At 50.7% G+C, this 68,954-nt stretch overlaps 3 protein-coding genes across 6 annotated transcripts; 2 read left to right on the top strand and 1 right to left on the bottom strand.

Moving 5' to 3' along the window:
* Positions 1–8,283: 8,283 nt before the first annotated feature.
* LOC143164282 (uncharacterized) lies at positions 8,284–22,446 on the top strand. Of its 4 annotated transcripts, XM_076346717.1 has the most exons (10): positions 8,284–8,351; positions 8,450–8,532; positions 9,151–9,339; positions 12,661–12,730; positions 13,881–14,034; positions 16,385–16,594; positions 17,090–17,234; positions 17,980–18,172; positions 21,871–22,038; positions 22,301–22,446. In XM_076346717.1, the coding sequence occupies exons 5-10, from the start codon at positions 13,997–13,999 to the stop codon at positions 22,360–22,362; spliced, it is 816 nt and encodes a 271-aa protein (XP_076202832.1). In that variant the 5' UTR covers positions 8,284–8,351; positions 8,450–8,532; positions 9,151–9,339; positions 12,661–12,730; positions 13,881–13,996; the 3' UTR covers positions 22,363–22,446. The 4 variants fall into 4 exon arrangements, with proteins under 4 accessions (XP_076202832.1, XP_076202830.1, XP_076202834.1 ...); XM_076346715.1 differs by having other exon boundaries at positions 8,284–8,532; XM_076346719.1 differs by lacking the exon at positions 16,385–16,594 and having other exon boundaries at positions 8,284–8,532.
* Positions 22,447–34,373: 11,927 nt separating this feature from the next.
* On the top strand, positions 34,374–41,859 carry OXTR (oxytocin receptor). Its single transcript, XM_076346713.1, has 2 exons — positions 34,374–35,624; positions 40,064–41,859. The coding sequence occupies exons 1-2, from the start codon at positions 34,694–34,696 to the stop codon at positions 40,309–40,311; spliced, it is 1,179 nt and encodes a 392-aa protein (XP_076202828.1). The 5' UTR covers positions 34,374–34,693; the 3' UTR covers positions 40,312–41,859.
* A 1,868-nt stretch (positions 41,860–43,727) lies between these two features.
* Positions 43,728–47,849, bottom strand: CAV3 (caveolin 3). Its single transcript, XM_076346714.1, has 2 exons — positions 47,647–47,849; positions 43,728–44,632 (listed from the first exon to the last, which is right to left on the bottom strand). Exons 1-2 carry the CDS (start codon positions 47,758–47,760, stop codon positions 44,291–44,293), a joined length of 456 nt encoding a protein of 151 aa, XP_076202829.1. The 5' UTR covers positions 47,761–47,849; the 3' UTR covers positions 43,728–44,290.
* Positions 47,850–68,954: the final 21,105 nt, after the last annotated feature.

Genomic DNA, 68,954 nt, shown 5'->3' with positions numbered 1-68,954 from the left:
CTGAAGCTATACTTAACGTATAAAAAGTCACAAGCTTTGGAAATGACTGTTTTCCTTCCGTTCATTCAATCAAATCGTTATTTCTCCAAGCAGAAAGCTAGAGCTCTGTGCATTTCGAAGGATTCCCTTCCTGTCAGCCTGGGCAGAATGTGAGGAGACATTAACCTTCCTAACAATGTTTTAATCTTTTGCAAATGTTTTGAATGTAAACCCTTCTGTTGTCATTTGCAGTGAACCACCAAGTGACCTCTTATCTTGGATCTGTGGCGGGCTTTCCCCAAAGAGCTGTTTTCAGTTAAAATAAAATGTTTATTTCTTATGTGCATCTACTTTGTTTTCTGCAAATATAAGCCTCAGAAGTTTGGGTTTTTTAATATTGATTTTGGCATTTAAAGCTGCCCTTGCTTGCATCGTCAGTGTGGCCGTTCAGCTGGTGCCTGCGGTGTGCTGCGCGATGCTGGATGCCGGATCTGAACATCGCGTCTGCGGCTGCGTACCAGGCTGTTGCCCATCACCCCTGGGGACACACAGAGATGGGGTGGCGCAAACCCCTGCGCCTTTGGTTTCGCTGCCATAGGTCACGCTGGCTTCAGCATGGGCTGAGGCAGCGGCTGAGGCGGGCAGCCCTGTTGGTAGCTGCTTCTCTGGAGTGGGAATGTGTTCTGGGCTGTGCTGAACAGATGCGTGGGGGTCGAGGTACGGGGAACCTAAGGAAATCATTCTCAAGGCTGTGTTGGCTGTACTGGTTTTATAATTTATTTTTCTTGTATTTGTTATTGTCTAATTAAGTGTAACTGAGTTGAGTGTAATGCTCCTGCCCCGTCCTCCTGCAAGGTGCAGTGACTCTCCTCCATGCTGCACGTTGGGAAGGACAAGTAGAAAGGAGGAATTCAGAGGGATTCACCCTCTCCTTTACTAGAAGAGCAAAGTCTTGAGGGGACAAATAACACCAAGCACAAATTGCAGCCCTTTCATCCCCACAACTGTCTCAGACCTTCATGTGGAAAGGAAGCCAAGTCGCCAAGGGACCAAGGGCTCCGCAGGCACGGGCAGGATTTTGGAAAGGGTTTAGCGCTGGCTTTGCTGTTCTTTGGGAGCAGCATGGGAACAGAGGTGTTTGAGTGTACAGTGCTCTGCCTTCTGGAGAAGCTACAGCAGAATCTCTGGTGATACTGGAAACGCATCGAGTTGGGGTGGGAGCGGGCTGAGGGGGCTGGAGAGGGTTGGGGCAGATCCCGACCCCTCTGCTCCTGGACAGTGAGGGAAGCCCGGCTGGGATTTCCATCCTGTCTTTGACAGCTGCATGGTTTAATAAATTTAATGAAACTAATCCATCCAATCTCCTGCTTGCAATAAGCAGAATTTAATTAAGATTTCACTTTCTTTAACCATTTTATTTGTCATAACTCGTTATTCAGGGAGAACGCTGTAAGGCAATATTCCTTTCCCTAAGAAAACTTCTTAACTTTCCAGCGTAGGCAGCTTTAAATCAATTAGTTTCATGATCAGATAAAATACAACATCATATATAAATTCCAGGATATTAACTTTAATGTGTGAAAGAGTCCATTGTAAGATGATCATCCTGCAAGTCTTGATTTTATTTTTATTTCTTCTTCTCTGTGAATTCTGTTATTTCAGGTGCGTGTTAGGATCGTAAAGGAACGAGGACCATTTCTGGGCGTCTGTGGACGCACCCACCACAAAACCAAACCATTTTTTTGTCTCAAGTTAACGCGTCCCGGTTTGCATTTACAGCTGACATCTGCTAGTTAGTGCGGCACGTCTTGGTCTCCCTTTGCAGTTCATAAAGCACCTTCTGGTAAAGGAGGATCTGGGTTGCAACGCGGCTGAAATGCCAGCTTGCGAACACTGAAAACGAGACCAGAACGTGCTGCCACCGTTTCCTTTGGAAAGGGGGCTGCTGCAATTTTGGGTTTGGATCAGCCTGATAAACAGCTGAACCAACTGCGGAGCCGCTCCAGGGCCGTTGCTTCAGGCGCACGATGGCCGTGGAGGGTGGCTGCAGCCCCGTGCCGCCGGTCCCGGCTGCTGTAGCTGCGCTGGCCGGTTTTACATCCACAACGTACAGCGGTGCTGGCTGTTCACGCAGTTGTGTGTCCAGGATGACAGTGGGTAATGAGGTACTGAGGTGCAACAACCTGATTATTGTTTGGGTTTAGTGAGCTCCCAAATACTCCCTTGTTGGTGTGTTTACTGTTCCGCTTGCAAAAAGCCATTATTCATTTCAGGCTGTGGTTTAGTAAACTACAGCCTGTGTTTGCACTGTATATTTGGACTGATGCAGAACCAAATTTAGCCACATTGTATTTTCTGAAAGGTGACCTTTCCATGCATCTATTAGACAATGCTTGGGTTTTTGCTGGGATTTTTTGTGCCTGCTAGAACACAGCTCAGAAAAAGGAAACCTTGAAACCCAGCCTTCTTCCAAACCAGCTCAAAAGGTGCATTTAAAGAGGAAAAAAAAAAAAAAAAAAAAAGCCTGAAATGTTTCTCAAAGTTTGACCTTTTTAATAACGCCCTGAAGGTTTTGGAGCCTAAATGCCAGCCACGATAACAGGCAGTATAGGCAGGAACACCCTTAAATATACCCCCAACCCTGGCACACACCCCAGCACCGCTATCAGCTGTCTGCTGCCTTCGGCTGCTGGCAGAGATCGTCAGTCCTGAGGGACGGGGATGGGAGGGCGGCTCCGTTGCTGCCGTGTCTTGCCCGTGCACGTTGCTCTGCAAGGCATCGCGCTCGTGCCCTGCGGTGGGCACGGAGAGCAGCCCTGCTCCTCTCTTGTGGAAACGCTGAACCTCCTCAGGCTCTGGGAAACCTGCCCCTGATGTCAGCGGCTTCTCTGGAAACATCTGGGAGCATCATTTATCATTTCCAGCCTCTGGCACGACAGCTGTGACACCGAGCGATGTCTCAGCTGCATACCCACAGATGCTGAATAAGCCTCTTGTTTGGAAAGTATTTGCAATTCTGCATTTAAAAACAAACGCACAGACAGGAACGCTCTGATGTTTTTGGTACATGAGCAATTGCTTAGTGAGTCTGAGAGGGCAAGTGCTGCCTAGATATGATGTTGTGCCACAATTAGTTGCATGGGCATCGGGTTTTCTACCAACCTTGTAATTTCTCTAAGAAAAGTACAGATTTATGCAAGAATGGCATAGATGAGCTGAAAACTGCCATCTTTTTAGGGAGAAGATTAAAGTGTGAGAGTTGTGATTTATTAATCACAAAAGGAATTTATTTATTTTCCTGTATTACTTGTTCTGTCCGTTCCTCTATACACCCAGAGCTGGGTTAGCATCCCTGGTGTTAGCACTGGAAATGGGGCTGCCGCTGCTGAAGGGACCTAACTCTTGGATGCTGGCTTACAGTCATTAAATCATTGCAATCATACGTTTAAGTGAATATTTGGATATCTTCTAATCTACGCTGCCAACAGGTTTGAAATGTTTTCTTGGTCGTTTCCCTTTATCCCCCCATCAGACAGGCTTTATGTAAAGCACAGTTTTGCCTGATGACATTGTCTCCATAACTCAGCCCAGTTTTGGGTATAGCAAAATGCTTCGCTAACGAGCACGTCATGTTCCCAACAGGAGCTCCTGGGAACTTCCTCGCCTCTTGGTGGCAAAGGCCTCTGACTCACGTGAAGCGTGCGAGGTTGCCATCGGCAGCTCCTCGTGTCCAGGACGGGTATTTCGTGTTAACAATTTGCCTGGCCTATTCAGAATGAAAATTACATCTTGACTTGATCCTGCAGCTCAAAGACCGAATCAGGTGTTGCTGTGGCTCCCTTTCCAGAGCATTTGCACAGCTGTAAGTCACTGCAGGCAGTTTTATTTGTGTGCGTGCGCAGGGACCCTGCCCGTGGCCTGTTGCCGCAGCTCTGTAACTTGTCAAGCTGGGATAACGTGATTGTTTGTCTGTAAATACTTCGAATGAGTTTGAAATCTCTCTTTTTAGGGCGTCTCTTGATATAAGATATAGATTTGAGTCTTCCTGGAAAAATCTCTGCATCCTTCATTGTGCCATGGTTTTATTGCTGGTAATTTTAAAAGTTGGAATTTCCAGCAAATAATAGTGTGCCAGTGGCAACGCTGCTAACAAGAGAAATTCTTTGCACAAAATTGTATGAAGTCAGATACGTGAAGAAAGCTAAACTACAAAACAAAAAAAACATCAGGAAGGTTTTAAAAAGTGAAATGAAATTTTCAGACTGTAGGAAGAAAGTGGTAGTCAAGGTTATCACTGGATAACTGCAAAGGTCTCCAGCTGCAGCACAGTCTGCTTGATTTACTGTAAAAATAAGTAAATAAAGCTATCATTTCTATGTGAGTAACACTATTTATAGGCACATATAAGCACGCACACCCAGAAAGGCCCCAAGGAATCTTCCCTTTCAAGTTGGAGCGTGAGATTAAATGAGCTCCTAATTGACAATTGGTTTCTTAATTTTACCTTATGACTTCTTCTTGCTGCCAACTGTTTGCACATGTGCTGGCTTCAGATGAACAGCTGCGTAACGCTCTCGATTGCTCCATAATTATAAATCACTTGTACGGTTCTGCACTAAACCAGAGGCAGAGTTTCAGGATTCAGCCTGGGTTGTGGGATTGAAGGGGAGTTTTGCATTCACACACATGGAAGACTGTTGTGGCAAGCAGAGTTCAGGATGGCATCTGCTGCCTCAATTCCTGCCAAGCGCACACTTAGCTGTCGCTTTGTACGGATGAGTGCTGGCAGACCCTTCAATGGACTTCTGAAGGAAAGCCTCTGTCAGTGAATGAGCCATTTGTAAATGTGTTTTAAATCATTTTGATATTCTGCGCAGCCAGTTGGAGATCACTTCTGAAATGCAAACAGGCAGGCTGTGTATCTAAAAACAACCCATTGCCATTTTCACCAAATCTTGAGTACTGCTCCCCTCCAGCATCCACTTTGCCCCGTCATTTGTTTAAAGGACGAGGTTTAATAGCTGAAGATGGGTAAACGCAAGGCAAGTTTATTTGATGTAAAGGTGCACTTTTTATGTCACTATTTTATGCAGCTGAAGTGCATCGGAAGCAAGGCATCGCAAAGCCTTCGGGAGCTTCTCCTCCCCGGGTAATCCCATGTACGTGTGCGAGCACAGACAGATGTCTGGGGCCGTTTCCCTGCAGGGGGTTTGCACTGTTGGCAACGTTTTTAACTGCTGCTTCGGCACTGCTGAGGAGGTGTGGAAACAAGTAATCCTGGGATGATTTGACGGGCTGCAGCCCTGGGGGGTCAGGGTGCCCAGCATCTCCCTGGCTGCAGGGGGTGGCTGTGGACGGCGGCGATGGCCGCAGTGCTGCCGTCCCCTGCAAAGGGCCCCGGGACCACCCAGCCGCCCCGTCTGAGGGCGAGCGGGGCTTCCCCTCCGCTGTCGCCCAGCGAGGTAACTGCAGCGTTTCCATCGCAGTCACCAGCGTTCGGGAAGTCGTTGCACAGCCAGGGCACTTTAGAGGTAAAAGAAAATATTTTACTTGCCTTGGGGTTCGATCGCTGGCATGGGCTGCGTGGGAAGCCCTTCTTTGTAGCGGAGAGCGCTGCAGTCATAAAGCAACTTCATTAAAAATAATGTTTCCCCCAAACGGCGCAGAACTGCCTGGCCACCCTCCTGCCTGACCGCTGGGATCCCTGCTTACGTGGTAAATCTTCACAAAAGCCTTTTAAAATATTTTTCAAGTAACTGCATTACTAAATACTTAATACACCTCCTGATTACAGCTGAGCAAATAATTCACAGTGATTATTTAGAGAGGATCTTTAGGGAGGCTTAACCATGTTTTTTCCCACAGAACTTTCATGTCTACCCTGTAAGTAATTAAGTTATTTATTGTTCATGTTGGTTCGCTGGATTTTTAAATGTTGTATTAGCTTTTGCTGTGATGATCAGTCCTTAGACAGGTCCTCGAAACCATTTCGCTGTGATATTGAAACGTGAGCTCTGCTTCTGTGCTCCGCGAGAGGCACTTCTGCCTGTAAATACTATCAACAGCGAGTTTACAATTTATCTGCTGGAAATATTTGTTTGTTCTCTGTGACTGGTGTCTGCTGTTCTCCCTCTTGTGCTCTCCAGAAATGAGAGTGAAAGACCCTGATTGCAGCTGAAGGGATTTCGGTGGAGCCTGAAACATGGGAGGGATGCTGAAGAACGGCCTGCAGGATTTTCCATCTCCTCTCTGCTCTGGGTGAGCATCGCTGATGGAGCAGCAGGTTCGGTTAGTGGGGCTTCCCCTGCCCTTGTGCAACAGCATCTGCTAGGCAGGAGGGAGAAAACACAGGAGAAAATGTGTCCCAACACTTCCAAGGATCCGCATTTTAGAGGGCTGGCAGGGCCCCCGTGATGAGCAGCGATAATTACTGCTTTTACATGTCAGACATCCTCCCAGGCACCAGAATAGCTGCATCGGACTTTTGCTGCCACAGGCAGCACAATTTGTAATACAAATTACTGAAAGTTACAGAAAAAGGACCAATTTACAGTAGCTGGGCATGGATCAGAGTTGAAACCACAGCAGGTTGTTTTTACCACAAATGATTTAAACCCTTCAAAGCTGCCAGGGCCTTGGGTGTCATTCCTGTGGGTGCTGCTGTTGGGGCACCCGGGTGTTGCAGGACCAAACGGAGCGGGAGTGGCTCGTTCCAGCCTTCCTCATTCTGCACTCACCTAACGGGCATTCGGAGCGCGCAGCTCCGGGGACGCCATCTGCTAGCGGAGGTCGTTGGCTGCTTCCCTGGACCCGCATCCACACCGCTGGCTCCTGCCAAAATCCGGTGCTCTGGTACTTGTGAGGAAGCCAGGGGGATGCTGTCGTGCCACGGTAGTAACAGACAATGCTGAGTTGGGGCAAAACCCCCGGTTCATTTTCGGGCGCTCTCTGGCCCCCTGGGTGGCATCACACGAATCGCTTCTCCGACCTATACAAATGGGATGGAAATTGTGATCTGAGCAGTGGATGTGTCATCGCCTCTGGGGTCAGAGTCATGAATGCGTATGGGTTTATTTTCTCATCAATATGGCAAACATCAGTGCTATAAAGTTGCATAGAGTTAATTTTTCCCCCAGCGAGCTGGGTATGATCTGTTTCCCATAGCGCAGTCTGGTCCCTGCAAGCAGGCGAATGCACCGAGAAGGTCCATCTGGTGCGCGATGAGAAACGGCTCTCGGGAGAGGGGCAGGAGCTGCCGGGGCTCTGCGCCCCGGGCTGCGCTGGCACTTGTCCAGGTGGGAGTGGGAAAGGTGAGCCCAGCCCTGGCCTGGCAGCTGGCTGGACCTATGCATGGCATGAAGAGAGGACTGAAAAGATTGGGGTTCATCACCACCTTCTTTTGGGAGCTCCTCTGAGCTGTCTGGAACTTGGTCCAAGAAGTCTGTTTGCTCTTGGACGACGTTAAGCAAATTTTCTAGCAAATCCCTTTTTCACCAGCCTTAACAGAAGTAACCCATCCGTGCTCAGGTGTCCAGCACGCTGCTGAGAAAATGACCTCGCAGGGTTATTGCTCTGAAAATCCCGTCTGTGCTTCCCTCCCCTGCCTCCTCCCCTCCCTCACCACGCTTGTCCCCTCCAGCAAATGTGTGATATATGTTGTCGCCTACGCAGTCCTCCATGGCTTGTCTTCTCCTGGCCGCCATCCATTAAACGATAACAGAACAGCTATTCCAAATACAAGCAGGAGAGTCAGCAGTATGGTGAACATGAGAATACTACTGTTAGGTTATGGTTCAAAGTAACCGAGTTGGCCGTCTTGCTTTCCCTGGGCGAAATGAACTTCCACAGAGGGAGCAGCGACCCACTTAAGTCCCTAATTTTGAGAGCGCAGATAAACTTATTGAGCATCTCTGTGGGGAGATTTCTCTCTGTCTCCACGGGGAAAGCGGGAACTTCAGCAGAAGAGGGGCTGGCAGTGGGAGGGACAGACCAGAAACTGAACGCGAAAACAAGCCGCACTCCGTAAACACCCGAGGCCACGATGAAGGGCTTAAGTAAAAGCAGCAAGATGCGAAACCGGAGTATGCCAGCAGAAATGTCACAGGGGTGTTGTGCTGCTGAACCGATGGGCTGTTCGTGGAGAGCTGGGTTTCCTACACCTGCAAAACTCTGTTAATTATCACCAGTATTTCAGCAGTAGCATCACTGTATCCAGCGTGGATTTGGGATTCTTTTTGGTGACTTTTTTTTTTTTTTAGTGCTGCTGGAAGAAACGCTTGACTGCTTTATTTGGTGCCATTCATAACAGCAGCTGAACGAAGGGTATTTATTTCAGTGAAGCTCTTAGTGACTGGAAAGGAAATGACTCGCAAGTAATTATAAATAACTGTAAAGCTAAAGGCACTGCATAGATTCATTCACTGCTGAGATATGATAGTTTTTCTCACGAAAATGTCATCTTGTTCCTCAGAAGGATTCCTTAAAATACCTCATCAGTCAGAAGACCTTTGTGGTGCCCAGGTACCACCGCAGCTCTCCTTGTGATGAACCCCGGTAAGGCAGACGGCATTATAGAGGTTCAAGGGGATCTGAGGGCATCACCGCTGCTCCATCTTCACGGTGGTTCACTGCAGCCTTGGTCCCATTTTGACTTTGGTGGGAGCCCAAAGCCAAGCTGTCGCTGGCAGGAGAAGGAGCTGGGTCCTGGGTGTCTGTGGGGGACGGCTACCACAAAGGAAATAATTTATTAGCAAATGTGCTTGTAAAGAAGCCACATTGACAACCCAGACAAGTCTTATTTTCAGCTGAGGAGCAGCCGCGTGGCAGTGACTCAGTAGCACTTGGTGGTGGATACGAGCCATTGAGAGCTCATAAAACTATCACCGGGCAGTTTAACAGCATCGCGGTGCTGCCTGCTGCATCTCCGCCTCCTGAGGCTGCTGGAGCTGCCGGCAGAGCCGGGAGGCAGGCAACAGCCTCTCTTGCTCCCCGGGGCCAGGTCCTGCACATCGGGGAGACGCTGCAGCAGTGAGGAGCCTTTTTTTTCCTTCTTGCAGTGCCTGCGGTTGTTTTTCTGTAGGAAACCGGAGCTTTCAAGGCATGACCCCAGCCTTGCAGACTGAACAAAATCAAGAGGTTTTTATTTTGTTTCATACTTTGTTGTGTTTCCAGCAGAGACCCTCGTCGGCCGAGCGCAGACGTGCCCGAGGCTCCACCGAGCCGGTGCCACCTTCCCTGGTTTGGTGCTGATGGGCCACAACGTGCTGGCACAGCGGTCCAGCCCATCCCGCCCGAGCGGCCGCGCCAGCATCGCTGCTCCCGGGGCGGGGGGAGAACAGGAAATTTGCTTCTGAGTGAGAGGTGAGTGGAGCAGCGAGCAATTCACGTTCTTTCTCAGAAGCGGTGGTTTCCCTTGGTGGGCTGGGACAACCCAAGGACTCCGCATGGGCAGTCCTTCCCCGGCACTCTGATCCCTCTCCTCCAGAGCCTCCAGTTTGGTTTTTGTGATCAGAAACAGAGGATCTGCCTGAGAAAGGGGGTTTTAGAAATATTTTTTACAAAATGTAATTTATAGAAACCTTTTATAGAAACGAGGCTGTTTTGAATGACTTTCGCAGGCTTAAATGAAGTTTTAGCATACCAGTGAAATTAGAAAAATGTGTCTGAACATATTAATAGCTCCAGCATCCCTTTGGGGTGATCTTCAGGTGTATAAAATAATAATTGATAGTGAGAAATATTATCTTATTCAAAAGGGAGACTGCCACATTATGTTTGGCTTCAGATTTAAATTAACTAAAATTCTTAAACATCGAGATGCCTTGCTTTTAATCCATATGCTTGCAAAATAAACACTTGAGCAACAGGATTTCTGGCTGAAAACCTTTGAATGTGGGAATTGTCTTTTCCTCAACCCGTGTGCACCATCTGCGCATTCAGTGTGTGAAGGTAGAAAGTAAGTTCGATTATTAAAATTATTTTGCATCCAATGATCTGTCTTACCTATGATAAAGTCACTTTGGTGGCTGTTTGTTCGGCAGGGAGCTGGTTTTTCAATGCTGTTGTTTCTCTGTCATTGCAAGATCTGTGCGGTGTTGTGGAACGTTCTTTTGTTTCAGAAGGTACTAAAACCCATTTTATTAAATCAAGAATATGATTTGGTGACTGGGAAAACGCACCCACAAACCTGATTTCCAAAAGAGGGAGACCAACATTATTCTGAAGACTAGACCTTGCTAAGTAATCTGAATGCCCAAAATCTCATCTTCTTCAAAATTTGGATACTATTTTTTACCTCCATATCTCACATTTGATTTAATATTTTCCCTTTCACCATACAACTTCTTCCCCTTAGTGTTGCCAAAACAGCTTGCCAGTTGGTTTCTAAGGGTAGAGCTGATACCATACTTTTAAGATAAGCCCCCCCAAAGGGACAGAAATGCCACGCAGCCACCTGCTGCGTCCGGGTGATGAGAAGGACGGTGCCTGGCTCCTCCTGAGAAATCCGGAGCGTCTTCCCATGCATTCCCAGACTGGAAACGGCGATGGTGGCTGGAAACGTTGTGGTGAGCACAGAAGTGTGGATGTCAGCAATGCCGGTTGTCATCGTTATCGTGAGATGATCTGAATCGCTCCACCGCCGCGCTCTGGCCGGGTCCTGCCCCCGCGCGAGTGCCGGGGGTCCGGGCACCGCTGATGCACATGGCGGGAGGTGGTGGCATGCGGCGGGCACTCCTGCTGCACTGCTTTCGGCCCCGTCCCGCACGGAGCCGGGCGGTGCTGGTGGCGGCTGGTGATGCGCTGTGGCAGTTTGATGGTGAGGAAAGTGGGACGCGGCAGATGGGGTCCAGTCTGGCAGAAGGCAGCTGCCCAGGCTGGAATTCGGCAAGGACAGGCAGGGTCACGTCCATGAGCAGGGCCGTGGGAACCGCAGAGATAGATAGCCACAGCAGGTCAGGACCTCGTCTTTGTGTCCTCTCCAAAAGTACAGGGAGCGGAGAAAATTAAAGGCAGCAGTAGGGTGTGCGATGTGCACAGCTGCCCGCTTTCAAGAACAAGAGCAAGTGTCTTATGAGACAAAAGAGATGAGAGCAAATGTACAAGTGAAATGAGTGGAAGGAAGCAAAAGAAATGGCTGAAAACCCAAATAAATGGGTTTAAAAAAAATTGAAAAGAATGAAAATAGGGGTGAGATAGCTGAAAGAAGTACAACGTGAGGACCAGGAGTGGTGAAGACCCGGCTGAGTGGTGTGAGCCGGCTGTGGGACGGGGCTGCGGCTGCCTGCAGAGGCGGGTAGGGCTGCCATGGTTTCCAGGGGCTGACCACCTGAACCCTTAAAATGGTTTCAGTAATTTTTGCGTGTGTCCGTCTGACGTGGTGTCGGGGTAGTGCTGAAGGTGCGGGTTAGGCAGCACTTGAATGCTCTGCTGTGAGGGTGCATTTCTGTAGAGATGCATTGGCCACGGGTCACATCCTGAATGTGGGGACACTTACTTGCTTTGTGGAAGCGTTTAGGAGAATGGCTCCTAATTGGCTACAGTTAATCATGCAAATCCAGCATGGAAATAAATGTCCAGAAAACACATTTGATGGCAATTACAAGGCAAGGATGGAGGTGGTTTCCCTGTGTATGACAGGACATCTCCTTTTTCCTTCTCTTGGCCGCTGGAGGAGGGGGAAGCACCTAGACCCACCTTTCCTTCTCGATGCCCTCTGCTACGACTGTGCATAATGGAAGCTCCAGAAAATCTGATTTTCGGCCACACTCCTCTCCCCGCGTTACGTCTCAGTTGGAATAACAAACGACATTTAATTTGAGCACACAAAGCAGAGGCTCACTAGGCCTGTGGTTTGCTATTCTGGGCAGGGCTTGGTATTTTGGCTCCAAAGAGGCAAAAGGGAGGATTACTGTGGGAAGCAGCTCTTAAAACTGGCGAGGTGTTTTCCACCTCAGGCCATAATGTTGCACCTTGAGGACCTGCTGTCGCTGGGCTGCAGGGCTCTTGGGGAGCACACCGCATGGCTGTGGCTCTCTGGAGGCTCTGCAGCGGCAGGCCTGAGGCTGATGCTTTTTCTCCCGCTCCGTGCCCTCCCGCAGTGACCAGGGATGCCGTCTGGGCAGCTGCCGGCACGTGGCCCCAGCTGGGGATGCTGCTCCCACCGTGCTCCCCAGGATGCCACTGCCCCGCACAGCAGGCACAGGAGGGGTGCAGGCACGACCATACCCCTTCCCCAAGGTGACTGTGTTTTCAAAATGAAACATGCAGGCACGTTTTTAGGCATTTTGCAATGAGCTGAGGACTAGTGGGAAGGCAGACCCGCTGGTAGGGGAGCGGCTGAGATGTGGTCCTTCTTGGGTGTCTCCAGCCCCTTCGCGTTTTTCTGGAGTTGCAGTGCTCGTCTCTCCTGGGAGCGGAGCGGGCTGAGCCCCGGCACAGACCCAGGGAGGGCGATGGGAGCCAGCGTGGGGAGCCTGGCCAGGCCGACAGCGGCTTGGGGGAAGCCCCAGCTCGGGGGGATGCCCTGGCGGGAGGTGATGCTGCGGGATGTGGCTGTGGAGTGCCGAGGGGTACTGAGGGGCAGAGGACGAAACAGGGGGTGGGGGTCTGTGGGATGGAACAGTTGTGGCAGTTCCGAATTGCAAAGGACTGATACTATTTCATTTCTTCTTTTCTGCTAAGGCCCCTTAGCTGGTACCAATTTTCAGCGTGCTGTTGATTTCCAGTAAGGAGATCATCCCTGCCTCTCCAGGTACAATCAAAATCCATTGACTACCACTTTGTATTCTCTGGGAAAAGCCTTTCTTTTCAAATCCCTTGCTGGAGTAGCCCTGCAGACAACAGTTTATTTGCAATTCACATTGGATCTTGGCTCACAAATGCAGGTGATTTAGCTAAAGCACAGCTTCTGGATGGTGCTAGTCTAAATAAATGCAGAAGTCTCACCGCAGTGTGTTTGATCCAAGCACCAAAAGTAAAACCATCTGCATTCTAGGAGCATCCGCCAGAAGAGCAAATTATTTCTTTGTAGTATAGGTATGTTGCGTAGGTGACTCATAGATATTGGGTCTGCTTTGAACAAAATTTTGGGTTCCTATCCCAACTTATAAATTCCACAATCTCTAGTCTGGAGAGACTGCATCAGCTGCTGCATCAAAGTACCTCTGTGCCAGAATTGCAACGTTCCCATCAGGTCAGGTTTTGCAGACTAGGGCAGGAGCCATTTGAAATTTTTCTCTGCAGGTACTGCTGCTTTCCTTCAGGGTTTGCTCCGTGCTCTCAAGGGTTCAGACCAGGCTGGGGTGCCCCTGCAGCACGCGTGTGCCGGCCCAGCCGCTCTGCTTGCACGTGGGAGAGCTCGTGGCTCTGGCCAGGGTGGCTGCAGCTTCGGGCTCCGCAGTTCCAGCTCACGTCACCAGGCTTTGCCATCGGGGAAGGTGCGGTGGGTGTCCCAGGAGAAGGTGCACCCTCGGTGGGGGGGGATGCTCCCACCTGGCTTCATCTGCTGTTGCAGTAAAGCAGTAAAGCAGTAAAGAAAATTTCTTTACTGAAAGAGTGGTTAAACATTGGAAGAGGCTGCCCAGGGAAGTGGTTGAGTCCCCATCCCTGGAAGTATTTAAAAGACGTGTAGATGCGGCGCTTAGGGACATGGTTTAGTGGACATGGTGGTGTTGGGTCGACGGTTGGACTCGATGATCTTAGAGGTCTTTTCCAACCTTAATGATTCTATGATTCTCTGCTTGGCTTCTGGTTGCTGGCTGCTCCCGGGGTGGCGGATGGCACCCTGGGGAGGTGGGAAACCCCAGTTCTGCCTGCCCCGTCCCTGCAGCCGGCACCAGTCAGCCCTGCAGGGCCTTCCAAAAGGCTGATTCCTTGCCTCTCCTCTCCTCTTTTTTCCTTAGGTGAGGAACACAGCGTGGCAGTTCCTTTCTTCTGCAAGCCGAAGGAGGTGGTGGCATGACTGAAGTGGCCAGGGCTGCCTTTGGTGCCTCAAGACCGCTGCCCGGGCAGGACGTGCATGGTGTGGGCGCTTGGCACGACCGGGAGGCTGGAAGGGTGAGCTGGATTCTGTACAAACGATTAGCTGCTTGCAGCCTCCATTCACGTTGACGGCAAATGCGGATAGAAAGCTTGGCAGGCCAGACCTGGCCCCTCGAACTTCTGCAGATGTTGTGTGTCTTGTGCAGGGGCTGGGGCAGAGGTTTGGGTGGGTCCTCCCATCGCTGCCTCCCCGTCCCCGGTGCAGTTCCCGCAGGCAGGACTCAGCCTTGACAAGGTTTTGGCGCTGCAGGAGGGCGTGGAAGGAAGGAATGTTTTGCTGTTGTTGGAAAATGACCATTCCCTCCATGCTACTAAAGCCCGTGCACACGTTAAAACTGCAGTAATTATCAAAATGTTTAATTTTCCATAAAAACGTTGCGTGGCGTGTTTAACAGGCTGTAGAGAGCCCCTTGAAAGCCTGTTTGGTTCTGGTGACTCAGGTCCCCAGAAGTGTCTTGCCCGCGTTTGAACCAAGTTTCCCATACAACTTGGAAAAGGATTTTATAAAGGGTGAATTTCAGTTTTGCTGCTGCAAGTCAGAGTCAGGAGCACAAGGAGGAATTTTTCAACCCCATGAGTCAGATTCCCCCTCGAATGTCTGCTCCACCAGAGAGCTCGGTGACAAACGACGCCACACGCTGTGGAAGCAGCAGCTTTTATGGCACCATGAGCCATTCAGCAAGAGAAATGTTCCCCCTTGCCGTCTCAAACCGCATTGCTGTCAGTTTATAGCCTTTCTGTAGCAGCAAGTTTAGGCTGGGACTCCCATTTTCAAATGTTCATTTTGCTTTTTTATATTAGGGTCACCTCAGGTCTGGACACTGAACGGCTTATGTTTTTTTTAAAGGCTTTTTCAGGGTTTTGCAAATTGGTGGCCAGTGAGCAGTTTCCCTGGTCCCTGTGGGCGTCAAGGGGATTTTGTGCCCTTTTTCCTCCCACGCCTGGTTCTCCCCTCGCCCCGGCTGCTGGGGCCAGCGCCCGGCGGTGCTCGTCGGGAAGGGAGCAGGAGGACCCACAGGACTTCCATTGTCAGGGAAGGGGGGGGCGTGCAGTGCGGGGAGCTGCCAGCCTTGGGGGGGCTATCGGGGGAGAGCTGCAGCCCTCACCACCCCTGGGGTGCCCAGCGCAGGGTCCGGGGGGTTTGCCCTCCTCGCTGAAGGTCACTCCCTGCTGCCGGCAGTACTGGCTGCATTAAAGGTTGGTGCAAGTGAAACCAGCTCTGTCCCAACGGTTCACTTGCGTTATTTGGGAACACCCTGGGATCCCTTGGGCTGGAGATGGACCTGTTCCTGCTAAGGGGCACCCTCACCACCAGAGTTGGGGCTGCGGCGTCTGCAGACCATGCAAACAGGAGACGAAGTGGAGAGCAACAGCAGAAGATTTGGGAAGATCTGTAGCACACAGGGATTTAATTGGTATTCTCAGGTACATCTCACGTACGCTTAGTGACGTGCCATAAAACCTTGTACTTGCTCTAATTATTTTCCATCTAAAAGAACTTTTCCATCTAAAAAGACTTGCTCTTATTATTTCACTGCTGCCTGCCCCTCTCCCTGCCCCTGCAGAGCCCCCTCTGCTTTGCTCGACCCTTGCCCGCGGAGGCTGGGGCATCGTGCCGAACCGGGGCTGGCCAGGGGAAACACGGGGAGTTGTGAGGGGGGCAGAGGGAGGGAGGGAGAAAGATCATGACTTCAAATAAATGCAGGTAACATTTTTTTCTAGATGTGGAAAAAGATAGCAAAGGAGTAGTGAAGGGCAGCCGATGGGAAGTCGGAAAATAAGGAGTCATTTTTAATTCTGTGAAACCTTCAAATGCTTCTTTCCAAAGCAAGAGAGAAGCGCTGTGCTGGCGGCAGGGCTGCCCGGGGCACAGCCCCTGGCGCACCCATCGGCTCCGCAGGCCAAGCCAAATCCTGGGGAGGGAAACAGTAAATAAATCCCCAAAGAGGGTACAGGTGAGCGCACGGGGGCATCGGAGAGCAGGAGGTGGTGTATAAAAATGTATATGAGAATAAAGCATTGTGAAGTAAGGGTGTTTTGGGTTTTTTTTCTAAGTGGAGCAAACTCAAGTTAATTCCATCGTGGGTGAACTGAGTTACTCTGACTTTTACCAGCCAGAGATCTGGTTTATTGTGTTCAGTGGTGAAATGAGGGAAAATGAAACTAATCTGACCATTAGGAGTAATTACTCAAAAAGAAAAATTAATTGGGTGATAATTGCTGCAAAACTGATGGGGGTTTGTGCACATACATCCTTTACCTGCTGAGCTTCCAAGGCACCGGTGCTCCTAACCCAGCAAAACCGGAGAGTGTTTTCAAACACTGGAATAACATCAGCCTCTTTTTCCCCTTTCTCTTTTAAAAGCCTGATGGTGCAGGTTGGTGAAGCAACCCAGCACGCTGTGTGCCTGACAAGCAGCATCCCAGAGCAGACGGCAGCACTGCTCCTCGCCGGGGGGCTGCGCCTCCCACCGGCCCTCTCCACGCTTGCTCCGTGCAGCCCTCCGATGTCTGCACGGCCAGCGGCTCTGAAACGGGCTTCAGCATGGTTTTGTCTGTCCTGTAGCAGCTGCAGGTGCTGATTATTATTATTGCCCTATTATGCTTAGGCAGGTATTATATATAATTTTAAACTTGTCCTGTTACCTTAGAGATTCTCTGTGCCCCACGTTTAATTTTTATGCCAACACCCGCAGCCTTCTTTAAGGAGGACCTTGCACAGAAGAGCTGGTCAGCCTGCTTTCTGCAGAAGCAGAAATTCCCACCTCTGAGGTTTCAGCTCTGACATCCAGGTGTCTGAGTACTGTGGGGTTAGGAGGTGAGTTAGACATCAGCTCTAACGTGAGCTTTCGTTCCTGCCTTGCAGCCAACCAACACTGAACTGCTTTGGGCTTTAGAATAATTCAGTAGAGATTAACACAGATAAAACTTTGTGCTTCCTGATGTAGTTTTAACTCAAAGCAGAGATCCCAGCAAACATGAGTACATCTCACGTGCCTCATTCAGTGCCAGTGTCAGGCAATTAAATAAGCATGCAAACGAAGATGTGAATCGGATGCATTTTTTTCAGGGTGAGACCATGGGCCTGGATAGTTACGGCAGCTCATTTGAAGTTTGATGGCGTGTCGGTGAGCCTGAGCATTAAGACGACATCCCGCCAGCTGGGACATCCCCGGGAGAGGCACTCACCTGCTGCGAACCACCGGTGCTACCGGGTAATGTGGGTCCCAGCAGGCAAAGCTCTGAGCAAGCCCCACGGGGCACAAGCATCTCTGCCTTGCTCTGCCAGTAACTGTTGTCCTGGAAAGACAAGTTTCCTCCTTGGGGAGTTTTTCTACACTGCAGGAGCATCTAGCAAAACCTGGACCTGCAGGCTTCAGATGCTGGCATGATATTAGCAATCCTTTCATGCAAATCCAGCTGTTACCGGCTCCTTGCCATGCACCATTGGGTAAACTGTTAAACCTTTTGTGTTAGAGGAGCAATAATATTGTAAAAAGCTTTCTCCGAGCAATGGCAAACAAGCCAGGTCGCTGCTGGGTGGCGACTTGGAAAGACGTTTGTATGCAGGGATGCAGCAGGTCATCAGTTCTGCAACATCTTTGATCAGTGGACTGGTGTGGCTGCAAATAATTACATTTCCGTTGAAAATTAGCTAAAGAGCCACATTACTGCAATAATTGGAGCATTAAGATAATGAAGCAACTACTTGGTGTAATAGAAGAGAGACAGAACAGTTACGACACGTTAAATACAGACATAAATCAAACTGGTTTGCTGACAACCTGTTGGGATTCATTTTTTTATATCACATTGTTGAAGTCACCATTTAAAGTCTCAAATGGTTATCTTTGTTGAAGATAGAGATTTTGTATTCACTTAATGTACCTGTTGTAGGCATCTTCACTGATGTGCTTACAGACCTCTGAGTTTAAGATACTGTTTTGGGATCTTTCACAGGGGTGTGAGAAGCTTTGTGAGACCTTGCGGGGTCGGTCCCGCCGGAGGTGTGCGGCACGTGGGGCAGGGACAGCCACGTTACAAAGAGCCGCGGTCCCACGCTCCTGTGTGATGATGAGCACGACGAGCGGAGATAAGTGGAACATCGGCGTGGGGCCCGAGACAGGGTTTTTTCTCCCTTTTGGAATGAGTTGTGAGTCGGCGCCGAAGGCGGGCGATTTTGTTTGTGTATGTGACAAACTTGAGCAGGGTGTTTGGATGTGTGAAGCGGCTGTGGAGGTCCGGGTGGAGGGTGCATGGAGTAGACATCCCTGGAAATATGGAGGCTTAGGAAAAACATGTGGATTTGATGTCCCGGTGCCTCTTGTTCACGTCGCGATGGAGCGGGGTGCCCGGGCAGGACCCATGGCCACCGGCGGGGGCTGTGGCAGCCCTGCCTGCATGCTGCCAGACGCAGCGCCAGGGCCAGCTCCGGCCACGGGTGAGCGCTGCTGGGTACGGCCTTTGCCGCGGGTGTCTGCCGGTCCCGGGGGTGCCATAAACGACTCCTCCAGGGCTGTTTGCTGCACATCTCTCACCAGCCCTAAATTCACATAAATTGGATAACGTAAGGGAAAAAACAACAACGCTGAAGGAAACGCAGTGTCCTCGCCGCGCTGTCCTGTCCCCTCACTCCCTTGGGCAGCTCCACTCCTCCGTCACCGAGTCAAGGGGCAACTGGGGAGTGGTCAGGGACTTGTGATCAACCAGGATAGGGACAACAGTCACAGCAAAGAGGAGCAAAGGCAGGACTTAAAAGTGGTGACGCTCAGCAAGACGTTGATACGCTTCCTCCTGCCTGAGCAGCGCTTGCTGAGCATCGCCTTTACTTCAGCAGAGCCGAGCTCTGTCTCAGCTCTCAGCCCGAAGGAGGGTGGTAAAGGCAGAAGAAAACACAGTTGTGTTTTTGAAGTGAGTAATCATAAAGTGGGTTACTTCATTCTCTTTTCACGTTTTCATTGGGTTGATTTTTAATGGCATTAGTCACATTTTATAGTCAGCCACAACGAATGCCTTGTGCTGGACTTGTTAGCACAGGGGGATGCGGGGTCCTGGGGACCCTCCGCTCCCTGCCCTGCACCCCTGCAGATCCAGGCCCTCTTCAGACATCCCCGGGTCAGGGGATCCCAAGCCAGAGCCCCGGCTGCTGCGGCTCGCTGGGGTGATGAGGGAATTGCAAGAGGGGCAGAAACTCCCGATGAGCCTCTATTGCTGCTGGCAGCCGGGGCCGGGGGCGATGCTGGGCTATGCGGGGGGTCACGACCAGAAAGCTTTGGGAACGGCTGCTTTAGGCAGAAAATCCATTCAGGAGGAAATTAATTTAGTCATGGAGCAGTCCCTCAGGCCAGGGCAGGAGGGCAAAACTTGAAACAAAATAATCACAGACACAGTAAAAATGTACCCCCCCCTCCAAACCATCACTGAGAGCCATGTGAAAAGGCGGCGATTCCCGGGAATGGTGGAGCAGCAATAACGGAGGTCGCCTCTGACGGGGCACGAGCTCCCCGCTTGCTCCCACTGCATGTCCCTCTCCGAAACGCAATAGCCAAGGGGTTTAAGCAGGGATTTGGATGGCGGGGGTTATCTGGTTTTGCTTTGCTTTGCAGATGACAGGGAGTTTTCTATCAGATTGTTTTTCTCAGGCAGGAATGTCTTTGGAAACAAAAGGAATCGGCACAGGCTGTGACATCCATAACTGTTATCTAAAGCCATTTCCGTGCCCCTGCGAGTGGCCGGTGGGAACCAGGGGCCGGGCATCCTGGGAAAGCGGGTTGAAATGCTCCGGCACAGGCTGACCGGGGAAAAAGCAAATGCGGCAGCTGATCTACATGCTGAAAAGGGTGATGGGGTTATTCTACTATTGCTCTTGGCCCCCAGGAACGTTAGTGTTTTGGAGGAAATAATAAGGAATTCACTTCTCTTTCACCACGGCTCGCTCTCTTCCAGAGCGGACCATACGCCTGCAGTTGGATGGATGTGCTGCAGTTACAATAGTTTTCCTAAAAGGTCTGATTTTGAAAGAGAACTACACTGATGGTCAAATTGTTTCTGTCTTTGTTTTGATGTTCTGTGTCAGAAATAATAGAATAGCAGCTGTGTTTTGGAGATACTTTAGAGTCTAAACAAGATGAAAAATAGTTTAATTTTCTGAGAATTGGTATAGGATCGGGTGATTTGAAAATTTTCCATCTCAACTTTTATCACAGGGGAAAATTCGTTTTCCCAGTTAATGAAAGCTTTTACAGAAAGTATTTGCTTTCTTTAACTAATGCTGACTTTTTTTTTTTTCCTTCATTGACTTCCAGCTCTAAAGTCTGGTTGAATTTTTTATGTTTTGGTGGCTCACATTTTTTAAGACAAAAAGGCAATATTTTCTGTGGCAAAAACATTTATTCACCAGTATTATAGTGGGCCTTTCAACGAAGGTCTGAGTGTTAAAGCGGTGAATATTTGCCCCGTTTCTTGTGATCGGCTCATGGTGAAAGCCTGGGTTAAATGCAGGTTCCTCTTTAACTGAATCATCAGGCAGAGGGCTAAAAATCCAAAACATTCATTTGTTGCCTGGGAAAAAAAATGATCTGTGAATGAAGCAGAAACAGTTTACCTGCAGGGAAGGGGATCTAGCAGCACGTATCAAAGAGAAGAGGAACTGCAAAAAGGCAAATGTGTGTCTGTGTGTGGATACAGCTCCTTTCTCCCTTCTCACTCAGTTGAAATAGCTGAAAGCGATAGGATCACATTAAAATGCTAATGAAGAAACCAGTTGGATAAATTATAACATTAAATACAACATAGCTTGCATTAAATCAAAATTCAACAAACAAACTTATAAAAAACAGTATTTTGAATCAATGTGTGCCATTCTGCATTGGTTGCAGCTGCAGGAAAGCTGGTGTGGGAGCAGTGGGAACAGGGGGGATGACACAGAGGGTGGGCAGCAAAGAAATGCCCAGTATAATCCCCAGAGCGGCAAGCGTGGGGTACGGGCACCAGTAATGCTGCTTTGGGGGAAGGTGAGAGGGTGGCAGAGGCAGCAGGAAAAGCACCCGTTTGGGTGGGGAGACCAGCTCCGACTGCACGGCTCAATTGCGTGGCTGTCTCCGTTTGCCGGGTAGGCAGCACGTCAGTCCCGTAGAAGAGGCTTTATGCTTAGAGCAATATCTTGTGTAGCAAGCAGATTACGCCCAAAGGGAAGTTTTTGACACTGGCAGCAGAAGGGAACACTCCCGCAGAGCACTTTACAATTCAGCTTGTGTCTGAGGGACGAAGCTCATCCTCACCTGCCCACTGCGGGGTGAAGCTGCCTGCAGCCTCTCCTCCTCCCGCCCCGGGCAGAGGAGGGCTGGACGCGGAGCCACCCCAGCGCTGCACCTGAGGTTATTTCACGTTTGAGATGTAAAATTAATTCTAATTACGCACTCTGCCCTGAAATTCGAAAGGTTTCTAATCACGTTTAGTCTAACCTTTTAAAACTAGCACCTGATTTCTTGCTTTGCCCTCACTTGCTTTGGAATATTTCATTCACAGTTAGAAGATGAAGTAATGCAGCAAGTGAAGCTGTGCATGCAGGAAGACTTTTGGGCAAAACGTTTGGTTCCCCCAGCACTGCAACGGGGGAAAAAGGCAGTAGCTGGGCAGCGTTGAGGATCTGCACTTGGGATTTAAACACGTGGTCTTTTTGTCCCTGGTTCATCTCGTTATTCTGGGTGACTCCCCTTTGGCTGTACATGTCAGGCAGTTACTTTTATGCATATGAAGTGGCTTGATGAAATTTCAGTGAAGCATCTTTGTTAGTAAGTAATTTTCCATTAAAAATGATAGCAAGAAAAATTTTTTTTGATTCTTTCTCAGCTGTGAGGCAGGTGGGTCACAGGTACATCTCTCTTGGGCAGCAAAGGCAGAGGTGCTTCGAGGCGGTTGGTGGCAATAAGGACACTGGACCTGGCGTCCCTAAACCATATTCTGATCCCGATCGATCCACCCAGGCACAGGCAGACGTGGGCACACCAGGATCTCCAGGTATGGGATTCGACTGCCTCGTGCCAGAGGCTGTTGGTGTCCCCAGGGAGCGCAGAGCCGGGCTGGGTTTTGGCTGCTTATGAGCCAGGGACCTGTCGTCCGGCAGGTCAGGCTGGCACGCCAGCCCCTTCTCATCTCATCACCGGGGGGATCTGGAAATACTCTGGTAACGTTGTGAGCTCAGTGAGTGAGTTGTGTCTGACTGTGGTTAGAAAGAACCTTTTTTTTTAGGTTGACATCTGAATCATGTCTCTTTTTATAGCCAGGCGGTCGCATTGCTGTGATTGCAGCTCCCAGCCCGAGTCCAGCGCCTGCTTGGGTTAACGACCATCGTCATGCAGGATGCAAGAGAACATATTTTGCTTGTTTCCCAGAGAAGCGAGCCTCTCTCTGGGGATGCTCTCTGTGTGCCGGCTCTGCCCTCCCAACGGGATCCTGTGACCAGCCCTTGCTGCTGGCTGGAGACGGGCTCCTACTCGCAGGGCTGCACCGGCCAGGGCAGCAGCTCTGCCCGGCGTGTGCCAGGCTTGAGACTGTGCCCGTGCTGTGCCGCAGCCACACCGCGCTGCGCCCACGCCGGGGGCTGCAGCTTCAGTTGCTGCTGCTTGAGAAAAGGCAGCAAGGACGACGTATTGCACAGTTGTGTCTTCTAGGATGCTACATCCCCACCACTTGCAACAGCTTTTAACATTCAGGAAAATCAGACTGGGGCTTCGACTGGGTCTTGAAGGCCCCCGTGAGTGAGGGTTTCTGCGGCTTGGGTCTGCGTGGCAAACCCACGCATGGCTCTCCCCCAGGGTCTGTCACTGCTGGCCAAGCTCCCAGTTTCCGTGTTCCATGGCAGATCGGCCATTCCTCATCCTCTGTGCTCTGGAAAGCCTTTGGCAGGGGACTGCAACATGCTGGGCTCCTGTTCGCACTTAGTGACAGTTAATTAACAAGCCAGCTGATTTCCCTTTACCTTGATAATGAATGACAAATCACAGCTTGGTTTTCTGGTTTGCTCATTAATTGCTACTTTTGTTTGTTCAGTTTTCATTCATGCCTATTAAGACATCTTCGGCTGCTAGCTCCTTTTATCAGCGACGGGCTGGATTCACCTGAGGACTACCCCATCGCTGACCCTGATGGAAAGGGTGTGATTTAAAAGCCAGCTGAATATGTCTAGATGCGTAAGGAATAATGAGTATATAAAAAATTTTACTTCATTTGGACTTAGTTTGCATAAGTGAAAATTGCTGTACAGGTACCATTAGGGCTTTTTAGAAAACTTGCCCCTATCTTGTACTCCATTGTGTTGACTTTCAAAGCGGTGGTCATACATAAGAAAATTTAATTTGAGGTTTAAAAAAAAAAAACCCACCACATAAAACAGAGTGAAAAAATTATGATTACATAGCTTGATCTGTTGCAAGGACCATTGTGACTGGACCCTTTTGTCCGTACAAGCTGTTGTGGCTCTGTGGAATCCATATGAGGAGGGTCCCACCCGCCGCAGATTTGGGGCACTGTGCTCCAGTGCGTAGTACTTGCCTGGTGTCAACACACATTTTAAATTGAAATGTTTAATCAGCAGAAGTATTAATTTTGATATTAGGAATTTTTCCAGTTGGTGCCTTTCTTTATGAAGCAGCTATTTAACTTCTGATGTTAAAAAAATGTCTGGGTGAAAGTAGTCCGTGGTGGTAGGCATTTCAGTGGGATCTTTCCATTTTGCCATGTTCAATGCAATTGACTGAATGCAAAAGTGCCTGTGGGTACTGACATTTTAATAGGAGCAGCACCATGCATACAGCCTTGTGAAGCAGGGATCAGCCCTGCTGGTGAGGGCAGAGACCGAGAACTGGCAAGGTAACCAATGCGTGAGATGAGAAAATGGAGTGTAAAACCGTGTGAACACACAGAGCATGAAACATGCAATGACTAGGGGGGAAATGCATGTCTTCTTGAAAATTTAATGCAATAATCCTGAAAAACGCCTTTAAATCTGTCTGTTCAGTGCATGCTGTGGTTTTGGGTGGGTTTTCTGTGTTTTTGCATATGTGGTTTACACATTTCTTCGTGCAAAGTTTCAGCTGAGAAAAAGTTTCATAATAAATTATTCTGTCCTGATTAGTTTATACATAGCGGAAGTATTGAATAGTACCTTGCTGGAGTAATAAAGGCTGAGTAAAGGTAGCCCACAGTTCTGTGATTATCCGCGGGAGGTTTGAGCTGTACCTGTTGGAGTCTTGCAGGCACTGCCCCCGGCTTTGCGGGGTTTCCCCGGAGCGGCTGAGCCCCGTCCCGCAGAGCCAGCGCTGGGCACAGGAGTGCGAAGCAGCTGCAGAGCCGCTTCCACCAGCCGGCCAAAAAGCATCCAGCATCCAGCATCCTGCATCCAGCAGCCGTATCTGGGGCACCTGGAGCACCTGCGCTGAGCGGGGCCATGCGTGGGTGCGTGCATGCGTGCACGGTGTTGGCACGGAAGCGACAGGCTCCCCATCCCTGCCTGGGCGGTGGCGGCCAGGAGCGCACACACCCGCCGTGTGTCCTTCTTGAAGGTGGTTTCGTAACACGGTCGTGAAACGGACAGCCAAGAACAAGCAGTCAGGGAGCTTTTCTGCTAATATAAAACAGATGTTACTTTATTCCTTAAGAGCTGCCTACGACAATTGAGTGTACCTGAGCCTTGTGGGACGCTGACCTTCGCACTGACGTGTAGGGCAGTCTGGGCTGGATGCTGGCTGCGTTCCGGCCAAGTTCTGCTCTGAATTTGAGAGCTCTCCATGGCAGCCAGGACTGGGCGGTGGGAGCCGAGGATGCGGCAGGTGGGCTGTGTGCCCCTGCGATGGACCCGCGGAGGCTGGAGGCGGGCAGGGGATGGGCAGGGTCCGTGGTGCCTCGACGCCACTTCTCCAAGGGTGTTTGCTGGCATGAGTAATCAATAAATGATCCTTTGGTTTAAGGAGATTCCATTCTGATAGAAGAACAGATATTTTGGAATTTGAATGCCTTGCCCAGGTGCAGGAATTTAAGCTAAATCATCACCATTGCCTGTTGGACAAGCCTAGCACCAGTCATTTTCTGTTCAGAAGAAAGTAAATAATCGTGGTTTTTTCACACCACGGCGGTGGAGGAGTCGCTGGGAGCGCTCTGAAGGAGAGGACCTGAATTAAAAATGATTCTAACAAATTGGTGAGTTGGCTCAAAATCAACCACCTGAAATTAAATAAAGAGAAGGACAAATTACTAACTTCAGGAAGGAGAAGGTAAACACATTACTGCAAATGGGGAATAATTAGTGAGGCAGAGAAGTTTGTATAAATGTAGCTGGGCTTCCTTTTCAGAGCGAAAGCTTGCTGCCCTGGTTAATTATTTGGTCCCACGGATGCATTCCTGGAGCCTGGGCTGGTGGTTGCATGGCAGGTATTCGGTGTGAGAGAAATGGTGTGTCAGTCACGGAGGGTGGGCAGTGTATATAAACACACACACACTCACACACACCTGTAGGGACATTTCTGGACATATGCCTACTTATATACTCACACACATGTATATATACACACGTGTATATATTTAACTATCTTGAGAAGGACTGCACTCCCTTTCGTATCACTCAGTACAGATTTTTTTGAAGAAGTGATGAGCACCAAAGTTGATTCACTTTCTTTTATATATATATAAATTGTATAATTTACATATGAATATGTTTTAAAATAGGTAGACATATATATTTCATTTTTGTTCTGGCTCCTCTATCTTTACCATAACAAGGTAAGATGTTATGCTCAAATAGAAATGTGCCTCATTTTAATGGACAAAAGCATTTTTCTGTAGCTCTTTGTGCGCACGAATTGAAGCCTGCAGTACAGGGCCAGTGCTTGCACATCAGGTACTTGGCGTTAAATGAATGATTCATACCTATGTGTATGGAAAAATTTAGTTAATAGGAGGTGATGCTCAATAATATGTCATTTTGTACCTTGGTTTTGCAGGCACCATAAAACTTGTTTTTGCTGCACATGCATTTTTCTGATTGCTGTTCATCAGCGCCTTGGCTGGGTCAGAAACCGCATCGCCCGCCCAGCGGAGCCGTGGGCAGCAGCCCTGTCCCTGCGGGTACGGCCCTGCCATCCCGAGCTGGAGCGGCCTCGGGGGACGGAGGCAGGGTACCGGATCTCACTGTATTTGTTTTGCTTTTTATTTCTCCCTGTTGACGAATGAGCATTCAGGGCAACTGAAGTAAATAGCATGAAGTTATACAGTAAAAAACAAACAAAAAAAAGTAGTAAAATTATTATATAATCTCCCAAAAGCTTGAAACTGAAGTCTTTGTTAAAAAACATATGTATATATATTTCCCCCATCCTGTATTAGGCCAGCTTGTTATTCCCAGGGTCTGTGCAGGCTCCATTGATTTTTATGGGCTTTGAGGCTGTAATGGGATGAAGTGGGAAACATTTTAGCATGAACAATGTCATTCTGGAGCCATGTAGAAAACCTCAGCCAGGCAGGTTCAGTTCCTGCAAGGAGGTGGGTGGAGAGAGTGTTTATTACCCTTTGCAGGTTATCTGTGTTGGGCATAACCCGTGTAACCCCCCACCACCCTTCCTCTCTCCCCAGGTGAAATGCCCAGCCTGGCTGGGGAGGGACCCCGGGGCAGTTTTGAGCCGGGCTGCGATGCACGGCGCTGTCAGCCCTCTGCCTGTACCGAGCTCCTCAGGGCTCTGCGGCACGGCAGCACCTGAGCGACCTGGTGCAGCCATTGCTCCTCGGTGCCTGCGGCTCCCGTCCCCTCCCTGCCTGTCACAGGTACCCCCGAGCCGGCGCGCGACAGGCAGAAGATGGTATTGTGTGGGTTTCTCTAAGAAACCATGGATGTCTACCTTGTGAATGTCTGCCACAGCCTAAATAGGACTTTCTGGATTATAGGCCTAGCCTGGATTATAGGATCAGCGTGATCCATAGCCTGCTCTAGTTTAAATAGGTTTAAGCTCATTGATTTGAATGGAGCATTGCTGCTGTATCCCGGGGGGGAATCGGGCCCTGGAGCAGGAGATGGCATCCTTCTGCGTTTCTTGGTACCAAGCAAAAAACTAGTGCATCTTCAGAGGCTCTGGTGGGGTTTTTTACTTGCAGTGCTGCAGTATTAATGGTAACGATTATGGAAATGGGTGCTGGTTTAATGCCAAGAAATTCAGGCTCTTTTTCAAGACTTTATCTCCAAAAGTTGGATAAGCATGACTTGGGCTTCTGCACTGGTATATGCAGAAGGCCATGGGAGCAGAGGCTGACAGTTTTCAGTAAGTAGAGGATTTCTGTGAAGGAAATGGTTTGAATCCCGTGAACCTTACAGCGACATGATGTAAAAGGATCTTAACACTGAGTTCTCTGGTAAGTTCAGTGTTCCTAGATAAAGAAAAAGAAGGGAAAAGAAGAAATGGTCTTCATGCGTGGCATGAACTCATGCAAATTCTCTTTTTGTACTGCGAATGATTTCTAAAGCTTGAGACTGCAGCATCCAAGTTGTTCCTCCCTTCTTCGTTTGTCTGTGTGCAAGCCAGCTTTTCTGGCTCTTTTTTCCCTCCCAGTAATGCTCTGATGATACAGTTTCCAAAACAGAACAACAGCTATCAGGACAGCTCTGTGCAGAGCCCCAACAAGCCAGTTTGTGCACTAGAGCAGGAATGCTTGAAATGACAATGGGCTTCAGCTGTATTTTTCCATGAGGTTGTTTACTACAGTCAATCTGAGGACTTGTTTTTGGGTTTGTTGTTTGTTTTTTGTTTTTTTAAGTAACAAAAAGAAATACCATGGCCAAGAGCATGGTTTAGGCAGTCAGGTGATGTAACTGGTGGTATGACATTACCTAAGAGTGTAGCAGTATTTTACCCTCATCTCAAAACGGTGCAGCGCTGTGTTGTTACCACTAATCAGCTAACTCATTAACACAATGAATTTTGAGTAACTGGGACCAAATAATTTTGTGCATTGCTTCTATTTCCATGTTTGGTCTCCAAAGACTTGTTGACTTAAGTATTTTACAATATTTACGCTCAGTGTGTATTCTTCTGAAAATCAGTATACCAGATGGATAGCTACATAGGAATTTTATGTAGAATCATAGAATAGTTTGGGTTGGAAGGGACCTTTAAAGGTCATCCAGTCCAACTGCCCTGCCGTGGGTAGGGACATCTTCAACTAGATCAGGTTGCTCAGAGCCCTGTCCAACCTGACCTGGAATGTGTCCAGGGATGGGGCATCCACCACCTCTCTGGGCAACCTGTGCCAGTGCCTCACCACCCTCGGAGTAAAAAATTTCTTCCTTATATCTAGTCTAAATCTACCCCCCTTTAGTTTAAAACCGTTCCACCTTGTCCTATCACAACAGGCCCTGCTAATAAGCCTGTCCCCATCTTTTTTATAAGCCCCCTTTAAGTACTGATAGGCTGCAATAAGGTCTCCCCGGAGCCTTCTCTTCTCCAGGCTGAACAACCCCAACTCCCTCAGCCTTTCTTCACAGGAGAGGTGTTCCATCCCCCTGATCATTTTTGTGACCCTCCTCTGGACCCGCTCCAACAGGTCCATGTCTGTCTTGTGCTGAGGGCTCCAGAGCTGGATGGGATGCAGTGCTCCAGGGGGGTCTCACCCACCATACATCATGCTTGGGGATTTACTCATGTGCACATTTAAGAAACACAGGGAAACACTCAGAATTTTCTCTACCCTTAGTATATTCCCAAGCCTTATCTAAAGCCCACAACATTCAGCAGCTTTTTATTGAAGCACTAATATGCTTTTTTCCAGGAGGTGTGTGCATGGGACTGCATATCTCTGTATTTTTAGTGAATTTACCAAAGTTGGGCCTCTTGCAGACTGAATGCAGGGGGTGAGGACTAGGAAAAAATTCTAGGATAAAGAGAATTTCCCATGCAAAAGCAGCCAGATAAAACACCCTGGCTTTCTAGCTTGCAATGCCTGCTATGAGCCACATCCATACATGAGAGTTCATGAGCAGCTGCAACTCCATCTGTAAAACAGTGGCCTGGACTTGAAGTTGTGCCAGACCTCTTGTATCATGGGGACTGTAAAGTTGGGATTCAAGATAGCTATTGGAAAAACAGCTATTTCAGATGCAGCAGTAAACTGAAAATGCAATTAAATTTAGCTTTATGTAGCATTTGTGCTTTTGATTATGCCAAAGCATGTATTTTTAAAATAAAAATGTTTCCAACTCTGTGGCATCATTGAATTTTTAAAGCTGGAAGGAGCTGGGGGTGACTCAGAAAGCCCTTTCATTCTCACAAGATTCTTTGCTTTAAAATCACGTGTTTGTTTTTTAATTGTGGGGCAGCCGCAGCTTTGCCTGAATAAGGACCGAGGGGCTGCGAGCATCTCCCGCTGCTGTGGGGCCGGCGCCCGGCCCCGGTGGGAATGGCTGGGGAACGGCACCAGGAGCTGGATGTTGTCCCAAGCCCCCAGTGTCCCTTTCGGCATAGGTGGGACATTTTGCTACGGCAGTTCCCTTCCCTCTCTTCCCACTGCCACTGTGCGCGGGGCTGTGCCAGCGCAGCCACGACCTTGTTTTTGGCAAGTGCCTTTTTACTGAGCCCCTCATGGGATTTTATACTTGGTAATTTATGTGAGAAAACTGTTGTATGGATGGAATGATGAAATCTTGTATTTGACTCTCACGCCTCTATGAAGGGAAACCCCCCAGCAGTGGCGTCTGCCAGTAATACAGTTTCCAGTTGCAGAACTAAAACTGTTCCTCCACTGCACAGATCACACAGCAGGCAGCAACCCCACGCAATTAACAGTAAAGCATTTTAATTTCACACAGTGACAGCGTTATTGTCTTCACGGGTCGGGAGGTTGAACTTGCTGGCCAGCTCCACGAGCCGCAGCCACCTGTGGTGGGCCTGATCCGGGCACCCGCTGCAAGAGGGCCCTTCTCCCCCTGCACAGGTGCCGTTATCATGGGTTGTGTCCGCAGGTACCGGCTGCGCGGCGCAGAGCCGCTGTTCCGTGCTGTTGTTATTTGCTCAAATTAACATTTACAGGGGCAATGGGGTGAACTCTTATGGCAGCTGGCAGTCACAGGGTGAGTTTATTTTGACTGGACTTCGTGGTTTTGAGAACCGGTTGGAAATTTTCCTTTAACAGAAACTGAGAGAAAGAAAATAAGCAGGGGAAGGTTGAAAAGAAAAAAAAGCCTGAGTTTTCTGCTTATCGCATCTTTTGCTCCCTGTGCCCCAAGCATGATTTGAAGATCACCCTCAGCAGCTGTGCTCATCGCCCATGCACCACGCAGGGCTGGGTGCTGCACCGGGCCAGCGGCACCAGGGAGCTCCGGGGAGGTCAGGAAGGGGGAAGGTTTCCTCGGCAGCTCCTGGACACACCCCGAGGGAGCCCAGACAAGCTCCCGTGCCTCCTGTGCAGGCTTGGGCTCCAAGGGAGGGCTCAAAATCGGGCAGTTTCCATGCAGGGCATGACCATGAGCACAGCGGCAGCCCTGGAAAGCTCTGCTGCAGGCTGGAGCACTGCCTGTGGGCAGCGGCGGCTGGGCTGCTCTGGGAGCTTGAACCTGTGCTCCTGGAGCTGCCAAAAAGCTTGCTCGTTGGTCTAGTAAAGCAGTAATTTCCTCTAAGAGCCTTGCCCTCACCCTGGCACTCATCAGTTAGCATTGGGACACTGTCAAAGGCTAATGGCCAAAAACAGAGCCGCGCAGTGGTGAATGAGACGATGCCTGCACAGGCAGCCCGTGGCGGGGGAGCGGGCACATGCTTGGGGGTTGGTTTGGGTTTTTTTACTTTTTATCAAAGTGTTAGTGCTGTGTCAGCCGCGATGTCTCCTGCGAGCCCGGGTGACAGGCATGCACGTGTCCCAGAGCTGGTTCAAGCCATTTAGCAGTTTTGGGGTCTGGGATAAAATAAGCTGGGCAGAGTCCACTGGGGGCTGGGAACGGTGCGGGAGGGGGATTTGTGGGACTGCTCGGTCCTCGCAGCCTGCCCGGCCACGCTGCCGATCCCCGCGGTGGAGGCACCGTGGTGAAGCACAGCCCTGCGCCCGGAGCCTGTCCATCAGGTGCGGACCTGACCGAAGCCAGTGGGGACTGGGGCGACTCTCATCCCCGCAGGGTCCCTGTGCAACTGCCCGGCAGCAGCTTTGCTGCTGTCCCAGCACTGTTGGGAGCAGCCCGGCGGTGGCATGTGGGGACGAAGCAGCCTGGGGCTGGCAGCCTACGGCGGGGCAGGAACCTGCTACTGAATTTGTTTTCAACCAAAGAGGTTTCTTTTTATTTCTCGCCTTTGGTGAATCTTTTGGGCTTACTAAAACAAGCATGTTAGCTGCCAAAGTGTGACAGCCAAAAACCAGGGTCATAGATGAGAAAATACATGGAAGAGTTGTATGTTGCATAACTGGCGAGGTTGATGCCAAACCCCAGTGAATGATTTCCGTCTCCAAGCTGCCCAGGAGGGAAGCAAAACTTTGTGTGGATGGGGATGCTGTCAGTCCTGGTTTCCCTGGACATGTCTTCACGGCCGGCCTGTCTTGGCAAGCGGCAAACCAGTTGAAGCTGCACACAAAGCTCTGACTGAAGCTTGTCCAGCCACAAATCCAAGGGAAATGGCTGCTGGGGAGGTCGCAGGCTGGGTAGGAGACAGGAGAGGAAAACGATGGCCACAGGGAGCTGCCTGCATGCTGAAGGCAGTGTGGGGCCAGGGGCCACCCCACCACGGCCAGTGGGTGCACGTGCACCCAAGGCACACAGCAGCATCTGTACCTCTTGAAATTCAGTCCCCTCTTTGGATGGGGAGGGGTAACACTGCAGCCCCCTTTCATGAGAAAGCGGAGATGCTCCCTCTCACTGCTCTCGATGTGGGGCTTGTCCGTGTCTCGTGTAACCAGCCCCTGGCTCCCCGCCACAGCTGCAGTGCTCCCGTCCGGGCTCCGCTGCCAGCAAGGCAGGGGAGGACCCTGCCTCTGCAAGTGGGATGTGAGCAAAGGGCCTAGACTGTAGCCAAGACACTTAAAGTAAAACTAATGAAAACCTTCCATGACTTAGCCTTTTAAATCCAAAGTTCAGTCCTCAAGGCGTATGATCCTTCACCTCGACAGTGAGCGGCTCATTAAGCTGCTCCTGCACTTCTGAATCAGAGCAGACAGAGTGTTAGGAAACGCAGCCCTGGGAACAGTTTGGCATTGGCAAGGGGGCAAACAGGATGAATCCTAGGAGAGCTCTTTCACAGCTTAGCATTTATGATTCACTGTTGAAATAAAATGTATTCTGCAATTACACACCACTCTTTGAGGCGTTCAGCTGCCACACGTCTAAGCAGCACAATTGGCATAAGGCTCTTTTCTGCACTAGAAGTGGTTCAGTTCTAGTCTGTGAAGAAATTAGTGTCTGTGTAGCTATGAATGACGCCTCATCTGAGGGCAAAGAGGAACAGTGGCTGCTCTGTCTCACCTGAGGCGAGCGTCTCACCAGCGCTGCCATCCCAGCTGGGTCCTGAAGCAGATTTACCATCTCTCAGTGCCCTGCAAGATGCTAAAGGAGCCGCTCAGAAGCCAAGGGCAAACCTCTCCTTGACTCCACTGGAGCTAGGATTTCACCCCTGGTCACCTCCTCCTACAGAACTCTCCCGAAAAAGGCAGAACAATGAAAAAAAAGCATCGCACATGGTGAGTTGTTATACTCAGCGATTCCCACAGCCGTTTTATTGCCTGAAGGAGGAAGAACGTGAACCCTGGAGGGAAGAACTTGCCAAAGTATTTAACATTTCTACATCTTGTATGGAGCTAAAGGTTCCCAAAAATCTTTAAAAATAACTACAGAGATGTTTATTCAAGGCCTAAGGCTAAGTAGAGTTTGAGATGTGGCTTTCGGGGGATGGCAGCACAGGGGAATGAGCACCAGCCTGCTGCCTTTTGCTCGGAGTTAGGGGGCTGCAGCAGCCAGGCCAGGCGGGTTTCTGCTGAAGCCACCTTTTTGGTTAGAAGGCCTGGGAGTGACTCAGTGGCTGCTGCCGCTGGGCTCAGGGAGGGGGAGCTGAGGTGGTTAGATGCTCTGCTGAACACTCCCCCCTGCACTCTTAGGTCCCTGCTTCCCTTGTAGGGGGCCTGAGTCCAGGGAAAAACAGTGAGAAGTGCTGCTGAGCTAGTGGCACTGATGGCAAACGATGTCAAACATAGCCACCTTTTTTTTCTTTTATAGAAATAGTTTAATAATACCCTAAAATAATCCTCCTGAAAGGAAAAAAAAAAAGTTCTTGGTGGTTGTCTTAACTGCCAAGCAACAACAGTGCGAGCCTCCCATGAATGAGACGGTGCTGGAAGTTACAGCGGGAGATTTGCCGAGAGTGCCTACGACCAGCGGCTCCGGCAGCTGAAATCCAGCTCCCCCGAGGCGCTCGAAACCCCCAGGGCAGAGCGGGCACCTACCCCTCTGTGAGTGGAGCCCTGAGCTCGGCAAGGCGTTTCTCACCGCCGTCTGTGTCATTCTCTTGCAGCGCCTGTCAGGCAAAAAGAGCGTTTCGCCTGCCGCTGCCGGCGGCCGGGCGGCCGGGGCTCCTCCCCAGGCTCTCGCTGCCGTACCGCGCCGGGACACCGGGAAAATCGCATCTCGCCTCGTCGCGCCGCACCTGCCCGGGTGTTTTCTGCGCTCTCCAGCCCTCAGAGGCCCGGCCGGGAGGCTGCAGGCGCCGAAGGGTCGGGGCTGTGCTTGAGAAGGGGTGAGCCCGGCGTGGGTGCTCTCCCACCTCTCCGCGTTTCACATGCCCACGCCGGGGGGGGGGGGGGGGGGGGAGGGGCAGGCGGGGGACACGGTGACCGGCGGGCTCTGGGCTAACGGGAACGCTGGTCGCCATCGGGGTTTTGCAGCCCCCGCTCGTACCAGCCCTGCCAGCCCCCGCCCATCACCGTGGGACCCGCCGGCAGCCTCCGGTCTGCCGCTCCCTCTCGCGGCGGCCGCTCCGAGCGCACCCAGCCGCCGGTGGGCAGGATCCGGCCCCGGGGCCCCCTCCCCGCCCGGGCGGGCAGGATCCGGCCCCCGCCCCGCCCCGCCGGGGCTGCCGCCGGCAGCGGGGCACGGGAGAGCGGGGGCTGCCCCGGGAAGGGCCGGAGGTAGGAGCGGGACCCCGGCGCTGCTCCGGGGACCTGCCCGGGACCCGGCGCCGGGCTGTTTCCCGCGACCCCGTCGCGGGTGGGAGCGGGGCGGCAGGGATGCCCCCCGTGGGTGGGTGAGCCGGCCGCTCTCCCGAGCTGGGAAGGGCACGGGGAGAAGATGCTGAAACGGGGTTTGGGGTACAGCAGCTCTGGGAGGGCCGGGACGGGGACACCGCGTCTCTCTGCCGGCCCTTTCCCCTAATCCTCCTCCTGCGCTTTGGTTTTGTCTGGGGGCAGGAGCCTGCGGAAACGTCGGGTGCCCTGGGAGGGGACAGGGTGGAGCCGCCGGAGAGCCCTCCAGCCCCGGGGACGGGGACGGGGACAGGGACGGCCAGGCTGCTCCTCGGCGGAAGGCAGGGACGGAGCGGCACAGCCCGGGGAGGTGAGCGCCGGGAGAAGAGAGCCGTAGCGGGGACACGGCTGCCTCAAACGGGGACGCGTTCGCAGAGGATCTGCCACCCGCCCTCTCTGCTACCAGGCTCTATGTGGGACGGAGCTGGCCATGGAGAAGTTGTACTTTGCGGGGAGCAGCGTATGGACGATCAACAGCTCTCTGGGGAACGGCAGCCTCTGCCTGGAGAACCTGACCTCCGGGAGGAACAGCACCACGGACCCCCTGAAGAGGAACGAGGACATGGCCAAGGTGGAGGTGATGGTCCTCTGCCTCATCCTGTTCCTCGCCCTGACCGGCAACCTGTGCGTGCTGCTGGCCATCCACACCACTCGGCAGAAGCACTCCCGCATGTACTTCTTCATGAAGCACTTAAGCATTGCTGACCTGGTGGTGGCCATCTTCCAGGTACTGCCCCAGCTCATCTGGGACATCACCTTCAGGTTTTATGGGCCAGATTTCCTTTGCCGGTTGATCAAGTACTTGCAGGTAGTGGGGATGTTTGCTTCCACCTACATGCTCTTGCTGATGTCCCTGGACCGGTGCTTGGCAATCTGTCAGCCGCTGAGGTCTCTGCACAGGAGAGCGGACCGGGTCTCTGTCCTCCTCACTTGGCTGCTGTGCCTGCTGGTCAGCATCCCTCAGATCCACATATTTTCTCTGAGGGATGTGGGAAATGGAGTTTACGACTGTTGGGCAGATTTCATCCAGCCCTGGGGACCTAAAGCCTATGTCACCTGGATAACCCTCATGGTCTACATCATCCCCGTGTTGATGCTGAGCATCTGCTATGGCTTAATCAGCTTCAAAATCTGGCAGAACGTGAAGCTTAAGACGGCTCATGGGCCCAACGCAGGTCTGAGCTCTAGCTCCAGCAGCGGGATGGCGTTTGCCAGGGTCAGCAGCACCAGGCTCATCTCCAAAGCCAAGATCCGGACAGTCAAAATGACCTTCATCATAGTGTTAGCTTTCATAGTGTGCTGGACTCCCTTTTTCTTTGTGCAGATGTGGTCTGTGTGGGACACGAACGCTCCACAGGAAGGTATGTCCTCTCCCCTCCCATAGCCCTACGTTTGCATGGACTGCTTAGCTCAGCGACTGCAGGGACACCGACAGCAGACCCGTGGGCTGTGAGCGACAGCCAGAAACTGCTCCGAGCCGCATCTTGAACATGGAAAAAACACCCAATAGGCAGCAGTGGCTGTGCCTGAGCTTCCCTGGTGCAGGCGAGGGCTAGCTTAGCCCCCGGCAAGTTCAGGGCCACCGTAACTCAGGGGTTGGGATGTGTGGATGGTGGCTCGGGAGGTTTTCACTGTCCCCGGGTGTGCGAGCCGCTCTGGGTTCCCCAGTGGTTTGATTGCCAACCGTGGGTGCTGGGGCATGCCAAGAGCTGCCCCATGCTCAGCCCCGCGCTGGCCGCATGAGAAAACTGTGCAGCATTAGTGCCTGACTTCGTTTCTTTTGCTGTATCGTTTTGTCCTCACTGACTTCTTTGCTTTCTACTCTTTTGCCCTCTTTTCCCTCTCCTCCCGTTTCCATCCACCCTGGGACTGTGCTGCTGTTTTATCTCTGACTGGAGCACGGTTCCTGCAGAAAGCCACTGATTGATGAGCAAAGGCTTTTCCTAAAGGACGTGGTGTCACTGATTTGCTGTTTTTTATACTTGGCGGTGGCTGCTCCTGTCATCACTACGGTTGCAGACAGAGTAAAATATATTACCCTCCTTGGTCTCGCATGCTTGTAGCTGTGCAAGTCTGTGCTGTCCCTGGGCGGAGGTGGCCGATGGTCCCTCTGCACCCTCAGGGAGAACCGTCTGGGAAAGCTTAAAAGAAAAACTCTGCACAAGTTTGTGAGGTGGGAGAAAGGACGAAAAAGTGCATCCAGGGACAACTCCTCCTTGGACAGACTGACCCAACTCAACAGAAATGCTGAGTCTGGGGACGTCGAAGACCGATGAGGAGCTGCGGCTCCCTCCCGGCTCCCCCGGCAGCCCCGCCGTGGCAAGGGCTTTGCAGTGGAGGGCACGGCTCGCTTACATCGTGCACTCTTATCCCTTCTTTAACTCTATTCCAGCTATACATTGCTCTGTGGAAAACCTGATGTCTCCTGCAGCCCGTGCACATCTGTTCTCCCATAAACTGAAGCTGGTAGCCTGGCTCCAGCTATCCTAACTTGCCTTTATTGCTTGCTTCTCTCTGCTTCTTTTATTTCAGGTGGAGAAGTGAAGCACAGCTTTTTGAACCTCCCTAGGTGCTCCAGGCAGCCGTCTCTTGGTTTTCCACCTGATTTAGGCTGGTTAAAACTTCTAGTTTTTAGATACGTCCTGGGATGAAGCAGCGTCTCTCCTTTTTGCTGTATTTCAAATCTGCAATCTCAAGGGCTTCCACCTGACTCATTGGCAAACAAACCTCTGTCGCTCTGCTGATTCCTGCGGCGAGGAGCGGGGGGATGGCCGGAGTGTTCACAGATCGCACCCTGCCTGCTGCTCCAGGAAGCTTTCCCTTGCTCGCCCTGTGCAATTGGCCCTGAGATGCCTTTCCTTTTCTGCTTTGCTTTACTTTTAGGGAACGAGGGAAGCTCCAGCCTTGCTGAGTTGTAGCAAACTCCCCTTTCCTTCACATTTCCTCAGGAGCCCGTGTCTGCAGTAAAGGGTGGGAGTTTTGCCAGAGCATTTGCTGGAGGCTTTCATGGCACGGGGAGGAAAAGCCTCGGGCGGACTATTGCGGATAGCGAATGCTGGGAGATCCCAGCCCTTCCTCGCAGGTCCATCCTCCTCCTCGCTGGCTGCCCAGGGACACGAGAGGGGTGGCGGGGTCAGACCTCTCTGCAGAAGAAATGGGCTTTGCCTGCTGTGTTCCTGACACTGTTGCCCTGCGTCCCAGATTTCTTTTCCTTTGCACGGAGGCTTGGGCTGCCTTGGCTGGGCAGCATCGTGGGGCACCTGGCAGAGGTGTACCCCGCAGCAGAAAGGGAATTTGGCTGTTTCTCATCTTGCAGGCTTTGCAGTCTGCATGGGCGTAATATCAGAGAAGGAAGAGAAGCAGGCGGGCAGGGTGCTGGCTGTGCAGCCTGGCAGCAGCAGGGCCCTGTCACGGCTGCAACACTGATGGGCTGCACCCCAGGAGGTGATAAGCAGATCACAAAGGCTGTGTGATGGAGGGTCACCTGCTTAAGAAAATGTTTGGTTTTCTCCCCATAGGATGTCGTAAAGAGTGTCCCCTGGCAAGGGAAAGTCTGTTTATACCTACCTGAATCCTAATGAATCCTGAGCAGGCACCCTGCAGTTCTCTGCCCGTGCATTGCATCCCAGAGTGTGGTGAGACGCAGATCTTGGGCGTTAGCAGAGGGATGCACAGCGCTTGGTCTGCCGTCGGAGGGGCTGGGGGTGTCAACGAGGTATCATGTACCCGGGCCAGGCAGCGGTGATCCCCACCTTTGCTGGCCATGCAAACCTACAGCCTCTGTAAGTGTGGGTTGGAGCTATAGGTTATGATTCAGGTGTTGGCTTAAGTACCAGGGATCCTTCACAAAACATTAGTTTAAATGAGGTTTCTGCCGCACACACCTTACAGATAATTTATATGTGGCATTTTGAGCTTTGAGTCAAAGTTGGCTTAAAGCATCTGTGAAGATAATAGCGAGGCTGTGAAGCAGCGTAACTCTGTTATATTGGTCCCTTAATCTTGGGAGCTGGTGCCCTGAAATGTGGGCTGTGAGTGACAGCATCTATCTGTATGTGGGAATTAGTGAACAGTTCTCATTTCATTTCACTTCTGTAGCAGTGTTTGCAGCAGAGGTCCTGCAGCCCTTCCCCAGGCACAGCCTCCTGCCTCTGCCGATCCCTCCTGACAGCGCAACATCCCCAACCCTGGTGCAGAGGGATATTCAGAGCCTGAGGAAAGGGAACATCTGTGAGGGGCAGATCTTGCTCTTTGCAGCACTTCTCGGGGGTCTCTGGCAGTCCTGCCGGGGAGGGGAGAGATCCATCCTTAAGACCTGCCCTGCAGTAAGCTCCATGAAATTCAATTTATCTCCTGCAGAGAAAGAAGAGCTGAGTCAGCCATGGCTGGATTTCTTTAAGTGGATAGAAATGTTATGATGTATTTCAGGTCTTGTGTGTAGGACTTGTAAGCCGTTCCCCAAGGATTTCTTTTAGCGTATGCTTGAAATTAAAAGCAGTTGGATCAGACATCACTAGAGCAGGAATTATGCATGAGTTGGTTAAAGGTGACTTTGGAAACTAGTATTCATTATTCACACTTCTTTTCTAGTTTAAAAACTGTGAGTGGATTTTTGCAGAGGCAGAAAGGCACCAGAAACAGCCAAACCCAAGCATGCATCCTTACTGCAGGCATGTGCCCTGAGAGCACAAGGAGATGAGAAGATGGACTGAAAACACGGGGAGCAGAATAAAGGCTCTGTCCCTGCCCACAGCCTCTTCATGGAGATGCTGCCCCGTGGGAGGCCAGGGCTGCCCCTCCTTGTCCCGACTCGGCCAGGGCCGGCTGCCGTGGTGGGTGCGAGTCCCACCGTCCCCTTTCTCACCAGAAGGTGCCGGTCTGACCTCTCAGGTGGGACAGTCGGGTACTTTGTACTCTGGGAATGTAGAACAGCAGCCATAGTCTTGACGTCCTGGCACCGTGCCGCCACCATCGCCTCCCGTCCCTAATGCCACACTTGCAGCCAGGAGCCATTGCCAGGCTCCCGGGCTTCCTTACTGAGACGGGAATGGCCGCCGTTTCCCCTGGCAGAGCGTCACAGGAGAAAAATCAATCCAGAGGAAGAAAAATGCCACTGTTTCCTGGGGCTGGGAGAGTGCCGAGCAAAGAGGCATGGATGGGGCCGGGCTGGTGGGCACTGTCCTGTCGGCTGTGTGTTGGTGGTGGGGACAGCCCAGGAGCAGGGGACACCCTGGGGCCAGGGGGGGAGCATGGCTTCCCCATGGCCTTAGTAGATGAACGCTGCTAGTCAGCCCCAAATTGGCTGCTGGTGGGGAAAAACGAGCCACCCAGCTCTTTTTGTTCCTGGTCATGCTCTTTGCCACGGCAACTCCAAGAGGCCACGCTCCCTCCTCCTTGCTATGGGCATGATAAAAGCAAATTGTGCAGATGATGATGGGGGCAGCTCTGCCTCTTCCCAAGGCATTTCTAGGGTAACGCTGAGCAGGCATCAGCGCAGGAACTGAGCAGGGGAAACACAGCTCTTCTGGGGGAAAAAAAACCCTAAAAACAAGTTGCTTAAACCCAGACTTGCTTCCCCCCTTTTTATTCGCCAGCTCTTCTTTACTGATATACTGACTGTGGTGTTCCTGCAGGCAGGGCAGCCCGTCTCTGGCGTGGGAGGAGGCGTCACGGTGCTGGCAGAGCTCGGGGGCTCTCGGCAGCGCCCGCTGCAGCGTGTGCCTGGTGCCCGCCCCCCCAAGGGTAGTGGTTGTTGCCGCCCGCACTGTGCCCTGACACTGCTGTGCTTTCTGCCTTGCAGCCTCCCCCTTCATCATTGCCATGCTCCTGGCCAGCCTCAACAGCTGCTGCAACCCCTGGATCTACATGCTGTACACGGGGCACCTCTTCCACGACCTGATGCGGCGCTTCCTCTGCTGCTCCACGCACTACCTGAAGTCGCGGCCGGCGTGCGACCTGAGCGTCAGCAAGAAGAGCAACTCCTCCTCCTTCGTCCTCAGCTGCAAGAGCACGAGCCAGAGGAGCTTCATGCATCCATCCATGACATGAGGGCATCGCCGGCTGGGACCTTGCTCCGCCGCCGTGCTGCCCGCCTCCAGCGCTTCCCTGTGAAAAGCTGGAATTCAGACAAGCAAGGGGTTTCTATATAAATATGTGTATATATGTCTGTGCGCGTGTAAGCATGTACAGCGGTCATTATTTAACTGAGGCGGGAGTGGGGGCAGGACTTCTGTGGTCCAGGTTTCAGTGCTGCCTGGGACTGGATGCCAGGAACCCGCTTCTGAGCCCCCAAACCACTGACATTGGTGGCTTTTAGATACCACCGGGAGGGGTAGTTTTTGCCCCGAACAATCCCGCGCTGCTGAGGCAGGTGTGCTACATCCCCGTCGGATGCAAGGGGCTGCAGCACAGGGTGATAGGTGCCAGGCCGGGCATGCGGGCATCAGGCACCCAGCCCCACCACTGCCTGCAGCAGGAATCCCGTGGGATGGCAGCGCCTGGCTGGGGCAGAGCCGCGGGCACTGCTCTCTCAACATGGGTGCACTTGCTTCGCTTGAAGCGCTGTGGGGCAGAGGCAGCCCCATCCCTGCATCCCTGCACGGTGCCAGCCCTGCTTCCCCCAGCCCGGGCCTGCCGGTGGCACTGCCGGTACAGAGCAGGGCAGTCCTGCTGCCACGAGCTGGGAGGAGCAGCGGGGACAGGGCTGGGGACAAGCCTCCCGGGGGGCAACACTAATGCCTGGGTGTCCCTAACCCCTCCCCCCAACTCTGCTCCGTGTGCTGTGTGAGGCGGCGCACACAGGTCAGCAGGAGCCAGGGGAGCGGACACGACTGCAGGGTCAGGGGATCTGTGCAATAACACATTTGCTGACTGTGCTCAAAAGCTTCTCCGAAGGCAGGCATGTGGGATTACAGCTGGACTCCATGGAGTTTAATGGAAAAACTCCTGGCGAGTCCCCCGAGGCCAAGCTTTTGCTTTGGGTTTACTGCAGATCGCATTTAGTCTTTTACACCAATGCAATTTTCTTGCTCTGTAATGCACAAGGTCATGCTTATGGCATGGATTTTTTACTGTTAAGAAATACCTGTAAATAAAGTTTTCTGATTGTGTCTTGATGGAAAGCGGGAGGGGAAGTGCAGAAGGAGCACTCAACTAAGAAAATGAAGGAAACCGATGGGAAACAACACTTTAAACACAAGACTCAAGTATACTCAAGTGTAACAAAGCTTTTGTTTATAGAGTACCGCACCAAGCACTTAAGATCTGCACAGCACTTTATTCCATAGCATGAAGCTAGCTGTGACACAGCCTTTGGCGGGTGGGACAGCTGGGGTGAAGTGCAGCTCTGGCTGAAGGCAGCGGGAGCTTTCCCGTGAACTGGGTGGCAGTGGGATCCGGCGACTGCAGACGGACGGTCCTGCCTTTGCTCACGCCGCCTCCCGGATCTGCAGCCGGGCGGGGATGTGCAGAAGCAAGACCTGCATGCAGTCAAAGGGTAATGTGATTTGGCCTTATGTGTTGGGAATGAATATGAAAAATGCATTTAAATGTGTACTTTATTTTTTCACTGTCATCAACAGGTACATTTTCACCTTTCACGTCCTGGCATTCCTTTGACTTTTTTTGTAGTAGCTTCAAGTGAGCTCTCAGCACATTTGCTGAACACGACCCAGCAGATTCAGTCTCAGCATATTTTACCAGACTGGTTTAAATCCTTAGGAAAGCACATAGCATTTTCCTCCCACGTTCACCTTCTTTCGCCTTGGGAGTAATAAGCTCCTGCACAAAACAAGGAGGGAGGGTGTCCCATTTCATCGTGAACCCGGGGACCTGGCGCATCCTCTGTCTGCCAGGAAGGAAGCGCAATGTGGCGATGGATTTTACCAGGACTGATGCGGAGGGCAAGGAGGAAGCTTTGGGAGAGGCAGGGCATTGCCTTGCCAGCCTTGGCTGCAATTACTGGCTGTGGCTACGTGGGCAGGCAGGCGGGGCCGTGCCCCCACGTGTGGGGGGGTGACGCTGCAGCCCATGGCCGAGCTCCTGCGCTGTCCCCAGGCTGCGGCGAGACGGGGGACGGGGAGAGGAGCTCCAGGTTTGTCACTGTGGAAGGATATCAAACACACTGCCGAAAAGCTTTTCATAAGGGTCAAAAGCAAAGTAGAGGTGCTGACGCGTGAGCGGCCTGTGCTCCATGTGCGGGGAGCACATAGATCACTGCAGTGGGGAGATCAGAATTTTGGAGGTTTTTTGGGTTCAGGCTGTGAACTACTAGAACAAAAAAAAAATTAAAAAGAATATAATCACAGTATTGTTTTAAATTATTTTTATTCCCACAAAAAGCTTTAAAAAATGCTCATGATAAAGTGTTTTTGGAGACTTTTTTCCCCCTACAAATATCTAAATATCTTTTTTTATTTTTTGTATCACTCCATCCATCTCTAGGCCTGGTGTTGCTAGAGCATGGGTGCTATATTGCTATGGGATAATGGAAGTCCACAATCCCAAGCCATTGGAAGAGCACCAGTAGAAAATCTGGCTCTTTCTTGTCCTCAGCATGGCACTAGAAGAGACTTTGGCTCCAAGTCTTTGTTGGAAGCCAAGGGAAAAAAGCACATGAATACAACTGAGAATAACCTCTCAATGACGAGACCTCCTGGGCCCTGATTCAGCAAAGCACTTAAGGTCAGAGCCAAAAAAGCATTTAAGTGCCTCAAAGTTAAAGTACGGCTTCATGGAAGATAGACTAAACAAATTAATTGACAATACAGAGGAGGAAAGAGCTCCCAACTGGACATTTTTCCCCTCGTCCCTGTGTTTTCACTGGAGCCGGAGCGGCTGGGAGCGGGCAGTGTCCCGGAGGAGGCTCCTTCCTCTGCTCCCGCAGGCACATCTGGGTGAGCCGTGGGGGATGCTGTGGGAGGGGGACCGGCTGGAGGGAAAGGCACAAGGCAGCGTGTCGGATGCGGGTCTCCTCCAGTGCCGGGACGGCAGCTAAAGCAGGAGCAGAGGGACAGCCCTCGCCGCGTAAGATAAATGCATTGCTGTAGGCTAGAGCTTACCCAGCATCAAACAAGCAAGCACGTAGTAAATATTGTCCTTGAGAAACAAGCCAAAGCTTTACTTAAAGCCAAGCTTGTCATTTCTCAAGCAATATTATCAAAAGCCAGTTGTTATCGTTACTCCCCATGGTGCTGCCCAGCTGCCCTCTCTGCAGCCCCAGCGCGCTCACAGGCGACGCACAGGACAGCTGCCCACCTGTACTGTACTGCCCGTTGAATCCTGACCACAACCCATAACGATGTCCCATAATTAAATAGTGAGTGTCACGCTGCCACAAGTGGTTTTGCAATTGCTGGTGGCCCAGGCCCAGCACATACTCCCAGGAGGCAGACACAACATTTCATGCACTAATTGATCTGGATTTCAAAGCTTTGCTGAAATGCAGAGACACATGAAAATAAAAGTTTGTTTTCACTATTCTATCCACAAAACTTTTGTGCAGTGTGATTTAATACAGAAGCTTCCACAACAACAATTATTTGCAGCAAATAATAATTCATATGCAAGTATTTCTCTTAGTGTCATGCTAGACCGAAGGGATGGAGAAGCAGGCAGGGTTTGGTCTGTTGTCCAGCAGCATCTCTGCACCCTTGCTTCTTGCTCTGCAGCTGCAGGTCCTGGCCCAGAGCTGTGGTCCAGGAGATGCTGCGGTCCCTCCTGCAGGAGCAGGGCATGATCCCGGGGCGTCCTGGAGAGCAGAGGGCTCTCCCTGGGCTGCTCACTGAGCCTCGATGGGCTTCTCTTCTCCTAAAGCTGCTGGCTTTGGGATGGAGTAAGGAGCAGCCCAGCATGCCTCCATCTGCAGGGAGCATCCCCGACAGCCAGCTCTGCCGTGGGGCCCTGCTGCACTGCGCAGGTCCCTGGGCACGGGTGTCTGTGTGCCAGAGGGCAGGGCATGCTGCAGGAGCCAGGGAAACCTGTGCAGAGGGGTGGTTGTGTGAGGGCTGGTTGGGGCGGCTGTAGGGACCTAGATCTCCTTCCGGAGAGCAACTCTGATGTTGCTGCAGATCTTGGAGAGTGCCTCAAAGAGCGGGTCGCAGAAGGTGTGGATGCAGAGGGAGTAGATTCGGCTGACACACTGGATCTCTATCAGGTAGCTCTTGATGCAGGGCACCACTGCCCAGATGTGACAGAAGGAGATGAGGGCAAAGAGGAAGCCCCAGACGACTGCCAGGGGGATTCCCAGGATGGCAGAGAGCAGCCGGTAGCACCAGTACTTGCTGACGGTGAAGGTGGTGTAGCTGGTTTTCCAGACGCCGTCAAAGCTGTATGTTCCCACAGGCTCAGCTATCACATCCTCAAAATCCACCTGGGGGGAGAGAAGACGGAGGTAGGGGGGCTGCGGGGGAGTTAGCAAGGGCTCCAGTGCAAGGACGAGGATCCGCTGCAACGCGAGAGGAGAGCCCGAATGGGGGGGGCTGGGGAGAGCCAGGGCTGTGCTGGGGGACACACACGGATCCCCTGCACCCCGCTGAGCAAGGATGAACCCTGTGGTGCAGCAGGAGAGCCCCTGCCCTTGCAGAGGTGCAAGCAGGAGATGGCGCAGGGCTCCCGGCACTGCCTGGCACTGCCTGGCTTCAGCCCGTGGGCAGCATGGCACGCAGGCTTAACCCATGGCACAAAAACCCAGGCTTGGCCGCCTCGGGACACATTCCCTGGTCCCAAACCCTGAGCCGTGGACGGTGCTTCCAGGTGCTGGGGCCAGGCACGAGCCCTCGGAACAGGAGCTGTGCGTGGGAGTGTTTACTCCGGAGGAGGCAAGAGCCCGTTCTGCCCTTTTTTAGCATGCAGGGACATGGGCTGCCTGCCCGGCAAGAAGGTGGTTTGTGCTAATAAAAATCCAACAGCCCTCTTGATTTACGATTTATTTATTTATATATGTGAAGACAAGGTGCCCAATTCTGTCTGCCTGCATTCTGTCTGAAGAGGGAGAGAGATCAGCTCAGCCATGCCCTTACAGGGATAGTGCTGTTATGTGCAGGCATTGGGAGTGTCTCTGAATGACAAATATTCTTAAAACCCTCTGAACTATGCCTAGCGATCTCATTGTGGTGTAACTCATTTCTAGGGAATATGTGAGCCAAGCCATTTGTCTTGAAAAATAGCATGGCCTTTCCTTGGGAAGCTAATGTGTCTGTTTGTACATTTTTGTTAAATTGCAATATTCATTCTGGTTTTGGAAGCACTTTGATCATAAAATCATTCTGCGTTGTCTTTAATTTCCCGGAGTGGAATATTGACACAGACTAGGAATCAGCAGCCAGGTTAGCTGGTCCTGGAGCTCCTGTCAGCAGCTCCCGGGAAAGCCCTGCTGCCCAGGTGGGCTGGGAACCGAGCAGCAGGTCACTGCACAGCTGCCTGAGTGCCTGATGAGCTAATCAGGGGATCAATTAATGAAGGGAGCAGCAGGCTATAAAAGAAGAGTCTCTGCCTTGCTGCTTCTGTTGCTAACAGTGCACCAGAAGAGTGGGTCTAGAGGAGCGGTGGAGAGGCCAAATCCTGAGCTGAGTCTGGGCATGGCCCCAAAGTGTTCAGGGACCGGCAAATGCAGGTACTGCTCGATTGCTCTATTGCTTTGCCTGGGAGGAGGCTTTTAAAGCTCTGCAAAGGTCCCGTGGCTGGTGCCACTACTGTAACGTGGTCTCAAATTCTGCCTGCTGTGCCTTAACGCCCAGGATGGGTTTATCTATGGCCATGTGAACCCTTCAGCCTGCAAACCACTCTGCTTTCCTGCCTCCCTCCGCTGGATGCCTCGCTACCTGCTGTGCTTTAAGAGCGTTATATGCTTCAATGCCCAGGGTGTTTTTGAGTGTGTTGCTGTGCACTAGAGAGCGGGGAGGCTTTGGCTTTCCCTTTGGGATGCTGGTGAGTGGTAGCGGGGTGCGTTGTACTCCCTGCCCCAGGGCTGGCTCTGCCCTCCCTCCCCAGCCTTATTGGCTGTGCTGTTTTTAAGGTGAGAGGAACACTCTGAAAACTTCTAAAGCTGATGAAGCAGCAGTGTGGCCATGTAAGCAGGTGAGCTTGAAAATCCTCTTACAGGTGTTTGGGGATCCCTGAGTGGGAAAAGGCAGGAGAAGGGGCAGGGAACGGGGCTGGTGTGAGGGGTTAGGGATGGCCTGGAAGGTGCTGGCATTACCCCTCAGTGGTAGCTGGTGATATCCCCAAGCTGGGGAGCAGGTAGGTGTGCCCTGGAGTGCTGCCTGGCACTGGGGGTGAGCTGGGCTGAAGGCTGTCCCAGTCCTTGCCACCCCAGCAGCGTGACTGATGGCAGGGTGGTGCTGCCCATAGCCCGGTGCACTTCCAAGCCCTGGGCCAAGGCTGTTGGGACATGCTGGCACGGTGCGGCACAGATGTGGGACGCACTGCTGGGAACGTGCTTGAGATACCGAGGTGCCTGGCAGCTGTCACAGGCACGTCTCGCTGTGCCGGAAGGGTGCCCATCTATGGCTGTCACTGTCACAGCTCATCTGGGGGGCTTTTAATTTGACCAGCCCACGGTTTTAGCTGTGATAGTGTTTTAATGCACAAATGCAAGCTTGCATTTCACCAGTATGATCAAGGTCATGGCCTGTTCCAAAGCCTTTGGGAGCAGGCTTTGTCCCTTCTGGCATGTCACCCTCTTTGATCTCTCAATACAGCTTTAACAAAACCCTTCCATCTCCTCCTGTTCTCCTTTGGGCCAAAATTATCTTTAGCATAATGCTAACAAAGCTTGGAGCAACCAAGCTCCAGTGGTCAGCATTTGGGAAAATGCTTCCCTGTTCAGCTAGACTGAGAACTCCTTTTGATCAAAAATAGACAGAGGAGGCTTGCTGCACTCTCCTGCTGCCCTGTGGGAGAAGCAATCTTCTTCCAAATAGGACAACACGTATCTAAATGCTCTGGTGCTCAGATTGTCTGATCTTGAAGATTAGCAGTCTTTTTCCAAGGTTCCCTTTAAATCAGTGATATGGGCTGACCCTGTTTTATTTTTGGCTCCCCACTTACTGGTATGAAGGAGGGCGTCTCCATAAATTTTCAAGCTACAGCCCGTGAAGTTGGAGAGTGCATTCAAGGAATGGGAAATATTGTGTTAATTGGAGCCATGCACAGCACACAGCCACCCAGCTGGAGTCTGGACGCCCCAGCAGCAGGGTTGGGGCTTGCAGCAGGTTACCTCCCTGCAGCCCAAGATAATGCTGCTTCTTGAGGCACCTATACCAGTGATTTACAGCCCTGGCTGAGGTGAAACCAAATACAGAGTGACAATACTTAATGCAATATACTGATTACATTAAGGAGGCAGTGATGCTTCTAAAAAAACCAGTGCTGAGAAAGTCCTACCTTTACAACGTCCTCGTTAATATGCTTTGGGTCTCTGTTCACCAGGTCGATCTCCTTGGTGTGCTGGTCCTTGATGATGATCCTCTCCTCCAGCTCGGTCTGTTCCTCTGCCATGGCTGCTCTGCTGCCAGCTTGGCTGCGGACGGTCACGGAGCTGGGAATTGGGGCTCTGCTGGGGGAGGACCTGGGGGAGGGCAGGGTGTGGAGGCACTGTCCCCCCCGCCGCCTGCAGCAGCTGCCCTGCACCCCTGGCAGTGCTCCAGGCTAAAATTAATGTCGTGCCTCCCACGGCTGCCCTGAAGTGTCCCTTAAAGGGGCTTTGCTGGGGACAGCCCCTGTGGTGTCACCTCTGGGGGGGGCACATCTGTGGGGGGCTGGTGGCCCTTGAACTGGGGCGAGGGTGGCACAGGGGGTGGGTGAGCAGCCTCCAGCCCAGCTGTGCAGGTGGGATTCTCTCCTCACATAGGGGAGGCAGTGTGGGAGAAATGATACCCAAATTGGAGCAAAAGTCCTCGAGAGTCTGAGAGAAATAGTTGTTTACAAGGGAAATAGTTGTTTATGAATCTGTAAACGAAGTGGCTCAGAGGAGACAGGAATTGCATCTATAAATATTGCCCAGAGAAACCACATTGTCCTGGGATGGCCAGCGAGCCTCAGGGTCCCTCCAGGAGCCCAAAAGAAGGCTCATGGTATCAGCTTGGATTCCTTTGATTCTAGCTTTTTCGTACAGAGAAAGTCGATGAAATCCAGATCTATAATGGTTGGAATATCTCCTCCATGAACACTGGGCACAGTGACATTTAGCATATTAATGAAGATTTATTTAACTTGTGCTGTATTTTGATAATCTTCATCAATCTCTTCAGTGCTGTCTTGGTTTTTGTAAACTGAAAATTTGTTTAAAACTAATGGTTTTGTGAAAAAAACAAACTTCCCACCCAAAGCTTCTGTCAAATCAGTTGTTTATAGATACTTTCATTTGAAGTAGTATTGGGATAACTGACTTCTCCCATTGTGTGTCCATTTGGTAAAGGCTACCTTACAGCGGCTCTGAAGTCTCTCCATTCAGTGCTGGGGATGCCCTTGATGACAACTGGCTGTGCTGTGAGGGTGACAAAGCAGGTGGTTGTGACTTAGCCCCGGTGAGCCCTGTGTGTCGGTACAGCCCACTGCAGCATTTGGAGGCAAAACCTCTCTAGGGGGTCACTGCATATTAACCCCCATTAAAGTTAAGTGTTCATGAGCATGTCTCTGGGCTGTTCTTGAGCCCCGTTTCTCTACCTTCTGTTTCACGTGTGAAATGACAAAGATGTGTGGTACCTCTGCCTGGGAAGTGCTTTGGGTTTTGTTGTAGAGATGAAATGTTGCCTCTGGCAAAGCCTGGCAGTGACACCTGCATCACTTTGCAGGAGAGGAGCAGGCAGGAGCCCCCGAATGAGCCTTGCTGGTGGCCCAAGTCTGGTGGTGCTTTGGGCGCGTGCTTTTCCCTTCCTTCATGCAGGCAGCCTGTCTGCACACCTTTTGTGCTGACACAAGGCAGCAAAAGAGGGAATGGATAGAGAGGAAAGGGTGTGTGGCTTGTTAAGGAGGGGGGATCAGTGCCCTGGAGGTGTCTGCACAACTGCTGGGCGTGGAGGTGGCCACTTCAAAGCTAATGTGCTTGGCTGGCATGGCGGGGGGGAGGTATTTTAACTGCAAAAGACTGCTGCCTTCCAAAAACATCAGTGCCTGTGCAGTGCCGTCTTTATCAAAGCCATGTGGCTTGGTGCCTGGAGCTTTCAGCGCTGCAATGGTTTTGTTCCAGCCCTTTGAGTTGATATAATACAGTGCAAAATGGGTTTGTGTTCTTTCATTTGGCCGAGGTGTAGCAGGTCTCTCGGGTGTATTCATTTTTCCAGAGAACTTGTGATGGTGAGGGCCTGACTGAGCGTTACTGCAGGTCAAAGGCTGCCAGACTCCTCTAACTACTGCTGCCCATGGTGTTTTTTCAGTATTTTTGCTGTAGTCGGGGTGGTACCTCAGTCTGGAAACTGTTTTTCTTGGGACTTCTGCTCTAGTGAAAGCAGGTGTGGTGATGCTTTGGGGTGTGACATATCCATGGCTAAAACTGATGACTGCAGCTTGTTAGAGACCTCCCCGACTACTTCTGTAGGGAGAGAAAGGGCAGAACTGGGGGTGGAAAGTAACGATGCAAACCCATGGGGTTTTGCAAAAGTAAAGGAGGCACCTATAGAGAAGTGACAAATTCTGTGAAGGTTTGAGTGTGGGGTCATAGGTTTAAATCTGGGCAGGTTGCTTCTGGAGAGGAGTACCTATCAGAGACCCTGTCCGGGCTGTGTTCCTCTGGGTGAAAGGACACTGGAAAAATCCTTCAGTAGCACTAGTTCCAAGTCCCTGGATCTCTCGCTGGTGGTGTGGCTCAGTCTGGCCCTGTTCCTTTGCCTTCCTGCAGTGTTAGCTGAGCAGCACAGCTGCAGTGTTAAAACACACCCGGGAGGCAGTGAGTTGCTGCAGGTGGTAAAATGTGCCCAGAGTTGTTCGGGTCTGGGAGCACCCAGAGCCTCTCTTGAGACAAGCTGCCTGCTGGTCTCTGCCCTTTGGCTGGGCTTTCGGACCTGTGCTTTGGTGACCTGGCCCTCTGCCCATGGTGCCGGCACCGGCTCCTCTCTAGGAAACAGGGGGTTGCCCAGCAGCTGGAGGAGCCCAAACCCCGCATGGGCTGGTGTTGCAAGCACAAAACTCCTCCATGCTCCAAAGCTTTGGGCACCAGCTTTAAGGTCAGACCTGCTCTGTCTCAGCTGAATTCCTCTCTGAGAAAGCCTTGTAGCATCACTGCTGTGATGGCTGAGCTTTTACCAAAGTTACCTATGCTTCAAGATAGATTGTGAAGGGTGTTTTTGCAAAATAAGCTGTTTTCCCCCTACTCTGAGCTGAAGGAACACGTCGCTGGTGTGAGTGGGGCTGTGAGCGGAGGTGGTGTGTGTGAGTAACCACTGTCTGATGGAAGAGCAATGCTTGCTTGGCTGGGAACCAGTGCTGAATTTAGGAGGCACAGCTGCTGCTGGCAGTGACGGAGGAGTGCGACACAAGGTATTTGCTCTGCTGCAGCTCTGCTTTTTCCTCGCCCCGTCCTGTGTGGAAGGCTTTATGCCGGGAAGGCAGGGTTTGGTGGCCTGCCCTCCCTGTGGTCTGGGGGGAGTCGACCAGCTGCCCCGAGCCCCAGGGCTGGGGGGGGATGGCAGCGTGGCCGTGGGGTGCAGCACATGCTAGCCCCTGCTTTGCTGGGCACTGCCCCACCTCTCGTATGGGATTTCTAACAGTGTGAATCACTTGCTGTCTTTAGGCTTGGGCTGGGCTGATCCTTGCTGTCTGCACCCGGCTTTGGTGTCCCAGGCGTGGGAGTAGGAAAATGTGAACTCGTGTAGTGGTTAATGTGCAGTTAGTAAGTGTCTCAAGTAGCAATGAGAGAGAGGAGGGAATATTCTGTTGCACCGTAGATGCTATAAATAAATCTATTTCCGAGTACTTTAAGACTGTGAATGGGACAGCATGTAAAAGCTTCTGGTGTGCAGAGGCTACAGTGGCCTAACAGTAATATTAGTTTGTTAGTAAGTAATGACAACCAGAAGTTTAATTGCTAAGTATAGATGGTAAAATGATAGCAGTTTTAGCAAATATTAATGCTCCCCTGGGGATGGATATAGATGAGAGATGCATTGAAAGAAATTGCTGGCCATGGCTTGTCTTGTGGAGACCTTCTCCCAGCCTGGCCATGCAAGAGACTCAGCCTTTAATTTCTTGGCGGTGCCCTTCTAGTACCAACACACTTCAGCTACACAGCAATAAAGTCATCGTGGCTTTCAATATAAAGTCCAGCTTTCATACAGCAAATGCATTCCTCCTTTCAAATCAGGGGTTTCTCCTTGTGGAGGTTTTCTCGCACCAGCCTACTCAGGCTCCAGGCAAGTCCTAAGCTTCAGCTGGTTGTCTTGTCCCCTGGGCGCATCTGCCCTCAGCTGGCCCTTGTCTGTACATCTGTCCAGCTCTGAGCATGGAGGAAGGGGATTCAGGCTTGTGCAAAAGACTGGGCAGATTGAGTGTTTCTGCATGCATGGAGGACACTTGGGTGTTTTAAATATATACATAAAAATATATTTCAAGAAGAGAAGAATAAAGCAGAAATAAAACTCGCAGAAATCAAAGCTCCTATGAAAATAAATAGACCAGAATTGCAGTGAAGGAACAGTAAAGGAGAAGAAACTGGGAGCTTTTGCTATCGAGTCCTCTGAGAGCATGTGGTATGTGGTCTGGAGAACAAGTCTGAGGAGCGGCTGAGGGAACTGGGGTTGTTTAGCCTGGAGAAAAGGAGGCTGAGGGGAGACCTCATCGCTCTCTACAACTCCCTGAAAGGAGGTTGTAGTGAGGTGGGGGTCGGTCTCTTTTCCCAAGTAACAAGCGATAGGATGAGAGGAAATGGCCTCAAGTTGTGCCAGGGGAGGTTTAGATTGGACATGAGGAAAAATGTCTTCACTGAAAGAGTGGTTAAACATTGGAACAGGCTGCCCAGGGAAGTGGTTGAGTCCCCATCCCTGGAGGTATTTAAAAGACGTGTAGATGAGGCGCTTAGGGACATGGTTTAGTGGGTGGTGGTGTTGGGTTGACAGTTGGACTCGATGATCTTAGAGGTCTTTTCCAACCTCTATGATTCTATGATTCTATGATTCTATGATTCTATGATTCTATGATTCTATGATTCTATGATTCTATGATTCTATGATTCTATGATTCTATGATTCTATGATTCTATGATTCTATGATTCTATGATTCTATGATTCTATGATTCTATGATTCTATGATTCTATGATTCTATGATTCTATGATTCTATGGAGAGGAGAGCCCAGGTACAAAGTGAGGCTGGTAAATTAAGTCTTAGATTAAAGCAGGAGGAATGACTCAGTGCATAAGTCCTGACCTCAAGGGCTTTGAATCCTTCAGCTCAGTTTAGCGTGTGCAACAAGGAAAGCAAATGAATGAGTATTTCAAAGAAGTGGAAGGCACTGCCAGGTGGGAGTGAGGGTAAGGGATCAGCTCTGCCTTCAGTGCTTGGAGCAGAGCTCTCCTTTCATCTTTTTTAAAGCGAAACAAAACTACCTTTCACGTCTCCTTCCCACGAGTATCTTTTAGCTCCTCTGACTATCTGTTGCAGGTTAAAGCTCAGTTTTAATGATCTGTTCCCTAGTGTTACTTCTCCCTGAAAATGGGAGCCTGCAAGTGGTAATGTGTGATTCTGTCTTTGGTTTCTCTTGCATATTACCACTGTGATGCCGTAAGTCAGAAGCTAGAGGCTGGGTCTCCTCTGGTGGCAGGAGCACACATGTGCAGGCTTGTAGTACTGGGGATGAGTTTCTTTTGTTTTGGGTACAAATCTGTAAACCTGGCCAGTGGGTCTGCAAACACCTGATCCTCTCCTTGTCTTCCTTTGCTGGCTTGAAAGAGCACCAGGATGAACCGTGGGCAATGACTTTGTGCCATGTGAGGTTTGCCCTATGCAGCACCTTGAGTTTCATGTACAGAAATCACTTATTAAAGTAAACAAGTTGGATCAAAATGCACAGGAGCAGCAAAACCCCCAGGTAAGAAAACTGTTTAATGCATGCTTTTGCTGGTCAGCTTGAGAACACTTGAGGGAATTATGTGTGCTTCCAAGTGAATGGGATGGGTCTTCTCCATCTGCCTTGAATTCCCTCTCTCTGTTCCTGGTCTCTCCCCTCTCTCACAGGGACTGTAAGCCAGAACTCTTCTTGATCACAAATGGCACCTTGCCCTTTCCTGCCTGGATCTCCTCTCTGTTAGTGTGAAAGAAATCCAGTCTTGCTGGAGCTATTACTGTCAGAGCCCTTGGATGAAAAGCCTGGCTGCCATAGGACTGGTCTGGAGACCAGTGCCCTGCTGCCCTGCAAGTGGCACAGGGTCTCTTGTGTTTAGGCTAGTCCTTGCTCTTCAGTCCTCAAGTGCTAATGAGTGCAGAAGATACAGAGGGTAGGGATTTAATGGCATTACCATTTCAGAGGCAGCTGAAATAGGTGGCTGGCAAATAAAAGTTTGAGTAGAAGCTCTGTCATGTTTAATATCAATTAAAATTAAATTTCACTGAGGAAGTACAGAAAAACATTCATTTATCATTCAAGTTGTCTTAGTTTATTTCAATTCAAAGTGTTTTGCCCTTTAAAAGAGAGAAATTCTATGAATATCAATTCATGCCCCTGTGGATATGCAACCACCTAATCTTTTTGCATTCTTGTCTCCATCGTAAATGCTGGGATAGGAGCATTCTTCCCAGCAGGATGCAGTGGGCTGTGGATGCTCTGCTGGGCTGGAGAGTGAGTGCTTAGGCAGGCAGGTGCTGCCACTTCTGTAGATGTGTTGTGGTTTAACCCCAGCTGGTGGCTAAACACCACAGAGCTGCTTGCTCAATCCCCTGGTGGGATGGGGGAGAGAATCGGAAAAGTAAAAGTGAGAAAACTGCCTTTATCTCAACCCATGAGTTTAACAGGTAAAGCAAAAGCCGCGCACACAAGCAAAGCAGAACAAGGAATTCATTCACTCCTTCCCATGGGCAGGCAGGTGTTCAGCCATCCCCAGGAAAGCAGGGCTCCATCACGCATGACGGTGACTTGGGAAGACAAACACCATCACTCTGAACATCCCCCCCTTCCTCCTTCTTCCCCCAGCTTTATATGCTGAGCATGATGCCATATGGTGTGGGATATCCCTGTGGTCAGTTGGGGTCAGCTGTCCCGGCCGTGTCCCCTCCCAACTTCTTGTGCCCCCCCAGCCTGCTCGCTGGTGGGGTGAGAAGCAGAAAAGGCCTTGACTCTGTGTAAGCACTGCTCAGCAACAACGGAAACAGTACAAATCCAAAACAAAGCCCCATACTAGCTACTGTGAAGAAAATTAACTCTATCCCAGCCAAAAACAGCACAAGATGTGAGCAGGAGGAGGCAGGTTTAAGGTCACACAGAGTAGAAGCTGGACTGTCCTGGTGGAAATCCTTTCCTTTATTTGTAGTGGAGCCCCTCAGTGTAGAGTAGGGAGGGAGAGTTCAGCTGTGACACAACACATGTAAAGCTGCATTTCGTCCTGTGGTCTACAATCAACAATTCTTCCTTTTGTCTTTGAGTTATGAGCTTCTTTTTGCTTTGGACCTATTTGTCTCAAATCTCTGGGATGCCCAGATGCTGAGGGTGCACCAGCTGTGGTCAGAGCTGTTGGGTCCGGGCTGTTGGTGGTGTGATGCAGCAGTCCCCGATGGCTGAGGGAGACGGGGCTGCCCTGCACCAGGGACGTAGCAGGTTAGTGGGAGACCTGAGGAGATGGTATTGCATTAGGGCACCCGAGGTACTGAAGAGTTTCTGCTTTTAATGCTGTGTTTAACAATACCAGTGCACTGGGTATCACACGAAACATCTACAACTGCATTTCTTGTTATGCAGCTCATCAGGCACTAATCGAGCTTCTAAGTAACTGCTAGCTATTTCCTAATTCCCTCTTAATCACATTCTTATGGCCATGGGCAAAGCTACATTTTAAATGTTGAACAAATGACTGTGTCCTGTATCAGATTAGAGGGGGGCAAGAAAGTGCATTAGGTGCTGGAGTAGCTGGGATGTTTCAGCGGAGCAGTCACCCCTCTGCAATGACTTTGCACGCTGTCACAGGCTGCCTGCAGCCCCGTCAGGGGGTCAGGGCTGCTCCCATGCTGCCGTGGGGAATGTCCAGCGTCTGAGCGCTGCCCGGCTGCATCCTGCCAGTCCTGGGGACACAGTGCCCCAACACGGTGCTGCTTCCCTTACCCAGCTGCAGTGGGGCAGCAGTGCTGCGAGCCCCGGCTGATGGATCGGCGGTGTCACCGAGGCTGAGCAGCGCTGGCCGGGGGTTCCTGCAGCCCTGGTGGGGGCTGCAGCCGAAGGGTCTCGCCAGCCCCCGCCGAGCTGGGCTCTTTGCAGTGCTGCCGCTGGACGGTGCCAAGCCTGCTCTGAGAAACTCAAGTCAAGAAACTCATGGGACGTTGTTCCTCTTCCACTGAAGGCACAGGAGGCCAGTTTTGGAGCGGCACCCTTTCAGCTTGTGTTTATATCTTTTCTTAATCTCAGCTCTTTTCTCTCACACCAGCACTCTAAATTCCTTTGGATTTTCATTTTAAAATAGCCTCACTTGGCTTTTCCTTATCAAGCGAGAGCCTTTTCTTGATTTATCGCTTGTGATGTAACCAATTGGGTAGTCTGATAATCAGATTTAACTAGTTGGAGTGCTGCTGATTAGAACTAGGGTCCAAACTTGCCTTTGGCTATTATTTATTCTGGTGTTACTAGTTTTTTTCTTTAATCAAAAAACATGCAGCAGTAGAATAATGCTTTCCCTTTCAGCAAAGAGAAACACTGCTCCATGCTGCAAGATCAGGAGCCAGGTAATGAGGGAAGGCACTGCCAGTGTCCAGAAGATTGCAGTCATAGCTCAGAGGAGTGTTTTGCATCAGGCTACGGTGAATGCAATGGGAAACCAGGCAATTAAAACTCTCTTGCTGGCAAGAAAATGACCCCAAAGAGGGGTTTTGCAACACAGGTTTAAGGTAAGAAGAAAGTGAATGTGTTTGTATGCCCTAAGAGGAGTGAGGCATGCCTGTGTGGAGGGTAGAACCCCAGGCACTGCTGTGCTGCCCCTTGGGCCCCTGCTTGCGTTGAGCTGGTTTAACAATGCTGCAGCCGTGTCCTGCAGCACCTGGTCCTGGGCTTGGGCTCTGGGGAGGGCTCCTTGGTGAGTGCATTAAGAGCGGGGCTAACTGCTATCCTAGCCTGGGCTCAGAGCTCAGATGGGCTCAGCCTGAGCACTGAACTCCCTTCTTGGGAACAAACATCCCTGCGGCAATGCTAAGCACAGGGATTTGCAGCTTACAAATCTGCTGGGATGTGGGTGGGTTTGGGAGCCAGCCGAGCAAGCTGGACACGGTTCTCCTGTGGGAGCTGCTCTCGGGCAGAGCAGGAGCACAGGGAGCCCTGTGAGGCACAGGGATGGCAAGGTGGGATTTACCTAATTATGTTGTTCTGCTTTCCTGACCACAGCCTCTCCCAGGAAGCCTGTCCAGGGCTGGCACAGGGGCCAGCACCCCTCTCCATGGGCACCTTTGTCTTTCCACTGCCCAGTGATCCCATGGGGAGCCAGGTTGGCAGGATGGGGCCGCTGCTGCTCCCAGGTGGATGCAGTAGCAGAGGTGAGACTGGGAGCAGATGACGGTGTGTGATGCCCTACTACTTTATCGCTATATTTTTAGCAATGGCTAATTTTGCTGTCTGGATTCACTGTAGTGTTTAGCTTTGCTGTGCAGCACCTATTGCCAAAATTATGCAGAGCTCAACCAGAGCTGCAGTTGTAAAAATAAACAAATCCTTCCATGACAGCACAGGGCAGCTGTTTCGGCAGGAGCTGGCTGACTGCTGGTGTAGACCAGTGCTCAGGGATGGCAAGGCCAGGTCAAATTCGGGTTTCCAGCCCCATCAGTTGAAGTGGGAAGAGCGTTCGGCTGGTGTGTACGTAGGAGAGTTGGGGTTGTTATCGCTCGGCTTGTCAGCCTTGATGTGACCGTGGAGGCTGGCTGCAGTGGCCGGCTCCTGTCCTGGGTGGCCCTGAGGTCCTTTCTCATTCTGCAGCCCTGAGCTGCTGCAGTGCAGAGGAGCTCCTGTTGTGCTGTAAGGACAGACCGTAAATAGAATTTTGGTTCCCATCCTTCATCAGCGCATGCCACGCTGTAGCAGAAGGACCACACTGACTGTCTTGGGCTCAATGGAGGAGGCTGGGAGAACAGAACTGGAGCACGTCTCCTCGTAGCCTGCCCCTGGGTGCAGCAAACCTGTTGCTGTTAGAAGGGAGGTCTTACTGATGATTTCTGGACTCCACTTTCCTCCTCCAGACTGGCATTTTTTTAACAGAACAGATTTGAGAGGAAGGGGAGCAAGCGTTTTACCTTCCCTACCCAAGGGAGATCAGGGGAAAATTCACACTGGCGCAATGACACGAGCAGGGTGCGTGGGTGGGATTGCTAGGTGTCTGACCTGGTCATCTAGGGGGCTTGCTCTAGCATCTGGAAAGCCCTTTGCTTCCCTGCGAGGAACAGCTGAAGTTTTTCCCCCTTTCCCACCCGGGAGGTTTTACAGTGCTCTCTTGTTAGACACTCCAGTGCAGCAGAGAGGTAACGTGGTTTAAAGACCAGGGCTCAGAAGCCCAGTCCTTCTTTGAAAGGAACTAGGCTAAGTTGGGCTTTGTCTGAATAAAACACTATATGAAGTGTTTGTGCGAGGTAGCCAAAGCTGAAGTGCAGAAAGCAGTGCCTGTTACCACTCATAAATAAGAAAAGATGCTGTTCTTTGGATGATGTCATGGCAAAGACGTGCAGAGGGATTTTTGCAGAGTTGATCGATATTGCTTGGCTGTGGCACATCCAGGAGACTTCTAATGCCTTCAGATAAAATCCTTTCAAGCCCTGGAAAGGGGGGGTTAGTCTCTTAATAACCCAGCGCAGAATGTAGATGCCTATTTCTAGCACTGGGAGATTTGCATGCGAAAGCTTTCAGCTGCTCTTCCCTGTGCTGTTCTGACCTATTGTGGTACTCTTCTGCCTGGTAGTGGCTGTCTAAAAGCTAAATACTGGGCGGACTCAGGCTCCAGTGGAACTGCTGACAGTTTTCCCCCAAAAATAGCAATTTTAGAACTAAGGTCAATGGCCAAGTTGTGTTCCTGTGGTGCTGGTGGGCTGGCTGGCAGGGCCTGGGGGGTCCCTGCAGGTAGGGTAAAGCCTTAAAGTGGCAGTGGGGGGTTACTTTAAGCCAGAAGAACAGATGTCAAGTTTCTGAGCACCTAATATCCTAGCTTAGTGTGCTGACAGCTGCTAAAAAAAAGTGCTAAAGAGACTGGCAAATATAGTACCATGAAAAGAGTTTCCCCATCTCCCTCTCCTCCGGGTGAATGTTTTCTCTATAGCATTGCACGTGGCAATGTGGAACTGGAAAAATACTGTCTGCTCCAGTAAAGTATATATAAAAACCATGGCTCAGTTCTGTAAAGCCAGAGTGATCTCTCAACCCTTAAAGTCTTTCTTAAACACAAAAAAGACTTTCTATTCCATGAAAGATCAGACTGTCAGGAGCAGATTGCTGTTTGATTGTGCTCTGGTCTAAGTCACTCTGCTGTTCCCTCCTGGGCTTTAGCAGGGTAATATGTATGTTGGGTTTTCTTCTGTTTAGATACCTCACGTGGATGTCTCGAGCTGGTGTGCTGCTCTCCAGGGGCCCTGACCACAAGCTGCAGCCACCAGGACAAATATTGCCACAAAAAACAGCGGGCGGCTTGCCCAGCGCTGAGCCCGTCTGGCTGCTCCTTGCCCGTTATTGACTGCTGCAGGCTCTGGGTCCAGATCTAGCAGAGTTGTTCCTATGTGGTTTAAGTTGCTGTTGCCACTTGCATTTTAAACCTGAGCATCTCCTGCTGTGCTGTGAAGGTAAGAACTCTGTGGCAAGAGACCCAGGCATAGACCTTATCCCACCGAGAGTCAGAGTTTTCAGAGCTTCGGTATAGTTCATGATTTTCAGTCTGATTTATGGCTTGGGAAGATGGGGTTTCAGAGCAGAAATGAAAACTTGGTGGTTATTGCTAGAACTTCATGTCAGTTTTGTTCTAATTTTTGCCCTTGATAAATGATAGCATTACATGTATTTTCTTCTGAATTTGCCATTTCATCCATCAGTCTAAATGTGGCATATGTCCTTGCAGCCTGCCCACGGTCTTGCAGTTGAAACAACGGCTGATTTGCCTTGAATCCTCCCCGCACTGCGGACGGTTGGTGCGGCTGAGCAGAGCAGAGGCAGGTATGTGGAGGGAGTGGGTGGGGAGCTCCTGTGCACAGCAGGAGGGCAGAGGTGGTTTTGGCAGAGGTGGTTACGGCTCCGGGTGTGTTGGGGCCCTCTGGCTCTCCCTGTGGGAGCAGCAAATCTGTGTTTGCAGCTGCCCTTGGCTGTGCTGATGGCTCTGCTCTTCCCTGTGCCATGGCAGTGATCTAGCATGGGAGCTGTGCAGGGCAGGTGCTTTGAGAGGCTTTTGTGCCAAAAATAATGATAGCTGAGGAATCAACCCTTTCCAGTATTCCTGTGGCAGCGTGTTTGGAGGCTGAGAAGATTGCTGCGTGGGTGCAGGTGGAGCAGGGGACAGGTCAGGACCCGGCTGGGCAGGGCTCTTGCTGTGGCCCCAGGGCTGGAGATGCTCTGCGGGAGCTGGGCTTTGCGGGGCGTTGCTGGGGTTGTAAGGCAAGTGGGCAAAGCCTCTGTGGGCGAGCACCTCATGGTGAGTTGTTTTCCGATGGGGAAAGCATGGATGTTTCTGGTGCTATCTCCCTCCAGCTCTGAAGACCCACTGGCACTTTTGTCTTTCCCCTTGGCTGTTGCTGGCAAGGGGGAAACTGGACGCTGCTCCAGAAGATGCAGCCAGGGACACGTTTGCACAGCGTGGAGAACAGGACTTGGGCTCCAGAACCTGTCCCTGCAGGTAATTCCCAGGGCTGCCCCTGAAGTGCGACCATGGGTTCTGGCTGATGCGAGTTGTGGACTCCTTGGGTGGTTTGAACACAGACCTTTAAAGGCCATCTAGTCCGACCCCCCCCTGCTGTGGGCAGGGACATCTTCAGCCAGATCAGGTTGCTCAGAGCCCTGTCCAACCTGACCTTGAAGTCCCAGGTACCTTCCTCCCCTCCAGCCCCTGTCAATACAAGGTCCGTTTCCACTAGGAGATACCAAATAACACTGAGAGCAAACATTACCTACATTTTTTTCTGCAAGACCTTAGTCATTGAAAGCAAAATAAACCACGTGTCTTGGACAAATATTATGACATTTCATTTTTCACACTAGGTGTGATAAGTGAGTTGTTTTAGGGACCATGGTGTGTGATTTATTTAGCTTGGATGTGGATATAAATTCAATCTTTGCAGGAAGCATTGTAATTCTGTAGGAATGCAGATGCTGTCATGTCCACTGGAGCACAGCCAGTACCTAGTACCTAACTTGTGTTGTTTTAATGTAAATAGGGCATCCGAGACCATGTGTAACATGTTATAGGAACCAGGTGATTTCACCAGTGTCTAAGAAGAGCTGAAAAGTGGAAGGCATGTATCAGATCTTTAAATGGAGAAGGGAAATTCCATTTAAGAGAAACACTTCAGTGCATAAAATTATTGATTACTATGCTCAGGATAAAAGGAAGAAGAAATACTCTATTTTGTTCCATTGCCTTTATCTTACAGGCAGCTTTTTGGGATTTCAGCTTGGACTGTCCACATCCCTAGTACAAAACCTGCAGAGGTGTGTGCCTCAGAGTTGCCTACAGGCAGTTTGGAGGGAGGCTGCAGCTGGAGCCTCATCCCTCCTGGTATGCTGACAGTGCAGAGCAGGGCATTTTCCCCTTGTCCCACTGGCTTTAGGTAAGGCGCTCGGCTGGGCATGGCTCTCCAGGGAGCCCTCTCCTGCATAGCCTCCTGCCTCGGTGGGAGCGGGGCACAGTGTTTGGTGTACCCAGGCCTGATACAGGGATCCTCGTGGTTTAAAGTGTGGCTACTGAACGTGGTTAGGTACCTGATGGCTTTGTAGCCACTGGAGCTTCTATGGCTTATTTTCCTGTGTCTAAGTTTCAATTTTGCTTCAAAGCCTGAGACACTTTCCTAGGTCTCTGAGATGGAAAGTTGCTCTATACAGCAAGCTGTGCTCTATTAAAAGAAGTGTTTTAGCTGCAAGATGGTGAAGGCTGGAAAAACTAACAGGTTTTTCTTTGCCTTTAAGTATGCAAGAGCCAAATCCTGTGAGGTGCTGGTATATCTGCCATGGTTAAAGCTGCTTGTTGTCAGTAACTCCAGCTGGGGTTTGGCCCATGCTGGTGATCTGTGAGCCTGTTCCAGTTTTATGCTGGATTTTTCCAAGAGTTAACATTGGACTATTGGTATTTTTATGGGTGATGGCTGACTAGGGCTATTTATGACAGAACTAAATGAATTAATATCCATAGACTTCCCTGACTATACAATATAAATCATGAACAGTTGTGACAGTGTGCCCTTGTTCTAAGCAGCTGCCATGCTGTGGTTTGATGTAGCTGGACAGTCTTTGTGCACAAATTTAAGCTTTCTTGAAAGAGCTCTGCCCTTCTGGGACAAATGGGAGCTTTGCCGTTGCCTTCAGCGGTGCAAGAGCAAGTCTGTGCTGGTTGCAGAGTGATGCAGCCCTTGGTGCACACCTTGGTAATCAAGATGACCCTTCATCCCTTGAGCTACGGTGGCAGGTGGGCTATGGGGGTGTATCAATGGGCAAGAGACTTCTGGGCTATCAGATCCAGACCTGGACCTGAGTGGCTTTCCAGGTGTCAGAGTGGCTTTGCAGATTGATTTCAAATCTGAAGGACACTATGGAAAGTGCCATGATCATACATACTAGAAAACTGTACAAGTGCATGCTGGCACTGCAGCCAGCCCACCACGGTGGCACAGCCCTACTGAGCACAGCACCATGGGTGGAAATTGCCACCAAGACCCTGCCTGAGCTATGACAGGACTGACCACCTTTGAGGTGACAAAGGAGTCAATGAGAAGGCTGGCAGCAGTGAAAGCAAACAAAAGTATAATTGCCTCTACTGTGGTGCTCAGGGTGGGCGAGAGCAGGACAGGAGTGCACATTTGGCAGGTCCAAGCCCTAAGTGGAAGAGCCATTGCTTCATGGGGATGTCCAAGAGGAGCTGCAACACCTGGATGTGTCTGGGTGGCAGGGATGTGGAGGTGTGTCCACCTTGTTCTCGGGCTGCAGATCCGGGGTGGAGGCAGTGCCCTGATGGCCCTGTCTGCACCGGGTGAGGAAGGAGCGACTGGGTGTGCTTGTGGGGGCTGAAGGAGAAGCTGTGATTGAGCCGCACTGAAATTGAGACAAAAGATGGCCAAAAATAGAGTACAATAAAATGAATCAACAACGGTATAGATGGAAGAAAAAGTAGAAGAGGGTCTAACAAGATGCCAACTATGTCAGAATCAAAAGGGATCATATTTGTGCGTGTAAATCCCTTGTTGGAACTGGTATCCATATGTGGAAGAAAGCAATACTGCTTTTCTCCTTCCACACTATTTCTGGTGCTCTCTAAAGTCATGCCCAAGACTTGCTAGTATTTCATGAAGAAAATGCTGTCTTTTGGGAAACTAGTGCCAGAGTCCAGAAAAATAGGTACTTTAATAGCCATGTGATTGAATAATGTTATTCTGTCCTTTGTTTTTATAATAAGAAAAAGAATTTGGTGAGAAAGCTTTATTACTTTAAAGACGGACATCTTCCATCATTTAAGCCCTACTACTTAAATACGGAGAGGGGAAGGGGGAAAGTTGCCCATCCCTGAAGAAAACAAGCAAAGCACGCCAGAGCCTCTGAAGTGCCGCGATGCAGCTGGTGGAGAGCCTGCAAAGCCGGCTTGAACTTCTGAGCCAGGGCTCTTGTGCCTCGGTCCACCTGTGCTACGGGGAGATGATGCTATGTCTCCTTGCGGAGAGGGTCAGGTGGGTCCCTGTTCTAGTGAAGGTCAACTCCAGTGCGTTGGGGTTCAGCTGCTGGATCTTGGCTCTGGAGGTGCAGAGCTGAGAAGTCCAGGGGTGTGCGCACAGTCACATCCACAGTTGACCTGCCCTTCTTGAAGAAGTGTCAGCAGGAGTAAATAGCAAGATCAACCAACCCTGTCCTTTGGCGATAAGAAGTAGCCTGAAGCCCTGCTGTTATTGTTGATTTGGAGCCCTTTCTTGGAAAAAGCCAAAATTATTCATCCTCAGGACGCAGTGGTTACAAGCAGAAGGGCAACATTTTCCAACGTTTTTTCCCAGACAAATATAAATACACATGTGAATATTTTGTGTGCTCATGTCTGTTTTGCCATGTTCTTGGTTGCAAATGTCCTTTCCCCACCTAGGCAGAGCAATCAAAAATCCCCTTTTGACATTTTCAGCTCAATTTTTTTCCAATGGTATTGTGTGAATGCTTTGAGGACTGATGCATGGAGAAAGGGATCGCTTTGTCTGTTTGCACGTCTGTGAGCAGGGCAGAAGATAATGGGCTTAAATGCACTGGGGAAGAGTTGGGTGTTAGGAGGACCGTGTCTGGTGGTGAGGATGGAGGGTAGTGGCAGTCCTCCCTGTTAGGGGTTTAGCTTGTGCCTGAATGGCGATGGAGGTGTATGGCACACTCCGTACAGCTGAATCGGAGCCTTCTCGCGATGCTAAGTGAGGTAAAATGCAGGTACACAACATGCATCTGAAATTGCACTTCTGAGGCTTTCTCATCATACACTGAAGTTATTTTTCTTTGAAAACAGATGCAGCTCCTGTTTCAGACAAGGGAGCAATGTCTGCTCCACCTGTGAAGGATGAGGATGGCTGCTGAGCTGCATTGACCTGCAAGTGTAAAGGCAAGGTTAAGGACAAATGTTAAATCTCAGGTGGGTCTTACATGGGCAAAAAACCTTTTCATGGTAAATATGCTGTCAAATACCCCAGCAAGCAGAGGAGCAGCAGGAGATGGTGGTGTCCCTTAAGGGAATGGGTGAGGTTTTTAAAAGTGCAATCATAGAGCTGGGCTGCTCAGGCACATGACAGATTCACATTTCCAAGGTTTGCTGTAGCTTGTGGGCAGCTTGAGGGGAGCTCTGTGCCAGGGACAGGGCTGTGTGGCTGCTGAGGGTGAATCTCCTTCTGAAAACTCCCCATGGCTTATTTTAGAAATAGGTATTTGTTACTCATCCTGCCATTAGCGATGGTCACAAACAACCCCTGCAGCTCTGGACAGCTTCAGGCTTCTAGTTTGGGAATCCACATTACGCATTTTGCTGTTTGACTCCAATTTCCAGTTCATAAAGTAGCTGGAGCTGAGGAAAAGCTCTTAGATTGCTCTGCGCTGCTCTGGATTAAAGTCTCAGCCATCCTTTTACTGTTATTGCTTTTGAGGCTGTATTTTTTTTATCATTTGGTAGTCTTTGTAAAATGGCTGTAGAATGAAAATAATAACAGCAATCCTCAGAGGCTTTGAGCCTAACACCTGCTGGAAGCAGAGCTGGAATCTGCTGCTCTAGGTCCTGGTTTGCTCTCCAGCACTGCCTGCCTCCAGGCTGTCATTAGGAAGCAGAAACTTATGATGGCAAAGTGTCTGCTCTAGGAAATCCAGGACAGGAGGAGGAGAAAGGCGCTAACCTGGGCTGCTGGGGTCAGTGGTGTGCTTGCAGCAGGAGAACGATGAAGGAAATCCTCAGTCAGACCCCAATGGGTTTCCTTTCCAAACCTAGGTGGCCACAAATATGGCTTTCTTCCTTTAGGAAGAATAATATTTTTGAATATACAGAAAGCTAAAGAGATGGGTTTGCTAACAAGCTCTTCAATGTGGTTGTTGGATGGAGATGCTTTGAGATGAGCAGTGCCTGGTAGTGAGTCTGTGCTTATTAGTGCTTAAAATAGCATAGCTACAGGTCTGGAGACAGAACAAGTCATGTAGCCTGAGGTGAAGTTTAGAAAGAATTTGAACTGTCAAAAGCATAAAAGGGCATTTGAAAACATAACACTCTGCTTTCCCAGTTACTTGTGTAACTAAATCAGCTAACCCATGTGTCATCTACAGTGCAATTCTCCTTTTATAGTAAAAACAAATATTGGAGGGACTCGGGGCCAAATGCTGGTTTTTTTTTTGTCAATCTACATTGTTGGCATGGTTTCCAGAGCTGCTGAGCTATCAAATCTTAACCAGAGGCAGGAGATGTGAAGATGGTTTGCACCTTTCAGAGCTGGGCTGCATCACAGCCACCTTCCAGGGAAGACCTTGGGCATCCTCAGCACTGTTGATCCGCAGCCCTCCTTCCCTGACAGGCGTGCTCAAATCTTCTCCTGGCATGAGCAGCTGATACCCTTGAGCATCTGAAACATCTTTGTTTTCTGCAGGTTTACCCAGTGATGAATTTCCCAAACTCTGTGATGAGTCGAGCTTCCCCGAATGCCGTTGTGCAGCACAGCTCTCAGCTTGCATGCAGGTCTGGTGTGCCGGGGCAGGCGAGCGTGGCACAGCTCTGGTGGGGTGCACAGCCCGTAGCATGGGGGAAGAGACCCTGCCTGGTGCCCACATTGCCTTCCTGTCCCTCCCTGCTGGAGTGCTTCAAACAGCCTCTCGGGCAGCAGAGAAAAGGATTTTGAGCAACAGCTGCATTGTGACTATTGATGTGAAAGGGGAGATTGCTACTTGTCAAGAGCAAACAGACCTTAAACCATTAATCTGCAAAGCAAAGAAAACCAGTAATGAGCTAAAAGAGAATGAGTGAGCAGGGTGAGATGGCTCTGGCCAGGCAGCTCCTGGTTTGCAGTCGCAGCACCCATGCTGGCTGTTGTGTGTGCTGGTGCAGCCCAGCCACCCTGTGCCTGTGCGGGCACACGGAGCGGGCACCAGGCGCATGGCTGAGCTGGCGCACCTTGCTGGGAAGCGGGATGTCAGCCACGGCCAAACACCATGAGCTTTGGGCTGGATATCGCAGCCTGTGGGGAGGGTGCTGCCCTGCACATGCCTCCCTCATTTCCCAGGGAAACGGCATATCTCACACATGGCTCGTGCAAAATGAGGAAAAATGTGTCTTCCCCACCCCTCTGAGGAAAAGTAAAGCCCTGCACACATTGCTCTAGAGGTCTGCCACAGGTGCCTGTGGGTCTGTTGCCTGAGCTGGATTTGTTATTCTTGTGGTCTTGGAGACAAATTGCTGAGTGAATTCCTCCTACAAAGGAGAATTACCTGCAGAAAGGGAAACTGTGCATGGAGATGAGAATACAGCATATGACAAAGTTCCCCTGATGTGTGGCTGCTCTATCCCGTCACTGAGGATCCCTCCTCAGAGCACCATGGGCTGCTCTCCATCACCACCCCAGCAGCACAGTGCTCTGGGCTGAGCCATGGGTCAGGTTTGCTGTCCTGGGTGAGTCGAGGTGTGGTGCAGCCCCGAGAGAACAGGGAACCCGGCAGGTGCCTTGCCCTGATGCTAGATCTCAGAGTTGGGGCTTGAGCACAGGTCACAAACCACTGCCTGCCTCTGGGTCTCTGCCCCAGCTTCATCACTAATGAAAAAGCAAATTTGACCCTGAAGTAAGGTGTTTAACTCTATTCCGCAACCGCTGCTGCGACAGAATGCTCTTCTGTATGGGAGTGAGCCTTAGCTTCATTTCTTCAGTAGTTATGCGTGAAGGAAGATGGGGACACAGGTCCTAAAACTGTCTTCCCATAGCAATACGCCTGCAAAAAATATGTGACTCCATGAGCCAAAATGGTCCTGGCCTTGTCCCAGGACCCAGTTGGCTCCAATAGGGTTGGATCAGTGGAAACAAAAGCTCTGGGTTTAAGATAGTCACAGTGGATCAAAAGCAGTTCCACCGAGGCTGTGGCTGCACTCCAGTAAAGACGATTACAAATTTCCTTTTGTAGCTTTGTACCCTGAGAGTCTTGATAATAAAATGGCACCATGCATTAGTTCTTGCCTTGATCTTTCAAAATAGATTATAGGCAGGTTTCTTGCTACTGCTCCACAAATGGTATGCAGAGAACAGCGCGGCTGCGGTGTTTGACTTGCTGACAGTCATCGGTAACCTCGGCTCTGACTTAGATGAAGGTAGTGTTCAAACCTTTTTTTAAAAAAAGAAAAAACTTTATAATAAAGCTAAAGAAATAGGTGGGAGTGGATGAAGTAAACCTAGAGTCCTGGACTCGGTGGGACACATCTGTTGATTTTTTGGCGATCCTTAAGCTCGGCTTTCCAGTGTGACTGTACTTGCTTTGTTGCTGTTGCAGAGCGTCCAGTGTTTGGAGCAAGTTTTACCTTCCGTCTCACTGCTACACGGACACGGCTACAGCTCTTCTTTCTTTAAAAATATCATTAATGAACTATGACACATTACAAATGAACTGATGCTGGCTGCAGCGTTATATCCCTCCTAAAACTAATGATTGGGTGTGTTCTATTTGGTTTAGAAAATGGGGGGGGGGGAATGACACACACAACCAGATGTAAGCACTCCTGACTTTATTTTGGGTGGTTTAAATGCAGTGGTGGTTGGTGCAGGAGCTCTAGAAAATCTCTTTGAGTGTGTGCAGAGTAACGACAGAGTTTAAACTGTCTCCTGTGTAGAACTCTTATGAAATAGTCTTTATTTTTAAAAAACTTTCATATAGACTCTTTAAAGTAGGTAAAAGGAATATTTCATAAAGGTGACTGAAGAATAGATGTGCTCCTAGGAGCTTTGAATAAAAAGTAAATGTTGGTAATAGATGCACCAGCCTTAAATATTTTATTAAACGGGAATTATTTAACTAGAATTTCATTTTGGATCATAAAGTATGGGAGACCATAGGAGCCGGACATGGGGGGTTTTGATGCTACCAAAATATTTCAAACTTTGATTTGGAAATTATTTTCCACTTCAAAGTACAGAATTTTGTACTTTACATAAAAAGTAACACAAAGTGAAAAGCCTAAATATTTGACTGACATTTTTTTTTCTGGAATCTAAGAGGTTGTTTTGGTTCAGAAAGAAGCCAAGCTTTTAAATCTTTCATCACATTTTTCAAAATAGACATGAGGGCTCGAGGTCCCAACTGACTCCAGAGGTCAGGAGGGCTTCGCATCCTCTGTGTCACTTCGCTGTCCCTGCATCCCTGGGCAACGCCGTGAGCGTCACCTAAATCTCTGCAGAGAACAGCTCCGGGGGAGACAGCTCTGTTTATGGGCAAGCACCGCAAAACTCTTAAAACAAGGAGCATTTCAATATTGTTCTTTGATTTATGCTCGTGGTTACTTTTTCCATGATTATTTCATGGCATAGAGATTGCACTGTAGGGAAACAAATCGCTCCGGAGAGCTACGGGGGGGGGGGGGGGGGGGGAGAGGAGTATATTTAGTTTATCATAACAAACACGTCGGCGAAGGAAAATGAGGGTGATCCTGCCTTCCAGCAGCGAGTGCGGGGCGGCGGTGGCCGTTCCCGGACCGACAGCACCATCTAGTGAGGCGCCGCCCGGGAGCATCCTCTGCCCCGGCTCCCGTTTTCCTTGGGGAAAGTTGGATCTGGTGGATTCGCCTCCTAAAGGAAACAGCCAAACTTTGCCAGGGCTTCCTTACGCCTGGCACGGACAGGTTTTCCTGAGAGCAGGCAGCAGAGCATCCCAGCTTCTGCCTGCT

The sequence above is a fragment of the Aptenodytes patagonicus genome, chromosome 8 (genome assembly GCF_965638725.1).
Source record: "Aptenodytes patagonicus chromosome 8, bAptPat1.pri.cur, whole genome shotgun sequence".
Lineage (NCBI taxonomy): Eukaryota > Metazoa > Chordata > Aves > Sphenisciformes > Spheniscidae > Aptenodytes > Aptenodytes patagonicus.
This window is presented reverse-complemented; position numbering and strand designations above follow the sequence as displayed.

What these genes read in the sequence shown, in the direction of transcription:
- CAV3 (XM_076346714.1), bottom strand. Translation starts at nt 47,760, where the DNA reads ATGGCAGAGGAACAGACCGAGCTGGAGGAGAGGATCATCATCAAGGAC. An exon ending in TTAACGAGGACGTTGTAAAG is followed by an intron (nt 44,633 to 47,646) that starts GTAGGACTTTCT and finishes CTCTCCCCCCAG; the next exon opens with GTGGATTTTGAGGATGTGAT.
- LOC143164282 (XM_076346717.1), top strand. Translation starts at nt 13,997, where the DNA reads ATGGTGTGGGCGCTTGGCACGACCGGGAGGCTGGAAGG. An exon ending in CTGTCCTGTAGCAGCTGCAG is followed by an intron (nt 16,595 to 17,089) that starts GTGCTGATTATT and finishes CATTTTTTTCAG; the next exon opens with GGTGAGACCATGGGCCTGGA. An exon ending in TCTCCCTTTTGGAATGAGTT is followed by an intron (nt 18,173 to 21,870) that starts GTGAGTCGGCGC and finishes ATTCTTTCTCAG; the next exon opens with CTGTGAGGCAGGTGGGTCAC.
- OXTR (XM_076346713.1), top strand. Translation starts at nt 34,694, where the DNA reads ATGGAGAAGTTGTACTTTGCGGGGAGCAGCGTATGGACGATCAACAGC. An exon ending in CACGAACGCTCCACAGGAAG is followed by an intron (nt 35,625 to 40,063) that starts GTATGTCCTCTC and finishes TCTGCCTTGCAG; the next exon opens with CCTCCCCCTTCATCATTGCC.